The sequence below is a fragment of the Odocoileus virginianus genome, chromosome 30 (genome assembly GCF_023699985.2).
Source record: "Odocoileus virginianus isolate 20LAN1187 ecotype Illinois chromosome 30, Ovbor_1.2, whole genome shotgun sequence".
Taxonomy (NCBI): Eukaryota; Metazoa; Chordata; class Mammalia; order Artiodactyla; family Cervidae; genus Odocoileus; species Odocoileus virginianus.
In genome coordinates, this window is record NC_069703.1 from 36366688 (window position 1) to 36434905 (window position 68218).

The 68218-nt window shown below is 44.4% G+C and overlaps 2 protein-coding genes across 3 annotated transcripts; one reads left to right on the plus strand and one right to left on the minus strand.

Annotated features, from left to right (window-relative positions):
• Positions 1-2878: 2878 nt before the first annotated feature.
• TMEM50A (transmembrane protein 50A) lies at positions 2879-19276 on the plus strand. 2 transcript variants are annotated; one of them, XM_020909263.2, is made up of 7 exons: positions 2879-3031; positions 5079-5183; positions 6833-6945; positions 8028-8095; positions 11327-11419; positions 13920-13980; positions 18749-19276. In XM_020909263.2, exons 2-7 carry the CDS (start codon positions 5091-5093, stop codon positions 18792-18794), a joined length of 474 nt encoding a protein of 157 aa, XP_020764922.1. In that variant the 5' UTR covers positions 2879-3031; positions 5079-5090; the 3' UTR covers positions 18795-19276. The 2 variants fall into 2 exon arrangements, with proteins under 2 accessions (XP_020764922.1, XP_070315052.1); XM_070458951.1 differs by lacking the exon at positions 2879-3031 and adding an exon at positions 3381-3586.
• A 1685-nt stretch (positions 19277-20961) lies between these two features.
• On the minus strand, positions 20962-60209 carry LOC110147671 (RH-like protein IC). Its single transcript, XM_020909321.2, has 10 exons — positions 59921-60209; positions 48624-48810; positions 43650-43800; positions 40251-40398; positions 39143-39309; positions 37392-37529; positions 34399-34529; positions 27353-27432; positions 23415-23488; positions 20962-21072 (listed from the first exon to the last, which is right to left on the minus strand). The coding sequence occupies exons 1-10, from the start codon at positions 60066-60068 to the stop codon at positions 21046-21048; spliced, it is 1251 nt and encodes a 416-aa protein (XP_020764980.2). The 5' UTR covers positions 60069-60209; the 3' UTR covers positions 20962-21045.
• Positions 60210-68218: the final 8009 nt, after the last annotated feature.

A 68218-nucleotide genomic window follows, 5' to 3' on the forward strand; every position in this document is an offset into this window, starting at 1 on the left:
TATTTGAACTTGACATTACTCCGAGGTAGTTCTTCATGTATCACGTGACTTTATTTTTATTTTAATATTTAAAATATTTTTATTTATGTATTAGCTGTGCTGGGTCTTCATTGCTTCATAGGCTTATCTCTAGTTGTGGCGAGTGGGGGCTACTCTGAGGTTGCAGTTTGTGGGCTTCTCATGGCGGTGCGGGCTTCAGTAGTTCTGGTTCCCAGGCTCCAGAGCACAGGCTTCATAGTTGCGGCACATGGGCTTGGCTGCTGTGCAGCATGTGGGATCTTCCTCCCAGACCAGAGATCTAACCCATGTCTTCTGCATTGGCAGGTAGATTCTTTACTGCTGAGCCACCAGGGAAGCCCCCATGACAGTTTTAAAGTAAACAGAATTGGGGGGTGGTGGCAGGAAGGAGCTCCCTGGGGGCCTGGTGGTTAGGATTCGGGGCTTTCACTGCCATGGCCTGGGTTCAATCCCTCATGGGGAACTGAGATCCCACCAGTCATGTGGAACAGCCAAAAAAATAAAAAGAAAGAAAAGAAATAAGTAAATAGAGCTGCTCTGGTATCTATCAATATGGTAGAAATTCTCTATTTAAGTTTACTTTTAATTTTCATTCTTGAGTTAAGGAATCATTGAAAATAGCTTGCTGGGCAACTTCTTGGAGGCTTATCATTGTTGACACTCATCACAAGAATCTGGGAGTTGTGGGCTCTCTTATAGGGCAACTGGATTGTTAAAAGTGGGCCAATCTACCACTATCCCTTTTGATTACAAGTATCTCTACCAATAGGGTCAAAATATGAAGTAGGAATGTACCTCTTGAAGTTGGGTCAGATTGTTACCTTGAATTTATTTGCCTGATAGCCTTTTTCTGTTCTACTGTTCTTTCAAAATGTTCAGCAAAATGTCGAAGCTCTGGGAGAGAAGTGACTTCTGATTCTTATTTATCAGAATAAATAAGAGCTCCATAACAAACCATGGAGCTCTGGGTGAAGCCTATTAACAAAATGGGCACACAAGGGAAAACTAGTCCCCAGATCGTTGAGACCCGAGTATTGTCTGTGTGTGCTAGGTCACTATAGTTGTGTCTGACTCTTTGTAACCCCCTGGACTATAGCTCCCCAGGCTCCTCTGTCCAAGGGATTCTCCAGCCAAGAATACTAGAGTGGGTTGCCGTGCCCTCCTCCAGGGAATCTTCCCAACCCGGAATGAACTGAAATAGACAATCTTGCTTAGATTTCAAAGACAAAGAAGAGCAGGCCTCTGACCTTGTTTGTTAACCTTCCTGGACTGCCTGAGATGGGTACAAGCCTTGTAGCACCATAGATAAGATGGGATGAATTTTGAGATTGTTGAGCCCCTAGAGGCAGTCTAGTAAACCAAGCCCCAGGCTTAACAACATTCCAAGTTTTGACAAAACAAACAGCATTAACAAGAAACCACAGCTGCAATTTGCTTACAAATTGATGATTATATCAGTTTATGTCCTGGGATTATAAGTGAGAACTCCAAACTGCAGTTTTTCAAGTCTCACCCCAAGGAGTGCTGCCTAGTACTTTTCCCAATTGGGACTCCAGATGTGCTGTGTCATGGGACTTCCCAGCACTGTTTAAGTCTGTATGTTGGTCAAAACCTTATTTGGTGATGTATCCTCTATTAGTTCTCTTTTCTTTTAATGTTAGTATACTGAAAGCTAGATAATTCTCTAATTAGTATTATCTATTTGTATAGAAACAGGGGCTTATTTTGTTAACAAATCCTTTGAATTTGAGAGGAAAGTGAAAAGTTTCTGCAAAGCAGGGTCTTTTCAATACATTTCTTAAAGCCAATTTTGAGCATTTCCTGGATTCAGTATCATGTTAACAAACTAGCTCAGCAGGTAAAGAATCCACCTGCAATGCAGGAGACCCTGGTTCAATTCCTTGGTCGGGAAGATCCACTGGAGAAGGGATAGGCTACCCACTTCAGTATTCTTGGGCTTCCTTGGTGGCTCAGCTGGTAAAGAATCCACTTGCAATGCGGGAGATCAGGATTCAATCCCTGGATTGGGGAGATCTCCTGGAGAAGGGAACAGCTACCAAAAACGAAGATCATGGGATCTGGTCCCATCACTTCATGGCAAATAGATGTGGCAACAATGGAAACAGTGAAAGACTTTATTTCCTTGGGTTCAAAAATCACTGCAGAAGGTGACCGCAGCCATGAAATTAAAAAATGCTTGCTCCTTGGAAGACAAACCTAGAGAGCATGTTAAAAAGCAGAGACATTACTTTGCCGGTAAATGTCTGTATAGCCAAAGCTATAGTTTTTCCAGTAGCCATTTTGGATATGAGAGTTGAACCATAAAGAAGGCTGGAATCATCCAAGAATTGATGATTTCCAACTGTGGTGTTGGAGAAGACTCTTGAGAGACCCTTGGACTGCAAGGAGTTCAATCCAGTCAATCCTAAAGGAAGTCAGTCCTGAATATTCATTGGAAGGACTGATGCTGAAGCTCCAATACTTTGGCCACCTGATGCGAAGAACTGACTCACTGGAAAAGACCCTGATGCTGGGAAAGATTGAGGGCAGGAGAAGGGGAGGACAGAGGATGAGATGGTTGGATGGCATCACCGACTCGATGGACATGAGTTTAAGTAAGCTCCGGGAGTTGGTGATGGACAGGGAGGCCTGGCGTGCTGCAATCCATGTGGTGGCAAAGAGTCGTAGACGACTGAGCGACTGAACTGAACTGAACTGACGCGAACAGCTTGCCGGCCCCGGGCGGGCGTGAGCAGACTCGCCGCGCGGTGGGCGTGGCTCTCTCCGGCCCGCCTCCAGCCGGTCCTCCTCTTTTCCCCACGCCCCGCGCTCTCTGTCCGGTCTCCGCATGCGCGACCGAGCCCTGGGGGGCGGGGCTGCTCCATCCGGGTATCCAGCGGCCTGTGGGTGTTTTGTTTTCTTGGCTGGAACTTGGAGCGGTAGGTAGGAGGCCCGGCCCCGGCGCGACACCGGGATCCGGACGTACTGCACCGGCCAGGCTGGACTTAAAACTGTAAGTACCAGGCGGGAGTAGGGGGAAGGGGAGGGGCCGTCCGCTGCCGGCCGATTGAGGCCGGAACCGTCTGCCCGGCTGATGCTGCCTGGGTCGTTGCGTGCATCCTCTTCGGGAAGCTGCAGGCTCAAGCCAGCGCCTTGCTGGACCCTTCTTTCCTGCCCACTTACTGCTGACCTGGGTTCGGCCGGGGGCGGAGAGGGCGACCACCTCCGCGCTCCGGACAGTGCCCTCCCCTGGACGTCGCAGGATCCCTGAAAATCGAAAATCACCATGCTCCTCCCCCCCCCCCCCCCCCCCCGCCCCCGCTGCTTTAGATCTGGGGAAGCTGACACCCGGGAAGGAGTTGAAGCCGGCTGGTCCCCTCGGCGAGGGACAGGGCCGAGCTAGAAGAGCTAGATCTAGTTCCCACGTCTTCCCAGTCGCTGGCCACCCTCTACACCTCACATCCCCGGAGTCTGGAGGGGCGGAGTTTGGGGTTGAGTGTGCGGGTCGTAAACCAAAGAAAAACGGAGGATTCGGGTTGGCGTCATCGGGGTAGATCGGAATCAAAAGGTACTGGATTGCTATTCCGCCCAGGGAAGAATTTTTTTTTTTAAGTTAATTTTCAAAATTAGACGTCCTCAAGGCCTATTAGCACAGCTTTTAATTAAATTTTTTAAAGGGAGTTTCCAACTGGATTCGTTACTTTTGTAACAACCCTGGTTGTCAATTACAGAGTAGCTTCATAGAGGTTAAGATTCACTGTAGGAATTTGGATGTTTGCTTATTAACAATTTACACTTAAGGCAGGCTTTTTCATATTCTGAGACAGATAATGTGGATGTGTCTCACACTGGGTCTGTATAGCCCAGCTCAAAGGAGTGTTTTGTGTAATTGTCTATGGTAATTTATCCGTGGTAATTTAGCAGTGGGTTCCTTTTTCTTTCTTTCGTTTCATCCTTCCTTCCGTGTGTGCGCGCGCGCGCGTGCTTAGTCGCTCAGTCGTGTCTGACTCTGCGACCTTTTGGACTGTAGCCCACCAGGCTCCTCTGGCCATGGGATTCTCCAGGCAAGAATCCCGGAGAGGGATGCCATACCCTCCTCCTCCAGGGGATCTTCCCGACCCAGGGCTCCAAGCTGCGTCTGCTGTGATCTTCCGCATTGCAGGCGGATTATTTACCCTGCATTGGAAGCCCTCCTTCCTGCCCTTTCTTTATTCCCCTTTTCCTTTTTTAATGGTCTGAATTAATACTGACTTCAATTTTGTGCTTTCTTTTGGCTGGAAAACGTGTTAGAATCAGAGGTAGAGATTATTAAAATGAAATGGCTGTTATTTGCGTAGAGGGCTTCTCATATGGTTCAGCTGGTAAAGATTCTGCCTGCAGTGCGGGAGACTTGGGTTTGATCCCTGGGTTGGGAAGATCCCCTGGCGAAGGGAAAGACTACCTACTTCAGTATTCTGGCCTGGAGAATGCCATGGACTGTGTAGTCCATGGGGTTTCGGAGAGTCGGAGACGACTGAGCGATTTTCACTTTCACTTTTACATAGAAATGAAGCCACAAGACAGGCTTGGAAAAAAAATAATTAAGTGAAAGGACTTGATGTGAAGAAATGTTATAGATAAAATGTGTAAATTGTTAAGAGAAGTATTTTTCATCTGAGTCCATACTTTAACTCAACCAAAATTTTATCATTTGTCTCTTCACTGTGCTAGTGCTGCTGGACTCTGAATATCTAAAGAACATAATAACTTAGTCTGGAATTAAAGTTAATAATCATTATAAATTTTTTTCAGTATTTGGACACCCACTTTTGCTAAAAATCATCTTTTAAATTAAAAAAAAAAACCACAACAACTAAATGAGTCCACACTTTGTTTTCCAGAGTTTTGTGGAAATTCATCAAAAGCTGAATCTCAAATGTTCTGAAGTATAGGTAGCAAATAAAGTATTTATAACTTCATTTTTATTAAATTATTCCTAAACTGATTATCTAGAAACAAGTCAGATTTGAAGAAATTCACTAAAAGTACTGTATTAAGTTGGTTTTGTTTGTTTATTTAAGTGACCTGAAAAAATGTCTGGATTTCTGGAAGGCTTGAGGTGCTCAGAGTGCATTGATTGGGGGGAAAAACGCAATACTATTGCTTCCATTGCTGCCGGTGTTCTAGTAAGTGTCCTTGATCATTTGGGCCTTCCTTAATTTGATGTGTTTGTTTTTATGTATTTTGAATTCTGTGTGATTTCTTTAAGTATGTACTATTTATTTTATCTTTGACCACTGAATTTTTAAAAATAAATGTTGATATTTTTGTTTATGAGAGGATTTATGTATTCCATTTAAAGAGTTGACATTATGGCTTAAAATTTGATATTATTTTTCTTTTACTGCAAAAACCTAGTATAGTGAGACAGTATATTTTATATATTTATTCACAACATGGATTATGCCTCCTCTTAGTGAGTACATGAAATTACCAAGAAGTGTTCAAGAAACAATGAGGTCAGAATCATTCAAAAGATATGACTGCATTTCTCCATAACTTAACTTTTCAGTCTCATTAGATAAATAAAGAGCTCATTAAAATATATTGTTTAGAAGTAATTTATAGAATAAAATTCTTATTTATATTACATATCCTCAAGGCATGTGATTTTTTTTGTGCTCTAATGTTGACATATACTCTAAAGAATGAATTTTAAGTAAACAAGCAGAAATCTAAGTTTAAATATGTCTCTTTACCTAGCCTCTTGACAGTTATAATCTCTGAAAAATAACTGTCCTAAATTTTTCCAGGGTAATGTCAAAATATAAGACTACTATAGAAATTCTGCTATTATATTAAAAAAAAAAAAGCTTTGAATTTTAGTCTCTGAAGAAAATACCTTGAGTATGTTGGGCTCAAAGTGTTTAAAAAAAAAAAGGCAAAAGAATACTGTGCTACCCAATAAAAATGTCATTAATAGAGTATAGATCTGTCTGTAACCTGATAAAAATAATTTGATTAACCTAAAATAGTTATTTATAAATAAATAGAGCTAACTAGGTCAAGGTTGGAAGTGGGGATAGAGAAGGGGGTTACTTTCCAAATCAGCTAAACTACATGTCAGAATTTGGTTAATATCATCTTTTGTAAGTGTCTGCTCAAGTGATAAAAAATATTTATGCAGTTTTAATGTCTTTTTTCATTTTATGTTTGTCCTTGATAATGTCCAGAGCCAAATTCAATTAAGATAAATTATAATTTTGTGTTTTAATGAATTTAGCATCACCCCTGAAACCATCTGTAGACTGCACTGTAGTTTATCAAAAGAGAAAGCAGTACTGCACAGCACATTGTTTATTTCACAGCACCAAGAGACTAGCTAAAATTCTATTAACAATAATTATTCCCCATATTATTTTGAGTACTGTTTTTTTCATTTTCAATAATATCTTTCTGGAGGCTTTTATCATCAGCAACAGGCCACTCCTCTTGTCAGTTCAAGTCTAAATGACTTTTTTCCTTTCTCCTGCCATGAAATATAATTTACTTCTAGTTCACAAAAATTAGATCACAGACTTTTTAAATGACAGTATAAAAGAATGATTGTAATCATCTTGGAAAAGAAGTTTGTGTTAATAAATAGCTGTGGGATTTTAGGGTATCTAATCTTTCATCAGATACTAAGCAAAGTACTAATTGTATGCAAGAAACTGCTGGAAGATTTAAGAAAATTGTGGACTTTATTAGAAGGGATCTCTTCACTTAGATTCTTTGCTTTTTAGCCAGTAAGACAAGAAATGACTGTCATTTCTCCTCCTGTGGTTTGTTTTAGTTTTTTACAGGCTGGTGGATTATCATAGATGCAGCTGTCATTTACCCCCGCATGGACGAATTCAACCACTCCTACCACGCGTGTGGTGTCATAGCAACCATAGCCTTCTTAATGTAAGTGTCATCGCTAGTGACACGACTTGCACAGATTGTCCCAAGAGAAATATGTTTTACATACAGTTGAGTAGAGTTAATATTTTTAAATGTTACCAAATTAACATATGGGTTGTGATTTAAAAGTCAAATCATAGAGAAGGACTTAGGAAGAAAAACAGTGATCCTCTTTTCTGTTCTTCTTATTTTAATATTTATTTATTTGGCTAAGCTGGGTCTTTAGTTGCAGCAAGGGAACTCTAGTTGCAGCATGTGGGATCTAGTTCCCTGACCAGGGATTGAACCCAGCCCCCCCAAACACAAACATACACACACACGGAGAGTGTGGGGCTTAGCCACTGAACCAGCAGGGAAGTCCCCAGAGCAAACTTCTAAAGAAAGCGAGGCTGTCTCAATTTAGAGTGGTATTCTGTGAAGCTCAGTGAAAGAGGTTTTATGTTTGGAACGTGTGTCAGGAATGGACAGAGTAAGATTTTACCGCCTGCATCTCTTCGTGCTGAGTATGTCTGATGTGTACAAACAGAAAACTAGATAGGACCAAGCTAAAGATCACTCCAATCTTAGCAAGGTATAACTCTAAGAATTTCACTCTCAAATTTTAACAAGAATCAGAATCATCTAAAGGATTTGTTCAAATTCAGATTGTTGGGCCCTACACCCAGAATTTCTGCTTCAACTTGGGGTAGAACCAGGGAATTCTCATTTTAAAGCATGTCCAGGTGATGCTGATTCTGCTGGTCTGGGGACTATATCCAGTGCTTCACAGGATACTGATTGAGGGGCCTTGCCTATTGTTGTATGAACCCATTACTCAAGACTCCTGAAGACTTAAAAGTTGCAGAACTCTTATGGTTAGATAGCATCACCAACTCAATGGACATGAATTTGAGCAAACTCCAGGAGATAGTGAAGGACAGGGAAGCCTGGCATGCTGCAGTCCATTGGGGTGGCAAAGAGTCGGACCTGACTTCGCGACTGAACAATAACAACAACAGCTTGTTGTGCCTGGCAGTTTGATGTCATGGATAATTTCCTCGTAGAGTCAGAGACCCTGACCTCTTGGTTTTATTTTGTTCACACAGGATTAATGCAGTATCAAATGGACAAGTCCGAGGTGATAGTTACAGTGAAGGTTGCCTGGGTCAAACAGGTAAATAGATGCAAACAGCATCTTACTGTACATTCTTAAAATAAGAGTTATACATGTAAGAGCCACTTGTCTGACTTCTTCAGATCGGGAATAGGATGGAGATGTATCTAAGGAGAGGTTGTAGAAAAGTTGCATTTGGTCAATGGTTGTCAAGTAGTTCAGAATACAAAGTTTTGAGTATATAACCCTGTCCAATAATAGTCCTATATAGATGTAAATGTATACAGTGTATAGTAAAAAACACTATATAATAAAGAATACATTATGCAAAGTGCAAAATAGACTTTCTAGTATTTGAAACTTTACTATATAAATTATTTTCTTCCCTTTTTTCCCAACCTTAATTGATTGAATTAGCATTTTGATACAGCTTAGATTCATAGTTTTGGCATGTTTCAAAATACACAACAGAAAATTTACTATCTTAGCTATTCTTAAGTGTACAGTTCAGTAGTAGGTACATTCATTTTAATTGTGCAGCCAGTCTCCAGAAATTTTTTAATCTTGCAAAACTGAATAGGCAATAGAATTATAGTGCTTAGATTCACCCAGGCCTGCCTCTCTCCACCGAGGAACTCAAGTCCCCTGGACCCATGGCCATGTGCCCAAGGTAGGCAGAGCACAGGATGTGTGTAGCACAACTTCTTTTTTTTTTTTTTCCATTTTTATTAGTTGGAGGCTAATTACCTTACATCATTACAGTAGTTTTTGTCATACATTGAAATGAATTAGCCATGGATTTACATGTATTCCCCATCCCGGTCCCCCCTCCCACCTCCCTCTCCATCCGATCCCTCTGGGTCTTCCCAGTGCACCAGGCCCGAGCACTTGTCTCATGCACCCAACCTGGGCTGGTGATCTGTTTCACCCTAGATAATATACATGTTTCAATGCTGTTCTCTTGAAACATCCCACCCTCACCTTCTCCCAGAGTCCACAAGTCAGTTCTATACATCTGAGTCTCTTTTTCTGTTTTGCATATAGGGTTATCGTTACCATCTTTCTAAATTCCATATATATGTGTTAGTATACTGTAATGGTCTTTATCTTTCTGGCTTACTTCGCTCTGTATAATGGGCTCCAGTTTCATCCATCTCATTAGAACTGATTCAAATGAATTCTTTTTAATGGCTGAGTAATATTCTATGGTGTATATGTACCACAGCTTCCTCATCCATTCGTCTGCTGATGGGCATCTGGGTTGCTTCCATGTCCTGGCTATTATAAACAGTGCTGCGATGAACATTGGGGTGCACGTGTCTCTTTCAGATCTGGTTTCCTTGGTGTGTATGCCCAGGAGTGGGATTGCTGGGTCATATGGCAGTTCTATTTCCAGCTTTTTAAGAAATCTCCACACTGTTCTCCATAGCGGCTGTACTAGTTTGCATTCCCACCAACAGTGTAAGAGGGTTCCCTTTTCTCCACACCCTCTCCAGCATTTATTGCTTGTAGACTTTTGGATAGCAGCCATCCTGACTGGCGTGTAATGGTACCTCATTGTGGTTTTGGTTTGCATTTCTCTGATAATGAGTGATGTTGAGCATCTTTTCATGTGTTTGTTAGCCATCTGTATGTCTTCCTTGGAGAAATGTCTGTTGAGTTCTTTGGCCCATTTTTTGATTGGGTCATTTATTTTTCTGGAGTTGAGCTGGAGGAGTTGCTTGTATATTTTTGAGATTAATCCTTTGTTGCTTCGTTTGCTACAACTTCTTGTAGAGTCCAATTTAGCCAAAGATTTGAGGAGACAGATACTTATTGAACATTTTAAATTATAAACTTATATCCATACAAAAATAAACCTGAATATAGGCAAGATTTAGGTGACTTTTTTCCCCTCTCCCTAATGAAATAAAAAGAACTGCAGTGGTCGATTCAGGTCTGTGTTTTCAGACTCCCTCTGGTTCACTCTCTGTTATCAATAGATGAACTTAAATAGAAGCAATACAGATATACTGATATACTGTGACCTTGTAAAATCTAAATGAAGAGATAAATGTTAGCACAGCTCTGGGGGTCCAGAGCTGGTTGTATTTGTGTATCATATCATATCTATAAGTGAGAGCTTATTATTTCAGAACTATGTTTTATATCTTGGGTATGAAATCAGAAATTTACATATAACATTATTTGCTGTGCTTTATTGAGCAAGGCAGGGTTTTTATTAAAATGCATTTGTGCTAATTAAATAAACTCATCTCAGAATTCACTTTAGGCGAGCTAATGACTGTTTCAGTCACTCAGTCATGTCTGACTCTTTGCGACCGCATGGACTGCAGCACCCCAGGCCTCCCTGTCCATCCCCAACTCCCAGAGCTTACTCAAACTCATGTCCATCGAGTCGGTGATGCAATCCAAGCATCTCATCCTCTGTCATCCCCTTCTCCCGCCTTCAATCTTTCCCAGAATCAGAATCTTTTCCAGTGACTCAGTTCTTCGGATCAGGTGGCCGAAGTATTGGAGTTTCAGCTTCAGTATCAGTCCTTCCAATGAACACCCAGGACTGATCTCCTTTAGGATTGACTGGTTTGAGCTCCTTGCAGTCCAAGGAACTCTCATAAGTCTTCTCCAACATCACAGTTCAAAAGCATCAGTTCTTCGGCTCTCAGCTTTCTTTATAGTCCAACTCTCACATCCATACATGACTACTGGAAAAACCATAGCTTTGACTAGATGGACCTTTGTGGGTAAAGCAACGTCTCTGCTTTTTAATATGCTGTCTAGATTGGTCATAGTTTTTCTTCCAGGGAGCAAGCATCTTTTAATTTCATGGGCTGCAGTCACCATCTGCAGAGATTTTGGAGCTCAGGACATAAGGTCTGTCACTGTTTCCATTTTTTCCCCATCTATTTGCCATGAAGTGATGGGACCGGATGCCATGACTCTGTTAGTAAATCTTCATAAATATTATATAAACATGATTTGTAAGTTGATTGTCTTTCCCTGTTAATGTAATTTTAATGCTGTCTAGGCACTTAGAATGTAAAGACTAAAGTCGACAGGGAAACGGCCAGCGTCCGCACTGACAATCCTTAGCACAGTTCCCACTATTCTTGCTTTAGACTCTGCGTCCGCACTGACAATCCTTAGCACAGTTCCCACTATTCTTGCTTTAGACTCTGATGGCAACTGCACATGTTTTTCTCTCTGGGTTTTTGTCTTTTTTTGAAAGGCTGATTGAACTGAGTGCTGCCATACAAGAAACAGTTCTCGTAAAATATTATTTCTCTTAAGGTGCTCGCATTTGGCTGTTCATTGGTTTCATGTTGGCCTTTGGCTCTCTGATTGCATCGATGTGGATTCTTTTTGGAGGATACGTTGCTAAAGGTAAGAGAAAACAGTTTACCTTTTACTTCAATGGAATTTTGAAATTTTGCATTGAAGTTGTTTTTTTTAGAATAAAGTTTTCTTTGTATAGTTCAGCCAACTACTAGCAATGCATTTGTGCCCAGGAACCCCCCTCCCTAATCTGTATTTGTATTTGTTTTGTTTGCTATGTTTTTAGTATTCCTTTCTCCTGTATTTTTTCTTCTCATCTAGAGCCTGGAAGGGATGGGACACAGCTCCATCCCTTGTTTCTCTTTGGCTTCCAAAAACCTCAGAAGCTCAAAAACCTCATATCTTGTCCAGCTATTTGGCAAGTCTTGACTTGCTGAATAACATGCAGGCAAAGCCTTAACATCCTAGAATTGAAATTTATTGAGCTCAGCCTCCTTGATAATATATCATCATCTTCTTTTAGATAAAAAAACAAATGAACACTTAATGCGTATCTGCTATATAAGGCCAGTGTGAGGCAAGCTAGGAAAAAGACCTACTCTCAGGTCCTTGGTTGAATCTTTGCCTTGAGGGACCCCAGAAAAGTATGAAATTCATTCAGTGTTCTAGGTAAAACTGACTATGCTTATCATAGTAAAAAATAAGATATTAATGATTTGCCAAACCAGACCAGCAGAAATCTAATCTAGCTCATATTTTAACACTTCACTTTGTTAGATAAGATGTAATTCTTGGATTAAAATAATTGTTTCCCTGATTTTTTAATTCAAATTGTTTAAATCTTGCAGATAGGAATGATAGGCAGTTTTAAATATCTGTGGTTCTTCTTTTCTATGTAATTTTTTATAAAACCATGTTGCTAAAAATATAGAAAAGAAAGAGAAGAAAAACAAATAATCTTACTGCTCTTAAATATTTTGGTATATTTTCTTTGGTTTCTTTTGTTTCTTAAATAGTTGTAATCAGAGTATAATTTTGAACCTGGCCTTTTGCCTATCATATGAAATTCTCTTGCTGCTACAAAATTTATCACCATCATAGTTTAAAAACAAAAATGTTACTTTTTTATCATGTGAATTGCTTATTCATTGTAGAAAACTGAGAATATAAAAGAGCTCAAAGAGGAAAGTAAAATTACTGAAAATTCTTCTTTCCTAGATAACAACTATTAATACAGAGCCCCTTTTTGTAGGAATGTGTTCATCTCATAGACTTTGAAGTTATTTTCCTAAAGGCTTCTGAAGCCAAGTTATGCTTTGAGAATTATTAGCAGCAAATCTGTAATTTTATGAAGTGCCTTTATATAGAACCTTTATGAGTCATTCTAGTGGTAGTGGTTATTTAATGTGGCCTTCTAGTACAGAGGGTCTATACAAACCAGCTATTATGGTAGTCAGATTAACTTAAAACTCTTAGGAGGAAAAGTTGCTATTCATCACTCCTCGGTTTGTCAGTGAGTGATCATTGACAGCTCCAGTAGTAAAAACTTCGAGAATTTCAGGTTCAGTCCAGGATAAAATCGAGACAAGATGGTCCTTTGGCAGTCTTTCCTATCTTAGTGGCTACTTTCTCCATCCAGGTGTTTAGGCCCAAAACATGGGTAGTTAAGGCCTGTCAAAGATGACACCTCTTTCTCTTACATCCCACAGCCTAATCCATCCCCAGATTCTGTTGATTCTGCTATTAAAATATATCCTGAATATGACCACTTTTTATCTCCTCTGTTGCTCCCACCCTGGTTCCATCCATGATGGTCTCTGGCCTGATTTCCTAAAATAGCTTGTTTATGTCCCCTCCCCAGCCTCACCCCGCTTTAGTCTGCTGTCTGCACCGCAGCCAGAAGATCCTGTTGAAGTGTGTCAGCTCAAGTCACTTTTCTGCTCAAAACCTTCCAGTGATTTTTTTCCTCTCACCCAGATTGAAAATCAGAGTCAGCACGACTGTGAAGCTGTGAAGGATCTGCGCCGCACCCCACCTGCCACTCGTCCTTCTTTGATCTGTCTCCTGCTTTCCTCTTTTGCCCTTGTGACTGTTCCTCCAATGTACTAGCATGCTGCCACCCCAGGGCTTTTGCACTTGTCGTTCTGCTGCTTCTGCACGGCTGCTTCTGCCCTCACTTTCTTTGTATCCTTATACTTTTCCTTGCGTCACCTTCCCATGAGGTCCTTCTGGCCGTCTGTATAGTATATCATCATTCAGTACACTTCCCATACCTTTCCTGCTTTACTTTTTCTTCTTACTTATTCTCAACAGTGTTTAGCTCCACGAAGGCGAACGTTTCGCCTGTTTTGTTTACTGTGTTATCCTCAGCACATTCAACAATGCTGGTACGCAGTATGTGCTCGGTATTTATTAAATAAATGAAGGAAGCTACCGTTTACTAAACCAGAACTACACTCTGATACGTACTGTGTCATTTAATACCCACACCAATCATAGTTGCCAGAAAAATCAATTATGTTAGGCAGGAAAACTGACATTCACCAGTTTATCAGAAACTGAATGTTTTGAGATCATGCACCTCTAACTGTTACAATTACTTTTATAGAAAAAGCCATAGTATACCCTGGGATTGCTGTATTTTTCCAAAATGCCTTCATCTTTTTTGGGTAAGTTTGTTTTGCATTCTTTATCCTATCTTTTTTTTTCTTGTTTTAAAATGATACTTTATGTCATTGACTGTATTTAGTTGCTTAATTTCCTCCTGTCTAATGCCTCTCCCCCACGTTATTGTCATAAAGTAAGAATGAGACGGAGACAGGTATTTTTAATACGTGGGTTGGTTTACTGCCAACCTTGGAAACATACATTGATTTTTTTTAAATGCCACCACCTCTCCTTTAATGAAGAATTGTGATTCATGTAGATTTAGTTATCTGGCACTGGCACTGTTCATTTAAAATTTATGTCTCTAACAGTTGCTTTTAGTGAAAGCCTGCTTAAAGCCATTTCTTCTTAAAATTTTGTTTCTGGATGCGTTTTATGGTTCTTTCTGTCCTTGGTGTCACTAGAATTTATGTGTGATATTTGAGGTGTAAAGCCTTGACCTTTTTTTTATCCTTCTGATGCAATGACAAAAGGTTACTTAGACCCTAAAAACCTTAATACTTTTATCACTAATCTTTTCTAATGTTCACTCTTTCCTGGACATATAGGGCATGCCCTATCCCGCTTTCCCTAGCCTCCCTCTTCACCCCACCTCCCAAAAAAACAACAGAAACTTCTCTTTATCCTATCTATCAGGAGTTCTTAATTCCCATTGCATGGGTAGGCTTCTAAAGACTGGGAACCACCAGACATGTCTGCATGCAAGACATTGGTTTTTCTGTTTATTTCTGGGAAGTGAGCCTATGGCTTTCATCAAATTTTCAAAGATGTCTAAATTCAGAAAAGGTTTTTTTAAAAAAACAAAACAAAACTGCTGTATATTCTAGGACAGTCTTATTCTAGGACTTTCCCTTCCCTTCCTTGTCCCTTCCCACCCACCTCTTGAAAGGAAATAGATAACTCCTGTCTATTGAACCACTCATGGAATGCTAATAGTTGCCCTTTAACAATAGCCAGCAGTTGGTATTCATACTTTTTCCATTCCACCACAAAGCATTTTTGCAATTTTATAAAATCAGTTTAGAAATAGGAAAAATGTGAATTTACATATGGCAAGATATACAGCCTCTTTGGGTCATACCTTGCATCTTGAAACTAGTGGAGAAAATCCAAGAGTTTTTTTGTTTTTTCTAATGTTAAGCCATTGATTTTGTGCAGAAAATATGCCCAAAGTTTCTTGAGCACTGTTTTTGTGCAAGACACCATTCTTAGTGTGTTACATGTGTGCTCCCAGTTGATTCCTAAAACTCTAAAGGTGGCTCCAGTGTTACCATCATTTTATATGTGAGAAATAGGCACAGAGATCATGTTCCAGATTGTGTGGCTAAAATTCAGGCTATCTGACTCTGAAGTTCAGGCTCCAGGAGGATGGAATTTGGAATGAGTTTAATTAGCATTTTCTCCTTTGTTGAGTCTTCAACCAATTGCTTAATATTAGTTCTGTTTCTTTCCTGCCCAATCCCCCTCCTTTTTTTTTTTTAAAGAATGTAACACTGTACTTGAAAAAATAGGAAGTGATCCAACCTCACTCCCCAAGTTTTGTAAATTTGGTAAATATGGGTAGATTTGTTATTTTGTAGGGTGGTGTATTATAGCATGTGTTTATTAGAGGGACAGTATTGATGTTTAGAATTTCTTTTCCTTTCAAGCTATAGTGCTGAGGCTTGAACATCTTTAAAGAAGGACCAGGCATCTGAGCTCAGTACTCCAGAATCTCCACAGGGTTAGAGGTGCTTGTGGGAATTCAGTGTCCCACAACTTCAGCCAATGGAAGGTAGCATAACAGGATCAGAGGCAAGGGTCAGAAAAGCTTCAGGATGGAGTGGTGGGAGGGGATTTACCGAGAACCAGCCAGGGAAGGCAAAACAGCAGCCTTCTGGGTTCTAATCATTGTTTACTCTGGCAGAGGTGGAGGATAAAGTAAGTTCCACCTTGAGATTTTGTTTCTGGCAGAGAAGTTCCTTTGTCAGAGCAGGGAGGAGGAGCCAGAGGATTGAGAGGTTTGTGGGGAAGTTTTATCTTTTTCAATGAGGGAAGAAACACGTATGTTCATACAGTAGTTACCACATTTCACAGAACCTTAAAAACCCATTGCTGACTTGTCTCAAGTTAGTTATAATACGTTATTTTTCTAAGCAACAAGTTTGGTTAATTTCTCATGTATTGCTATTGTACTTATTAAATCCAAAAACTGATTTGGTTTTGTGAAAATACTGTAGGCAAATAGCAGTTAAATCCAACTAATAGACACTGTTGTCAGGATAGTTGTAGCAGATTGCCTACCGTTTTTGAATTTATAACAGAACAGTTCTCAGCAACAAACTTAGAAATTGTTGTTTCAGACATCAAAAACAGAAATCAGTACCAAAGGTAACCATCTGACAATGCAAGAGGGACTGGCTCTCGCCTAAGAAACTCTTGAGGTTGCAGTTTGCATCTGGTGATTAGGGTGTAAAGTTAAGCCATGCCTCTTTTAAGCTATCTGTGGAGTAGAGGCTCTGGTTTTTCTTTTTTTGTAGCAGTAGTTTTGAAATTACCTGGAAGAGCACAGATCAATTGCTTTTTGGGGGTTTATGAAATCCTTTATAAAGGAAAATTCCATGAGAGGGTATAGACGACTTCCTGGTTGCTTTTTTTTTCCCATTAAAAAACACTTAAGTGCTTACCTTTATAAAGGCCTGTGAAACCTATTTTGTTTTGGCTGTGCTGAGCAGCTCACAGGATATTAGTTCCCCAACCAGGGAGCAAACCCAGGCCCCCTGCACTAGAAGTGCAGTCCTAACCACTGGACCGCTAGGAAATTTCCTATGAAACCTTTTAAAATTGACCATTTTGATTGAGGGTATATCTTTGAGTATACACTGGAAATTAGAAAATAGATGAGAAAACAAATGAAAACCAGCAGATGCCATTGTAGTATCTACTTTTCACTTCTCCCTTGCCTTAGCCCCCCGACATCCAAGCCCTGATGAGTTTGCTTCTCAATTGTCTTAACCCTCTTCTCTTTGTGTTCATTTCCTTCGTTAGGTTCGGTCATTCTCATCCCTTCCTGAGCTCTTCACACTCTTGACTGATGTCTCTCTTGGGTCCAGTTTTCCTGTATCAGTGTTCCTTCTAAAACACTAGAAAATGGCAGCCCACTCCAGTGTTCTTGCCTGGGAAATTCCATGGTCAGAGGAGCCCGGTGGGCTGCAGTCCACCGGGTCACAAAAAGTCTGACACCGCTGGGTGACTAACACTTTCACAGAAGGGATTGCCACTAGGGGCCATCCAGCAAAATTCAGAACAGTATTGTTTTGTTTTATTGAGCTGACATTTTAAAATGAAGGTATTTTACCTAAAAATCAGAATTCTTGAAAATCTAGAGGATCCGCCAACCCTGGGCCCTGGCTCAGCAGCAGTCGTCTGGAGCTGAAGTTGTTTCTTTTACCCGAGATGCGTCTCTGCGTAGTCCCAGCTCCTGCGTTGTCTGGGCCCAAGCTGCCTTTAGTAGATCACAGGCTGGTGCCCGCCCGCTTGTCTCATCTGAGGCTCCCAAAGGCCCCTGTGGGCAATTTGCCACTCTGGTCAGTTGGCTTGCCAAACCCTGACCACTGCCATTTCTCATGCTCCTTGCCTCTTAAACTGTACCCTACCCATATTGAACTCTCCCCTGCTCTCCCACACCACAGGTATTTATATCGAGGTATATATCAATGAGCCAAAAACTTTGTTCAGGTTTTTCCATAAGATCATACAGGAAAACCCGAACGAACGTGTGTGTGTTCTTATGCATCTGCCCTCTTAAATTGAAGCCTTAAAAAAAAAGCTATAGACACTTCCCAAAATAAAACCTAGAGTATAGGCTCTGTGAGGGCATTTCCTGACATGTCCGTCTCTGGGGCTTTGCCTGAGGACCCATGCTCTTTTTTTTTTTTTTGACCTGTGATCTTTTATTCCTCTTTGCCTTTTTATTTTTCCCCTCTTTGCCTTTTGATCTGCCATTTCCTCCCCTGAAACATCTTCACCGTCCCACCAGCTCCCGCTTCTCCCACCCTGCCATTCAAACTCCTCTTATCCTTCCATGTTCTTCTAACATCACCACCTCTGTAAGTCCTTTCCTGACAAATTCAGGCAAAATAAATCCCCATATGGGACTTCCTAGTGGTCCAGTGGCTAAGACTCTGTGCTTGCAATGCAGAGTTCGACCTGGGTTCGATCCCTGGTCTGAGAACCAGATCCCAGATCCCACATCACAGCTAAGACCTGGCACAGCCAAATAAATAAATATTAAAAAAAAAAAAAATCCCCATATGTTCTCTGCTCCCTTAACATGTGGTGTATATGCCTCTCCCCACCCCCGACCCTCTGTACTTACCACGTTGTGTCATCAAGAACATAAGCAACTTGAAGTTCGGGACTATATCTTTGCCTTTATAACCCTAGCTTTTCGCACTGCCATCTTGACTCAGAAAAGGCTTGTTAAGGGAATTAGATAATATCAGACATATAATGGTTACACACTAAACACTGGTTAACTTCTTAAGAGGGACATACGTCTCCAAACTCAGAAGTTCAGGTTGCAGGATAGCTTGTGGTAAACAGCACAGTCGTGTACATTGGCCGAGCTTACAACCCTGGAATGATCAGCTTCTGTTCTGATACATCCCATGGGTTTTTCCCATACAGCTCATCAATTATTCTTTGTCGCTAGTTTCCCACAATTCTAAATCTCTCATCTTTTTTCCCCAAACTCAGCCAGTCATATGATATTTCTTGTTCTTTTCACAGAGGACTCGTTTTTAAGTTTGGCCGCACTGAAGACTTATGGCAGTGAAAGCTTCTGATTCGTTACTGCCCAACAGCCCTGCGTGGGGTTTCTTTTTGTTTGGTTGTTTTTTTTTTTTTTGCTACTCACTCCCAGTCTTTTGTAATGCCATTTTCTAAACTCCTTTCTGAGTATAGTCTCAACTTAAATTTGTATAATACTAAAATCATGAGAACTCTCTCTAATCAACAAGCGCAGCAAAATCTATTGTGATATACATGTGATTACATTTGATTAACTTGTAAAATGTTGAAGAAAAGTATTTCACGTGAGAAATTTTTATTACATTTTATCATGTTTATAAAAATAAATCACAAAAGAAATCATGGAAGCATCTTATATGAGTATTTGTCATATCCAAAATCCAAAGCTGCAATTAAAGTGCTCTGAAGATTTAATGTGTTTATTTAAATGTGGCCTATTCTGTGTCAAATACTAGATGAAACATAAATAATGATGAAATATAAACATGTTCTTGTTTTTAAAAGCTATTCAGTGGTCAGAATTCTTTCTCACTATCCTTTGTGTTTGCTTTATTAATGTATGGTTTTGCCAAAAATTCTGTAAATATTTCAGTGTAAGTAGTTATTGAGGGTCTCCCAAGGGGTGAGTGAATATGTTGAAAGAGAGAAGCCCCATAATCTAGCCACCAGTTTCCTCAGAAGTGTCCCTTCAGTGCCACTGACTCGGCTGTGACCCTGGGCCTGGTGGGACGCTAACGGTTACTCCACAGCCACCGTGGAAGGAAAGAGGAAGCGGAGAGGGGCTTGGTCTTTACTCCGGTGACTGACTCTCTTGTTGTTGGTTTGATAATAAATTGAATTCCATTTTGTTGTATCTCTACTGAACCACTAAGCTCAAAATAGACCAAGTGAGGTCGGTTATAATGACAAGTGTCCAGCTACTGGGAACTCTTAGTCTGCTCCTTTTTGGAATTCTTTTATCCCCCAGGCTCCCCACTTTAACATAATGGGAATTTTTTTTCTTTAATGAGCTAGCTAACTATGTGGGTATATGTTCTTCAGAACTAAAGCTTGAAATATTGTCATATTAATAAAGCTTGCAACAATTAGCTATTCGTTAACCACCAAATACCTCTCAGATGATTTAGATTGTGGTACCCTTTCTATGTCAGCCACAGTTTTCTCCCAGTGTGTATGTTATTTTGTTTGTTTTTAATTTTTAGTTTTTGGTTACACTGTGTGGCATGTGGGATCTTAGTTCCCTGAACAGGGATCGAACCTGCACCCCCCTGCATTGGAAGCACCGAGTCTTAACCACTGGACCGCCGGGGAAGTCCCTACTGAGTATGTTTTGAATGTTGCCTGGTCATCAGCTACTCAAGGAAATGACTATCACTGTCATTTCACCATCAAATCACTGTTTTTTAGATCCACAGGTATGAGAATTGGAGGAGATCTTGGGGATTGAAGTTTACCTTCTCTTTTTACAGATAAGGGAACCCAGACCATGGCGATTTAAATGATATCCTCAGGGTTATAGGACTAGTTTTTAAATCTTGAGGCAGTCTGTCTCCACGTTCACAGATGTTTTCCCTACAGTTAAATTCAGGATGTGCTCAGGGAATAAGAACTCCTTGTAAAACCACTGGAATAAAAGCATAATGTCAGCAAGGATTAAATCTGAGTCTTCAGTTTTCCGCTGTTTCATATCAGCTGCTCTGCTGATACAGGTGAGTTAGCGGTGTAGCTTAATACTTTATTAAGCACAAGAAAGAATCTAGGGATTGTCAATAAAATTGAACCAAAACCTTAATGTCTTTCCTCATAGTTTAATCAGTAAAGAATCTGCCTGCAATGTAGGAGAACTGGGTTCGATTCCTGGGTCAGGAAGATCCTCTGGAGAAAGAAATGGCAACTCACTCCCGTATTGTCGCCTGGAGAATCCCATGGATAGACGAGCCTGGCAGGCTACAGTCCGTGGGATCGCAGGAGTCGGACATGACTTAGAAACTAAACCACCACCACCATGTGTCTGTACCCAAGACAGTATTGAGAGCATCATCTTTCATGAAACTAAACATAATTATTTAAAATCATTATAAGATTATTAAGTTTATAGTCTTTTATTTTTAGTATCAAATCTATGTGACCTGTCTCATTGTACATAAGGAGACTTTGCTATAACAAGTGGTTGTTGCACGTGCGCACACACACACACACACACACACACACAAATGGGCAATGGTGAAAAGTTGTCTTGTTTTCAAACAGGCCTTGTTTCTCTTGGATGCTTTCCCTTAATATCCAACAGCCAAATGTGGAAACTGTAAAAGCAAAGCAAACTTTTTTTATTATAGATGAACCCTTACACACTCAATATTGCACACATACTGATTCTGATTTGATCTTTTGAAACTTGTGTTGCCCAAAATGTTACTTTATCACAAAGGCCTTATCACAAATAAAGAACCTTTATCACAAAGTTCTTTCAAAAAAATCTGAATTGGAAGACCTCTTAGGTAAATCTCATTTCATACAGCTCTTTACATGGATCATTCATGGTCACCTGGCTTTTGGTTGTATAACTCCAGTGAAAGGAGACTCATTACCATGTGAAGTAGTTCTTCCCATAAGATCTTATGGAAAAACCTGAATGAACTTAATTGGCCAACCCAATAGTGTCATCTGTCATCCAGGGATGAGATGGGTAGGTATCCTTGGGGTTGGTGAGTGTCCCACCCTAGGAACTGCTGAGCATGGTCTGGGCAATCAGTGATGGAATGTCCTTTTTAACCTCTGGTAGTCTGCTTCTATGACATACAATAAGGGCATTTCATAATGTTTAAGATGTCCTTTTGGATGGTTTACAAAAAAAAAAAAAAATCATTCCTGGATTTATCAGCTTGGGAAGTTCATATTCTTGCATTTCAAATGCAAGCTGTAAAGCATTACCCTGCTGAAAAAATGGTTCTACTCAGTTGTAAAAAAAAAAAAAAAAAAAAGCGAAAAAAAAAATCAGAAGATTTGGGGAAAAATAGCCATTCTCTGGTAGCTGACCATAACACATACACACATACACATATGTGTCTCTGAAGCCAGACAGACATCGATTCAGCTTCCTCCTGTACCATTTACTAGCTCTGTCATTTTGGACGAGTGACTCATCTTTAGATGGGGAGACTTAATCTTATGCAGGGTTTTTGTGAGGATAAAGTCAGTTTGAGTAAACTCCGGGAGTTGGTTATGGACAGGGAGGCCTGGCATGCTGCAATTCATGGGTTCGCAAAGAGTTGGACACGACTGAGCGACTGAACTGAACTGAAAGTCAGACAATGTTGAAAAGCATCCAGCACGGACTCAGAAACAGTAGGCTTGCAGTAAGCGATAGCTGTGAGACTTAACACATTCCACTGTGGTGTGGCAGGAGGGCTCAGCAGTTGCAGCACTTGGGCTTAGTTGCCCCGGGACATGTGGGATCTTAGCTCCCTGACCAACGACTGAATCAGCATCCGCTGCATTGGAAGGTAGATTCTTAACAACTGAATCACCAGGGAAGTACCGATACATATGTTCTTACCTTGATGTGGTCATGGTTTCAGGGGTGTATAAGTATGTTTAAAGATACCAAATTATATACTTAATAATGTGTGCAGTTCGTTGTCAAGTAAACCTCCAGAAAGCTGTTTCAAGAGGAAGAGGAGCACAGAGATGAAGGAATAGGGGAGGAGGTGGTGGGTTCTCTCCGTTTCGCCCCTACAGACCTGAATACCAAGGTCCGTAACAAGGCTGGTTCTGTGTCCCCCTGGTGGTCAGTGTCTGGGCCTGCTAGGTGGAGAAAGGATTGGCCCGGGACTCAGAAGGCCCGCTTTCATTCACAAAGGCATCAGCTGCGCATTAATCTGCCCTCTGTTGGCCCCTGCTTCCCATTTATAACTTGACCATATGGGTCCCTGCTTGCGTCGCCAACCTCAGCATCAGTTGGAAGATTACCTAACACACACCAGAGTACTTTGTGAACTGCAAGTGCAGGTCAAAGGGAGGAAGGCAGTGGGGTCTCAGGGAATGAGCCCTGACCTTCCTAGCCCAGTCATGACAACAAACCCTACAATGTCACCTAGACTGTCAGTGGCGCTGAATTATTTGAGTTTTCTATCTCTTGACTCACTGACCCCAGGTCCCTATACTGCACGTTTTCTTGGTCCACTGGCTGTAATTTATCCCGCTCTTGCTCTCAAAACTTAGACAGTCATGACTCCGCTCAGAAGTCTAGCAAATGCAGGCCCTGGACTTGCTGGCCCCTGTGGGCCTTCTGGCTTTTGCACTGCAGGATTCTATCACCTTCATGTTGAACTATTAGCCCACTTCGGTGACTCCAGATGGGGAGGAGACGGGGCCAGTGTCAGTTCTCACATCCCTGACCCTCCGTGATTTTGAGGCATCAGGGAAATGGGAACGTCTACTACCCCACCCCTGACCAACACAAACACACACACACACACACACACACACACACACACACACATATCATGGATTTGCTTTTCCTCCAGTGCTCCTTACTTCATTTTTACTTTACTCTCCATAAACACCAAGTTAACATACATAACCCAGGTATCTTTTTAAGTCCATTCACTCCAAACCTATGACATTAATAGGTTAAAAATCTTACCTTCCAGAAAGATTGGTCGTCAAAATAGTGACTCTTGTGAGTTGATTTCCATATGTTGAGGTTTAAGAGCAAGCCTGTTTAAGTTCATAAATAAATGTTACACATTTAGAGGATTGCATTTATCTCAAAGTTAATCAGACTATCATATCTCACCTATGATAACTCAACAGAAATCCTTTTATCTTCCACAACTGGGAGATAGACACACAGAAGCACTGTTCTTCCCGGACCTGTTTAATTAATTCTACAGAGATCTTTTAAAAGGAACTGGTAAGAACAATTATATCCAAAGGATTAGGTTACACCGAGAGGTATATGATAGTCATGGATCTAACACGCTTCCCAAGACAGAGAAGAAGGACCCTGTTGGACAAAGCCCCACTTAGAGGCTGATTCATTTAAACACAAGAGCTACCATGGAGAGCGACTCAAACAGCCACCCTTGCAGGTTCATCCTCCCTGGTTCCAATAAAGTCCCAGTGACCTCAGCTCCAGATTCCACTGGTTAGGAAAGCAGGTAATAACATGTGCTTCTGTGCTTGTTCTTGTCAGCCATCCCACCTCTGCCCAGAGAGCTAGGGCCCTATGCATTGCCCCAGGTGCTCAAAGTGGAATTTCCAGTTAAAAAATCGTGCTTACCTTTCATGTGAAGCAGGGAAATGCCACTGATAGACTTATCTGTGTATTTTTAATGATGATCCATCCCAATGTATTAAATAGTAAGATTAACAAGAGTAGGCGTGTGCTCATTCACACTTGCCTCTCACAGTGTGTGCCTTTAACTGATATTGGCATGATGAGTGTAATCTACACACCTCATTTAGCTAGAATTACTCATAAATGAACCTCTGTTGCCTACATATATTTTTCAGATAGTTGAGGCTTACTCATCACTGATGAAAATCCATCTAAAATATATTTTCTTGCCTTGTGAGACAACACTGAACACATTTAGACTTTAAAAAAAAATTAGAGCTGTTGATAGGAATATCCATTTATCAAAGGCGCTGTATAACGTGGAGAAGGGCCACAGCTGCTGAAAGCTACTGGCCTGTTCTCTGGCAGCCCAAGCTTCTCATGTTCTTGTGTCTGGTTTTAAGAATTTATTTTCTCCTGTTAGGCTCTTTGCTTTCACTGCTGACTTCTACCAATGCGTCTTACCTCTGGAAATCTACCTCTAATCTGCTATTTTTAATCTGCCTGAACTATGAAAACCCTTAACCATGCTTGATAAGATTGTTTCTTTTTATTTTCTCTCTCTCTCTCTCTCTTTTGGCTGTACCACACAGCATGTGAGATCCTACTTCCCTGACCAGGGATGGAACCTGTGCCCCCCTGGAGTGGAGTCACAGAGTCTTAACCATTGAACCACCAGGGAAGTCACCAAGATTGTTTCTTACCTAAGTGCCTATAGGAGGGCTTCACAGAAAGGGGTCTCTTCATGGGTAAAAATGCTTGATTTTAGGGGGTCGATTTGGCGCCATCTTGGCTTCCTGGAGGCCTCTTTCCCCTTACATTGTCCAAGTAAATTTTTTTTAATTTGGGAAGATATTAGGGAATGTCTTTGTGGTGCACAGCACAAGGAAGGCTGTTTCTTTTTCTGTTTTTGGCCAAGTGGCAAGCAGGATCTTAATTCCCCGACCAGGGACTGAACCTGTGATGCTGAAGTGGAAGTGCGGAGTCCTAACCACTGGACCACCAGGGAAATCCCGTCCAAGTACTTTTTAATCACCAGTTTCCTCAAGTAGAAAGCAACATGTAAAGATGAAAGCTCATTGTTCTTAACTCTTAAAGGAATAAAAGGAGTGTCTTTATGCTCTTTCTTGATCTCAGTGAGGCATGGGAAGCCTTCCCAGCTGCTTTACAAGACAGTACAACTCAATGTCACGGTAAATGGCATGAGGGCCCAGGTGTAGGACTGCCAAATACAATGCAGGATGCTCAGTTAATTCTGAATTCTGAGTTGGGTGCCTTGTGTTTTCACTTGTTAAATCTGGCAACTCTCTTTAGGGTTGGACCGCCACCACCAATAGAATGTAAACTTACGGCAGGAGGCCTTGTTCTCATGTGCATTTAATCAGTCATCTCAGACTCTGTTGAAAGCTGAGGCCAGTTGGCACATTAAAGCAATTCTAGCCAATCTCATTCTCTAAAACTCCAGAAAGTACTTTCGAGACTTTCCTGGTAGTCCAATGGTTAAGACTCTGCCTCCAGTGCACGGGAAGTGGCTTCGATCCCTCGTCAGGGAACTGAGATTCCCCACGCCACTGTTGTTCAGTCACTAAGTTGTGTCTGACTCTTTGTGACCCCACGGACTGCAGTATGCCAGGCTTTCCTGTCCTTCACTATTTCCCGAAGTTTGCCCAAACTCATGTCCACTGAGTTAGTGATGCCATCCAACCATGCCGTGCGACCCAAAAAAGTACTATCACACATGTTTTAGAGCTGAAAGGATGCCAAATGATTAGTTACTATAATGCATCCACTTTACAGAAAGCCAGCCAATGCCCAGAAAGAGTCACCCAAGGTCACACCATTCTTCAGTGTCTGCTTTGGCTATTTTGTCTCTGATTTGGCATTCACTCCCTGCTTGGAGATACAATATGTGAGAGTCTAACCAATAAAAGGTATTCACCTGTAGAATAACAGTGAACAATTCTGGGCAGAATGCATGTTTTCCTCTTGTGTAAAAGTAAGACAGGCCAATTGATGTCTCCCCAAGATTCTTTTGGGACTTCCCTGGTGGTCCAGTGGCTAAGACTCTGCACTTCCAGTGTGATCCCTGGTCAGGGAACTAGATCCCACATGCACCCTGTGTTTTGGGGGATTCCCTGGTGGCTCAGATGATAAAGAACCTGCCTGCAGTGTGGGAGACCCGGGTTCAATCCCTAGGTCAGGAAGATCCCCTGGAGAAGGGAATGGCAGCCCACTCCAGTGTTCTTGCCTGGAGAATTCCATGGACAGAGGAGCCTGGTGGGCTACAGTCCACGGGGTTGCAAAGATTTGGACATGACTGAGCGACTTTCCCACTCACACTCACAGGATTCTTTGCTCTCTGTCACATTGCAGAAGTAAAAACACACTTCAGTCCTCTGCCTACAGATCTCTAATGGCCTCCCATCTTCAGAATGATCTGGCTCCTTGCTACCACTCTGTCTCCAACCCCTTCCCCTCTCCCATCTCTCCAGCCACATCAGCTACACTGACATCCTTGCTATTCCCCGAACAGGCAAAGGATGCTCCTGCCTCAGTGCCTCTGGCCTTGGTGTCCCTTTTCATGGAAAGTTCTTCTCCCAAATAAACACACGGCATGTCTCCCTCCTTCTTTGCAGTCAAGTCCTTGCCTAAAGGTCAACTTCTTGGATAGGCCTTCTTTACCACCCTTCCTAAAGAGCACCCCACCCTCACTATGACTCTGCATTTCCCTACCCTGATTTATTTCTCTTCATAGTGCTTATCACCATCTGATGTACCATATATTTTTCTGTTTATGGTGAAAGCTCCCTCCCCACCTAGAATATTAACTCAGTGTGACCAGGGAATTTGGTTTGGTCACTGCTGTGTCCCTAGTACCTGGTTTATTTGCTGAACAAAATAGCAGTGTAGGTGTTATCAGGGAATAAAGGTAAGTTCTGTAAGCATCAGGGTTTCCTTAGTCATCAGTACAAAATTCAGTGAAATCACCAGTCCTGGGCTCAAGAGGCTACAGTGTCCAGGTCACCTCTGAGGGCCTTCCCAATTCTGAAATTTTGTGATTCTGTGTTCATTTGTTCTTTTAAATCAAGATCTGAGCCCTTCACCCCATTTGGCTGGAGCTGAGGGGGGTGGGTTCATGGGGAAGGAGATGGGCACATAATGTCCAACCATGTGGTAGGTGCAGTCTCGGCCCAGACCCTGTGCCCTGCACAATGGTGGAAGAAGGGTGGTCTCACACTGACCTGTCAAGAGACCAGAGATCACAGCCATGATGATGGTGAAGCCCAGCGCCCCAAGGTTGATGAGTCCCTGGTAGTCGAGCCTAGAAATGACAAAGCAGAGGCGGTCACATTTGGGCATCAGGCAGAGGTCACGGGACCAAAAGGACTACGTGCGTCGGTAGTGAGGCTGTCAGGAAGGACAAATGCCCCCTCCCCAGGCGGACCTTCCCATCATTCTCCTGCAACGCTGCTCAGACACGAGAAGGGGAAGAACGGGTTTCAAGATCCTCTTGGGCTCTAGTTTATGGATAATGAAATAGACCAGAAGTCAGAAAACCCAAGTTCAAGTCCCAGCTCTGTCACTAGCTGTGTGACCCTAGGCACTTAAACTTGGAGTCCTGAGTTTCCTCATTAGGCAATTAAAGATAAAGGTTTTATGTCTATCAGGGCAAGAAAAAGAAAGGTTTCATGTCTATAAGGGCGAGATAGGGTATAACTTGGCCAGCAGACCCATCTCCCCTGCCCACCCGCCTTGAACATACTTCCCTGTCTTCTCTCCTCCAAAGCAACCCTGAGGCATCACTTTAAACTGTTAAGTGGTGGGGTGGGGAGGGAGATAGGAGATGGGTTCGGGATGGTGGGATTCGTGTACCCCCATGGCTGATTCATGTCGATGTATGGCAAAAACCACTGCAATACTGTAAAGTAATTAGCCTCCAATTAAAATAAATAAATTAATAATAAATAAATAAGCTATTAAGCGGCCCTTGGAGGGCATCTATGTGACCCTGTAGTAGGCAAAAACTTCTTAAACAGGACACATAAGAACTCAACATAGAGGGAACAATGATACATTGAATAAATACATTGATAATACATTGATAAATACATTGATACATAAAATAAAGAACTTCTGTTCATCAAAAAACATCATTAAGAAAGTGAAAAATAACTCACAAACTTGGAGAAGTACATATATCTCACAGTGCATATATCTGACAAAAGACCTATATCCAGAATATTTAAAGAATTCCTAGAAATCAATAAGAAAAAGTCAGAACATATGACAGAAAAATAGGCAAAAGAAAGTGAACAGACATCTCAAAAGAGGAGGTATTCAAATGTCCAAAAAAGTCTTACGCTTAAGTAGTCATCAAGGAAATAAAAAGTAAACAGTACGTTTGACGTCTAAATTATATATTAGGGGAAAAAAATAAATTATATATTCGGTAAAGGAAGCTCTCCGCTGCCACTGTATAAACCACAGTAGAAAACTGAAAGAATCCACTGAAGCAGATTGTATGAAAACTGTATCATCCAACAGCTCAATTTCTAGGCGCATACTCAACAGAAATGCATTTGTAGGTTCAAAAAAAAGTGCTAGAACATTCATAACAACAATTCTAGCTCCAAACTAGAAACTACCCAAATGCTCATCGATAATGGATAAATTGTGCTGTGTTCATATAATGGAACTCGGCTCTACGTTTTCTTAAATTTTGTATTTGCCACTCATTTATTGCAGGGCCAAACTAAGTGTCCACATTGTTAACCTCCATCTCCCATAGTCAACTTTCATTACAAGCCCCCAGCTGCAAGCTCTAACATTTGTGTTTTCACTTTCGGCCTATAGGGGACATCCCTACGTCCCTCCCCTGCCGCTCTAGTCCTAAAGACATAGTCTCTGCTCCTTCTCTCTCTACTGCCTGGCCCCTGCACGTGTAAGCTTTCATGTGTCCCTGATGGTATGTCATGCCTCTCATTTCCAGGGCGATCGGAACATTGACGTTTCCGTTCAATGACGTTGAAACTCTCCCTGTTGTCGTTCAGTTGCCTTTGTCAATTAAGCCCAAGCACAAATCAATGCTATATTCCAGTGAAAGTGAACAATCTACAGAGGTGCTCGACGACATGGATGAACCTCACAGCTTCAAAGTTGAGTAGCCAAGAAGCCAAGAAGAACACAAAAGCAGACCTCCTGTATGATTTTATGCATTTAAAGGACAAAAACAGGCAAGACTGATTGCTGCTCTTAGAAGTCAGGTTAGCGGTTGCCCTGGGATAGGACACAGAGTTCTGCGTGCTGGTTATCGGGCATGTCAGAAGTCATCGAGTGGTATTCTTATAATATATATATATTTTAATTTTTGTTTATTTAGACTGTGCTAGGCCTTTGTTGCTACGTGGGCTCTTCTCTAGCTGCGGCGAGTGGGGGCTATTCTCTGGTTGCCGTATGAAGCCGTGGGCTCCTCATAGCAGTGGCTTCTCTTTTTGCAGAGCACAGGCTTTAGAGCGCTGGCTTAATAGCTGTGGAGCACAGGCTTAGTCGTTCTGTGCCATGTGGGGTCTTCCCAGACCAGGGATGGAGCCTGTGTCTCCTGCATTGGCAGGTGGATTCTTTAGCACTGGACCACCAGGGAAGCCAACCCTTATGATACTAGACTATTCTGGAAGTAGATTTTGTATTACAAGAAAAAAGTTTCTTAAAAAAGTAGTAAGTGGTAGAATAAAAGCGAAAAGCGAAAGTCACTCAGTCGTGTCGACTCTTTGCGACCCCCTGGAATAGTCCCTGGAATTCTTCAGGCAAGAATACTGGAGTGAGTAGCTATTCCTTTCTCCGGGTGATCTTCCTGACCCAGGAATCGAAGCAGGGTCTCCTGCACTGCACGTAGAATAAAGGCTAAACCCAAATCTGCTACTTTCAACCCAAATTCCCTCTCTGCCCCCTGAGAGTAGAAATGGATGAGGTAGAAACGACTGTGTTAACATTCCCCACACGGGGTGGGCTCCTTGTTCCAGGGCTTCAGCCACTACGGTTTACCTTCTGATTTTAGGTGATCCTCAGAGCAGGCCTATGAGAAAGTCCCTCTTTCACAAACAGGAGGTGCAGATTAGAAAAGTGAACCAAGGGTCCCATTGCCGTGTGGCTTGGAATGGGTGCTTCTAGGGATTCAAACCAGGCAGTTCTGTCTACCCACAAAAGTGGCCAAATTTCAGTATTGGTGGGCTCCCTTCTCAGATTTGGCCAGATCTGCATTCCAGGGATACTATTATTTATTTGTTTATTTATTTACGGCTGCGCTGGGTCTTCATTGCTGAGTGTGGGCTTTATCTAGTTGTGGCCAGCGGGGGCTCCTCTCTAGTTGCAGTATTCAGGCTTCTCATTGCAGTGGCTCCTCTTGTGGCCGAGCACAGGCTCTAGAATGCAAGGCTTCAGCAATTGCAGCTGCTGGGCTCTAGAGCACAGGCTCAGTAGTTTGGCACTCCGGCTTGGTGACCACCCAGCATGTGGATTTTATCTCCTGCCTTGGAAGGCTGATTCTTTACCCCTGGACCACCAGGGAAGTCCCAGGGATACTATTTTGTTTTGAATATTTTTCTTTAAAGTGAAGTCGCTCAGTCGTGTCTGACTCTGCAACCCCATGGACTATAGTCTACCAGGCTCCTCTGTCCATAGGATTTTCCAGGCAAGGGTACTGGAGTGGGTTGCCATTTCCTTCTCCAGGAGATCTTCCCGACCCAGGGATCGAACCTAGGTCTTCCACGTTGCAGGCAGACACTTTACCATCTGAGCCACCAGGGAAGCCCATATATTTTTCTTTAAGTAAACTTAAAAAAAAAATTTAAATAAACCTAATTAAAAGGAACTTTGTGTCACTAGCTTAAATGGAAGAGAAATAGGAGGTAACCAAGAGACAGTGAAAAAAAAATATTGCTTTAATCTGCTTTAGATGCAGCAGGCAGGGCAAATCTCAGACTGAGGTTTCCTCTGCTGTTGTTCAAGTTGGAGGTCAGCGAGGATGGGAAGAGTGTGGAGACACTCAGCCCTCAGGGGAGCCTTTTTCCCTGATGTAATCAACAGATTGCATAAGAACTGCAAAACGGCGCCTGCACTGTGTGATCCAGTGCTCTTTACGTGTGTCTTCACGCCACTTAAAATCCCACAGTTTGTGAAAAATGCTCCATCCAGGCTCCAAGCACAGCATCTGACTCATTTACATTCACTCACCCGAATAGGGAAATGGGCAAATACTGTTCGTGGAGTGAATGAAAAGTCATTCTTTGGAATGACATGTCTGATGACACAGAGCTACTAAAGCAGTTGATCCACACTTCCTGGGAAGTGCTCTGACGACCAGTTCAATCCTCTCGCCATCTTTCCAATAAGTCCAGATGCCCTTCTTATGGAGGCAGCAGCATCAGTAACTATCCTAAAGAAAGTGGCCCTGTGTTGAGTGTTTACTACCTGCCAAGCACTGTCCTGAGCCCTTTCTTGTAAGAAACTGAAAGTGTCAGTTGCTCAGTCGTGTCCAACTCTTTGTGACCCCATGGACTGTAGCCCACCAGGCTCCTCTGTCTGCGGGACTCTCCAGGCAAGAATACTGGAGTGAGTTGCCGTTTCCTCCTGGGATTGAACCCAAGTCTTCTACATTGTAGGCAGACTTTTTACTGTCTGGGCCACGAGGGAAGCCTTGAGCCCCTTTTTGTATGTTGCTGAATCTTCACAGCAGCCCTGGGACGTGCATCCTATCATCCTATTTTACAGATAGAAAGCTGAGGCTTTAGAGAGAGTTTGAATACCATGCCCAAAGTCACACAACTGTTCAGTGTGACCTTGCTCTATTTGTCCCTGAAGCCTGTGCCCTTTACTTCCAGCAGACCAGAGGCCACCCCGACAGAGGTCATTGCTCTTACTGTGCCCTTCTTTTGCCAAGTTCTTACAGAGGAGGGAAGACTAATACTTGGTCCTCAGCTGTCTCATCCTGATGAGACTTGACTCGCAGACGGCGCTGGAGTCAGGCTCACGCGGACGCACAGGACGACAGCTCTCATTTCCTCTCAACTCCATGTTTGGGACCGTCACTTTGATGGCTTGAAATCGGCCACGGTGAGAGCACTGGCACCAGAGAAATCAGTAAATGCTCTAAGTCAGGGCTTTGTTTCACCAGAGAGACAGTGGTTGATCCTTTAGCAGCGGATTGGGGGCTGGTTTTGCTTTGTTTCTATGTTTTGCTACAGGCCAATAGTTCTCAAACCTCAACTTGCAGGAGAAGCACCTACAGGACTTGAGAAAACAGACTGCTGGGTTCCGCCGCCAGGTTTCTAATTGTGTGGCTCTAGGGTAGGGGAGGATTTGCATTTTTAACAAGATCCAGGAGATACTGTTGCTGTTGAGAACCACTGTTCTGGGAGAGCCAGAGAATCACAGAATTCGGGGAAGGGGAGGGCAAGTAATCCAGAAGTTCCAGGTTAGCAGCCCACGAGCAGAATTTGGCCTACACATTGTTTCTAATGGGGGCATTTCCCTGTAGCTCAGATGGTAAAGGATCTGCTTGCAGTGCAGGAGACCCAGGTTGGATTCCTGGGTCAGGAAGATCCCCTGGAGAAGGAAATGGCAACCCACTCCAGTATCCTTGCCTGGAGAATTTCATGGACAGAGGAGGCTGGCAGGCTACAATTCATGCGATTGCAAAGAGTTGGACACAACTGAAGCGACTTAGCATGCACATGTTTCTAATGATTTTTAATCTTTTGCCAATACTTGGGGGAATAGGTGCATAACTCTAGATGTCTGCCTTCTCTTAAGAAGTCATTAGATCCAGCAATACTGATCCCGAGTCCCTGGATGGCCTAAGTTGCCTGGCACTGAAGAACAAATGCCCATGGTTTCCTCCCCCCGCTGGTCTCATTTTTAACCTTACCTGTCTGGCCCCAGTAGGCATCTGAGTGTAGGGCCCTGCTAGATCAACCTGTCATTTTACAGAGGGGGACTCGGGGCCGCAGAGAGAGGAAAGAGATTGCCGACAGTCACACAGTTATTAAAACAGTGGCAGGGGCATCTTTGGAGTCCGGTACTGAGACGCCTTGCTTCACATATACCATCCTCTCCTCACCCCCAAATGGGATCCTCCTCACCCTTAAGCAGCTCAGGGATGTATGTCTCATTTGCTCATAGATGATTCCTGTAATTTGGGGCTATGGTGTCTCTGTTGTTGGAATTACAAGGGACCTAGCTCTCCGTGATTTCTGAGATGCTTCCAAACACAAGTTCTCATCACCCACCACTGTGCTCCCACCTCCACAGCCAGCTTCCAGCCATGTGACCAGACAGCTAACTGCCCCAAAGTTTCATTTCTTAGGGAAAGCTAGTAACACCTCACCAGGTAGTTGCGAGGATTAAATAAGATGATGCACCTAATGATTTTAGCTTAATGCCCAGTACTTAGAAAGCAGTCAATAAATAGTACTGATTGTCATCAGTAATTTTATTGTCATTATCACTATATGGGTTCATCTGGAAAAATCTATTCCTGTATCATGCCCAAGTCACTCTTTCATTATATGCGAGCCACATTCAGAAGATAAACAACTTCAAAACAAAAACAGAAAGCAAGAACAAGAAGATAAACAACTTTCAGAAAGCTTTGGTCAGAGTTCTGATCATTGCTGTCTATTGCCTGGGGGGCATGGGACCAGACTCTGGTCCAGGGATCCACATTCCCACCTCACAATTGAGACATTAAGCACACCCTCTCCCTCTCTGGGTCTCAGGGATGAGCAGTATTCAGAATTTTCCTACATGAACATATCACATATCAAATCCTCTTAACCACACAGTGCCTAGCTTCCACCACCCCTATGTGGAGAAGTACTATCATTATCTTCATTTGTTGTGGGGTGACAGAGGCTCAGAGAGGTTAGATAGCATGGCCCAGGTCAAGAGCTCATGGTTATTTCACCACCACTTAAACCACCAGGGGCCAAAAAATGGACTCAGTTGGTTTGGGCCTGACTGCCTCCTCTGTCTATATTTGGGGAGGCCCCAGGACTATTAGCTTTTCCTTTCACTTAAGCTAACTGCTTTAGAAAGAAGTGACCTGGGCAAGTGATAAGTCCATACAAGGTGGAGGCTTGGCGGAATTTTGAAATAAATTGGCCAACGATATTCACTGAGGCCTTCTGACTCCCTAGCCCTGAATGTATGCCCCTCACCCCCAGCCAAGGACTCTGGGCACACTCCTTCCTGAGATGGATGGGGTGATAGGGGGCTGAGCCAAGTGACCCACGTGGACTTAGTGGTTCCCTCGTGAAGCTCCATCAGCACAATGTTGACGATCCCTCCGAGCAGACCCGGCAAGCCGAAGGTGTAGTGCACGCCATAGGTGTCGTGGAGTTGCACCGTTCGCTGAAGACACGCCTGGGGATAAACACCATCATCAGCAGAGCTACATGTGGGACTGCTACACCTTCCCCACCCTTTCCCAGACCCTTGGCATCCAGGGCATCCAGGGGGGTGGGCACTAGGGCTCAACTAAATAAGTGCTTCTCAGATTTGCGTGTGTACTCACAGTATCTGGTCAGCTCATCCAAATGCACAGTTGGATTTAGTAGATCTGGGGCCTGTGATTCTACATTTCTAACAAAGTCCCGGGTGATACCAGTGCTGCTGGCCATGGTCCACACTGCTCACATTTGGGGCTGTGTTGGGGGAGCTCAGTTGGTAAAGAATCTGCCTACAATGCAGGAGACCCCGGCTCGATTCCTGGGTCAGGAAGATCCCCTGGAGAAGGAGTAGGCTACCCACTCCAGTATTCTGGGGCTTCCCTTGTGGCTCAGCTGGTAAAGAATCGCCTCCAACGCTGGAGACCTAGGTTCGATCCCTGGGTTGGAAAGATCCCCTGGAGAAGGGAATGGCTACCCACTCCAGTGCTCTGGCCTGGAGAATTCCATGGACTGTATAGTCCATGGGGTTGCAAAGAGTCGGTCACAACTGAGCAACTTTCACTTTCACTTTCTTTCACTGGGGGGCCCTCCTGTGCATTATAGGAGATTTAGCAGCATCCCTGGCCTATACCCTCTAGATGCCAGAAGCAGCCCTCTCCCAGGTATATCCACCAAAACTGTCTCCAGACATTGTCCATGTCCCCAGGGGTTGATTGAAACCCACTGGTCCAGCCCAAACTTAACTCCATCCAAGAGACTACATGGCTGATTGAAAGGTAAGAAGCTGACCACTCCACTAGAGTCTCAGTCAGCATTCCTTCCATTTCATCACTTGGACTCCCAGATGGCCGTGAGCCAACAGATGTGGATGCCAATGCAAATTAAAATATATATGTGTTTATTTGGCTGCGTTGGGTTTTAGTTCCAGCACACAGGATTTTCCACTGTGGCACATGGACATCAGTGGTGTGCAGGCTTAGTAGTGACACACACAGGCTTAGTTGCCATGCAGCATATGGGATCTTAGTTCTTGAACTCATGACCCGTGCATTGTAAGGTGGAATCTTAACCACTGGACCACCAGGAAAGTCCTCCAATGTAAATTTTATCAGGCTAGTTCCCTCCTCAGAATCCTCATTGTGTTCAGATGAACAATTCAGACTCTTCAGCTCCCCCAGGAGGTGTTCCTGAGCATCAGCCATCTCTCAGGGCTCCGGTGAGAGACACACTCCCTGATTAACTTCATGCTTCAGCCAAAAGAACATCTTTCTATTACTTGGTTGGGTCACATGCTCTTCTCACCACTGAGCCTTTGAACACACTGTTTCTTCTGCCTGGAGGACATTTCCCACTTCTTTCCCTGGTGAATATTAGTTCTCTGTCAATGCTTAGCTGGGATATCCTCTGCCCTAGGAAGCATTTCCTGACCCATCTCAGACCAGCTTAGATGTGCTCTAGTAGCAGTTCTTACACTGTGCTCTGTTTATTTACCCATTTTCTTCATGACACTATAGCTTGGGACACAGAATGACTGTTAAATGTGTTGAGCAAACGAATGAAAAAAAATCAGTGAATCACCTTTGAATCCTTCCCTGGTGATAGAATCAAGCAACCTGAGGCACAGAGAAAATGACAGACACTGAGCCTGATGATAACTGGTGATACACGATTTTTGGCCACACCTTATAGCTTGTGGGATCTTAGTTCCCCAACCAGGGATTGAACCGGGCCCTCGGCAGTGAAAGTTCAGAGTCTGAACCACTGGACTTCTAGGAAATTCCTGTGATACATGTTTGGCTGTGCCCGTCTTACTTTCATCAGAGGGCCTCAAAGTCAGGAGATAAAAGGTGTGTGTTTCCACTTCAAAGATGAAAAGCAGACTGCCCCATCTGTGGTCAGATTGAGTTGTTGGTAAATTCTTCCCTATTTGGGATTGAAACTGCCTCCCTGAATGTCCATGGTTCATTCAAATTCAGCTTCTTGTGTCAACCAAGACTCTATTCCTTCTTCTTCCATCAAGTCTTCAAACCTATGAAGATTTGTTGCTCTTCAGTATTTCTCTTAGAAGTGTGTTGTAACAAGTGGGCTATGGTGGAGCATTGTGATCTTATCTGTTGAATAGTGAAGGAGGATAAATCCATCTGCTTAGATGAAGAACTGAACAATCAGAAGTGAAGATGACCTGGATAATCAACCCAGCATCCCTCTCTTGGGTGCTGCCTTTCCCGCCCCCCCTTCACATGGTTCATGGACAAAAGCCATAAATGTATCATGTGCCCTATCTCCCACCCCTGCCAAAGATGGGCGCATTATCCAAGTTAGACCAATGAATCCCTTCTCCAAAAAACTTGCAATTTGTACCAAGAAATTTCACCTGGCTGCCTTCTTGAAGAGAAAGATGACATTCCACCATGTGTAGTAGAAGAGGAAGGAAGAGTGAAAAGAAAACAGGTGTTCAGGAAAAGCAAAAAAGGAAGAGCAGGAACTTCTTGGGCTCCCCACAACACTACCACCCCTGGTGCCAGTCATTCCTGGGCTCCCAGCAGCATTCCTGGACTTGGGTTCAGTGATGTCCCAGTAGCCTTATAACAAATCCCCCTTATTCCTGAGCAAGCTTGAATAGGTTCTGTTACTTGCTCCTCAGATCTTAGCTAAAGCACCATCCAACTTGGACGGGTCCCTCACCCAAGCTCTGAAGCTAAATTGAGAAGCTGCCAACCAGTGCCTAATGCAGCCCATGGCAATACGTGATGACCCACCATGGTTTAGGGGCCTGGACCTTGGCATAAGGCCAAAGTTGCCCAACTCCTTAGGTATTAGTTGCCCAGCTCCTTACCTGCACGTATTTGACTCCCCCGATGGAGATCACCCCAGCCACAAATCCCAGCACCATGGCAAGCCAAGGAGAATGGATCAGGTGAGAAGGGGCGCCCACAACCACACCTCCTGCCAGCACTGCATTGTGGATGTGAGTCTGCAAAGGAATAGCTTGTGGGTGAATGAAGTAAGCTAGAGGACAGCATCTCTCTAGTTACTCGGTAAGGTGATAGCAAGACAACACTATAACATCCTCCCTGCATCCCTGATCCTGAAACCAGCCCCTCCCCTCTGCTGAGAGTTCATCAATGGTCTTATCTCACCCCACATCTCAGGCTCAGGGAGCAGTCACCCTGATCGGGAGTCATTTAGCTTGAAAGCGCAGTTACTCAATATCCTAACCATGCTCACACTTAGTTGTGATGTATCCTTGGGTGCTTAGACATTCAGGGCTTTAACTTTGTTACCAGAAAAAGGGGGCTTTGATTGTAACTGTTGTTGTTTAGTTGCTGAGTCATGTCTGACTTTTTTGTGACCCTGTCGACTGTAGCCCACCAGGCTCCTCTGTCCATGTGATTTTCCAGGCAAGAAATACTGGAGTGGGTTGCCATTTCCTTCTCCAGGGGATCTTCCTGACCCAGTGATTGAATCCACATCTCCCACATTGACAGTCAGATTCTTTACCACTGAGCCACCAGGGAAGCCGTTTGATCGTACCTACTGCTCCTGCTTATTTAACTAATATGCAGAGTACATCATGAGAAACGCTGGGCTGGAAGAAGCACAAGCTGGAATCAAGGTTGCCGGGAGAAATATCAATAACCTCAGATATGCGGATGACACCACCCTTGTGGAAGAAAGTGAAGAGGAACTAAAAAGCTTCTTGATGAAAGTGAAAGAGGAGAGTGAAAAGGTTGGCTTAAAGCTTAACATTCAGAAAACTAAGATCATGGCATCTGGTCTCATCACCTCAAGGGAAATAGATGGGGAGATAGTGGAAACAGTGTCAGACTTTATTTTTTTGGGCTCCAAAATCACTGCAGATGGTGACTGCAGCCATGAAATTAAAAGATGCTTACTCCTTGGAAGGAAAGTTATGACCAACCTAGATAGCATATTAAAAAGCAGAGACATTACTTTGCCAACAAATGTCCGTCTGGTCAAGGCTATGGTTTTTCCAGTGGTCATGTATGGATGTGAGAGTTGGACTGTGAAGAAAGTTGAGTGCCAAAAAACTGATGTTTTTGAACTGTGGTGTTGGAGAAGACTCTTGAGAGTCCCTTAGACTGCAAAGAGATCCAACCAGTCCATCCTAAAGGAAATCAGTCCTGGGTGTTCATTGGAAGGACTGATGCTGAAGCTGAAACTCCAGTACTTCGGCCATCTCACGTGAAGAGTTGACTTACTGGGGAAGACCCTGATGCTTGGAGGAATTGGGGGCAGGAGGAGAAGGGGACGACAGAGGATCAGATGGCTGGATGGCAGCACCGACTTGATGGGCATGAGTTTGAGTAAACTCCGGGAGCTGGTGATGGACAGGGAGGCCTGGCGTGCTGTGATTCATGGGGTCGCAAAGAGCCAGACACAACTGAGCGACTGAACTGAACTGAACTGTTCCGGGTATTGTAAGAACTAAGTGAATTACCATATGTAAAACTCTGAGCCCAATGAACATGAGTAAATGCCCCCCAAAACAGACGCCAATGAATGACTATGTGTGTCAGGCCTAGAAGACCCAAGTGTTGCCCAAGGGACAGCCCCTCTCCTCACCATATTGATCTTCCCTTGAGGGTGAGCCAAGGATGACATTAAGATGGCGGTCACCATGCTAACTGCCAGGGCGTAGTAGGTGTTTAACACGGCCTTCTTTTTCTCGTCTGCCTCTTCCAGCAGAGCAGAATTGAAACTCGGCCAGAGCATCCACAAGAAGAGGGTGCCTGTGGACCAGAAAGGGTCAGTGGCCAGAACCAGTATTCCTGCTCCAAAGCCTCAGTCTCCGGAGACTTCAGACAGGAGGCTCCCAGACCTGGCCAGTCTCATCTCTGTCACTTTCTTGCTCACCGACTTTGGGCAAATCAGGTCTCCTCTCTGAATTCTTAAGCCGGGAGGGCCCAGCTAACATACTTTATGGGCAAGAAAAAGTAAGGCCCAGAGAGTTGAAATCACCAAAACCCAAGCTTTCTGTCCCTAGCCTATGATGGCCACATGCTTATTATTTTTTTTTTAATTAATGGAACTCTTCCACTTGGCCCCATGACCTGGTATTCAATTGCCTGCTGGCAGTCTCACTGCCTGATTTCTTCCCTGTAAGCCTCTCTCAACCTTTAAGTTCATCACTTTTACTGAAACTCTTCCAATTAGACATTATTACTTCTCTCTTCCCACTCCCATTCTTTCCTCCACTCCCAAGCCTGGCTTTCTTCATCCATCCAATTCCCTTCTTTAAGTTAAGGACAAAAGGATTGGATAATCTAATCTTATTTATTTATTTTTAAATTTATTTTTGGCTGCATCAGGTCTTAGTTGGGGCATGTGGGATCTTAGTTCCCCAACCAGCAATTGAACCCTCACCCCCTTGCATTGTGAGGCGGATTCTTAACCACTGGACCATCAAGGAAGTTCCCGGATAACCTCATTTATACTGAGATGTAACAAGTCTCTCCTCTCCTTTGGGTACCAATGAAGAGAGGTTCCCTGGAGGGGAACGCTTCCTTCAAAGATGTGAATTCATCAAACACTGCTCGAGGAAATGGGTCATCACAAAGGGGCTTCAGACACTCGGGGAAAGTTGGAAAAGCAGAGAGATTTTTCTGCAGAGCCCTTTTGGAGCCTCCTGCTCACCCCAGATCTGAGCCCAACCACATCACCTTGTCCTCACCCAGCATGGTGAACAAACTGGGGCTCATTGCTGTCTGATCTTTGTCCTCTGATGCACTGGGCAGAGGCTTCTGGAGGCAGCAGACCACAGTCAGCCCAAAATAGGCCGCAAACATGTGGATGTACATCATGCTTACATGTTCCTCCATCTGCAACAAAACCCAGTGGGAGCAGTGAGCGTCAGCAGCCTCTGCTCCCAGGGAAATACCTGTGTTCCATTTAGGAAGTTCTGCCTTCATGCAAGAGGCATGACTTGAAGTCAGGAGACTGACCCCACCCAGCAGTCCCTCTTTCAGAGGAGCCCCATGAGTTGCTGTGTATTTATTTATTCCTGGCAGTTTTCTGGTTGGCTTTATTTATTTAACTGGCTGTACCTCTCGGCTTGTGGGATCTTAGTTTCCTGACCAGGGACTGAACCCAGGCCACAGTAGTGAAAGCGCTGAGTCATAACCACTGGACCGCCAGGGAACTCCCCTCTGGTTGGCTTTGAATACTTTGGGCCGAAGTCACTTACCTGGGGAAAAAGCCACATGGACATGTACCCCACTTCTTCTTGCATTTTGGCAGAATTTCAACTCTTTGCATGGAGTATGAGTGCCATAAACTTTGCAACATGAAGCTGCCAGAGATTTTATAATACCAAGCTAAAGTCTTCAGAAAATTCAAGCTATGTGCTAATTTTGCTTTACAAATGTTAGGTAGATAGAATAGGAAAAAGGAGTCCAGAATGGTCGTGGCTAAAAGACAAAGAAGGGAAAAGCCCCGAAAATAGAACAAAGGAGTGAAGATCTCAGGTAAAACAAACAGCCCTCCCGGCTAGCCCAGTTTACGTAGGGCTAGAGGGAGGAGAAAAAAATATAAAAAGAGGAGGGGCGGGGCTTCTCTTCTCCTGTCTTTTGGGTCGACCCGCCCTCAAGGATGTATTTTCCTTTGTTTTCTAAATAAAACTGCACTGTAACATGGAGCTGTAACACTGGTCTGTCCGTCACTTCCAGTTTTTGCTGTGGCAAGACCAAACCGAGGAAATTACACACACACCCCAACACAAATATCAAATTTAGTAATCCTTCACAACTCAGTGGGCTACGGTTAAGTCCTGTCCACTGTGCCTTCAAAAAGATATCCAGATTTGGCAGAATTTTTACCACCATGCCCCAACGACCCCCACTTGGTTTAAACCAACTTCAATACTTGCTCAATACTTGTTGTGATAACCTTCTAACTGGTCTCCCTATTTCCACCCTTGTCCCCCAGCTGACTCTTCTCCATGTAGCAGCCAGAGCAATACTGTTAAAATCTAAGTCAGCTCATGGCACATTTCTGCTCTGAATCCCCCAGTGGCACCTGTCTCCCCCAGTGTCAAAGTCGGCATTCTTACTATGACCAACAGGACCCTGCGTGACCTGCTCTCCCACAAACCCTCTGACTTCACCTCCTGCTCATTCCCTTGCTCTTCCTTAAACCCACAGCCATGCTCTCATGTCAGTACCACTTTGAACCGCCTGTTCTACTGCCTGGAGTACAGGATAGAGGGAGCGGTCCATTCTGGGTACAGGCAATAATGGGATGCATTGTCTGTTGAGAATTTAAAACAATAATAAAACCAACCAAAAGTCCATCTCCCTTTTATTACCACAGAAAGTGAAAGTGTTAGTTGCTCAGTCATGTCCGACTCTTTATGACCCCGTGGACAGTAGCCCACCAGGCTCCTCTGTCCCTGGAATTCTCCAGGCAAGAATACTGGAGTGAGTTGACATTCCCTTCTCCAGGGGAACTTCCTGACCCAGAGATGGAACCTGGGTATCCTGCATTGCAGGCTTATTATCATTAGTTAGTTAGTTCAGTCGCTCAGTCATGTCTGACTCTTTGTGACCCCATGAATTGCAGCACACCAGGCCTCCCTGTCCATCACCAACTCCTAGAGTTTACTCAAACTCATGTCCATCGAGTCAGTGTGATACCATCAATTCTAAACAGTGTATCAGTGCACTTCTCTGGTGGTTCAGTGGTTAAGACTCCACACTTTCACTGTAGGGAACACAGGTTATATTCCTAGTCCCCCTTGCTAGGGAAGTTCCACATGCCATGATGCAGCCAGAAAAGAACAGTAATAAAATAAAAAATTAAAATGAATAATGTCACTAATAAGATCCTACTCTTGAAAGATGAAGACCACTCCAAAAGCTCTGTCCTTGATCTGCCCCTGTCTTCAGATATCCACATGACTTGCACACCTGCTGCCTTCAGCTCTTTACTCAAAAATTATTTGCCTGGTGAAACCTTCCCTGGCCACTCTTCCTAACACCTTATCCCCTCACCCAACTATTCATATCTTCTACCTTCATTGTATTTTTTCCTCCATAGTACTTATCACTATCTAACATGCTATAGAGCCCTGCTATAGAGCAGATGGCAAAGAATCTGCCTGCAATACAGGAGACATAAGAGATGTGGGTTCAATCCCTGGGTTGGGAAGTTCCCCTGACCCAGGGAACTTGCAACCCACTCCATTATTCTTGCCTGGAGAATTCCATGGACAGAGAGCCTGGCGGGCTACAGTCTATGGGGTCAAAAGAACTGGACATGACAGCGACTAACACTTTCACTTTCAGCATGGTATCTCTTTTGCCTATTTTATTGATTACTGGTAGCCTTTCCCTCTGCCAATAAACAAGGAAGTTCCATGACAGATACATTTTCCCATTGCCTAGAAGAGTGCCTGGTACAGAACAGGCTCAGAATAAATATTTGTGAAATGAATGAATGAAAAGTAAGGAACCCTTAGTCATATATAAAAATGCAACTCTGTGGAATTCTCTTGTAAGAATGGAAGAGATCTTCCATTTTTAATCTCTTTGAGGTCCCCCAGGAATCTAAAAACCACATTTGGCAATTGTCAACTTGGAATCCTCATTTCTTGAGTCATGTCTACTGAAACAGCTCTGGTTTCTGGCTCTGGTTTCCCCTGAGCCCTTCCATGAAAGAAGCCCAGGCTGAAATGAAGTTTTTAAGGAGAAGACGTGAACTCTAAAAATCAATGCTAAACCCTTCCCTGGACCACCTAAACTAACACATTGCAGAGAAGAGAGGAGATGGCTTTTAGTTAATGCAACTTTCTAAAACAACCACTACGAGAACCACAACAAAGCAGGAGAAGGCTTGTAATGTGCTGCCTATGGTGAGGAACTGACCTCTTTCCTTGACAGCAGTGTTTTTATTGTGGGAACACCCTTCCATAGCATTTGAATGTTGAGCAGACACCACACTTTTGCGACCCCATTTTGGCCTGTCTCTAATTTTTTTTTCATCACAGAAGCTTTATCAAATAGAGATGGAGCCCTCCCCTTCCACCTGCTCATCCCTTATCCCAGACGTCCCTCCTCACATCACCAGGACTCACACTGAGGTAATTCATGCCGACCAGCCTCGTGGCACTGAAGGCTGTCACCTCTATCAGCGTCATAAACACCAGCTGCAGCAGGTTGACCTTCCCCAGGACGACACCCGCGGAGATCAGCACAGATGTAGCGCTCATGGTGGCTTTCTGAATACTGGGGAGAGTGGGCAGGACAGGGAGGAGGGAGGATAGAGAAGTAACAATGCCTCTCATTCATTCATTCAACAAACACTTGTTGAGGACCTACTCTCTGCCTGATACTTTTCAAAAAACCGGGGACAGAACAGGAGAGCAAATACACATTTCTGCTCTCATGGGGATGTATGCTGCCCAGTCTGGAATCTCCTTCATTCCCTTCCCCCATCAGGGTGGCAGCCACACGCTGAGAGGTTGATCTGGACACTCATCCCAACTAAGGATGCGTTGAGGTTCTGAGAACATCTGACTGCTCGGATCCTGCCCTGGGCTTCTCTTCCGCCGTCATCACACACAGATGCTCAATAGAGGGCGCTCTTCACCTGCCATCTCTCCAGTGATGCAGACACCCGCTCCGGACACGGAAGCCTGGCCGTGCTGCAGTCCATGGAGTCCCAGAGAGTTGGACACGACTGAGTGACTGAACTGAATCCTCATCTCTCCCTCTCCTTGTAGTGGAAAAAAGACTGGGTTTGGAAGTAGGACAAGTCTGGCTTCCAGTTCCAGCTTTTCCACTTGAGCAGCTATTTAATCTCACTGAGTGTGCTTCTTCATCTGTAAAATAAGAATGATGGTAATACTTATCTCATGAAAGCGGGGTGAGGGATTAGAAGGAATGGTCGTGCCCGTGCGTGGATCACACCAGGACTGGCACAAAGAACTCAGTGCTATTACCGACTCTTTCCTTCCCTTGACAAGTGAGCAAGCTTAGTGTGGGGATTTGGAAGGAGAGAATAGCTTTTGTTTTCAAGGCACTTACGACTGGCCTGGGGAGACAAAGCAGACATCCTGACCCTGTCAATTAAGACGATCTGTGACATCATGCAGCTTCCCAAGTGGCTCAGTGGGAAAAGAATATGCCTGCAATGCAGGAGCTGCAGCAGACTCTCAGGTTCGATCCCAGGGTTGGGAAGATCCCCTGTAGAAGGGCATGGCAACCCACTTCCAGTATTCTTGCCTGGAGAATCCCATGGACAGAGGAGCTTGGCAAGCTACAGTCCATGGGGTCGCAACGAGTCAGACATGGCACGTGATACCACGAGGCAAGACGGGTTCATTGGAGGAAGGGAGCACTGTGAACTGGACTCATCAGGGAGGGCTTCCTGGGGGAGGTGGCACCGAACTGGACAATCCTTGGTGGTTAAGCCAACCCACCCTCTTCTGGGCACCTTGCTGAGACCACCCTTCCCCCTAGGAGTTGATGATGATGCTACCACCACTGCTGCCATCATCATTATCATCATCTGTTGGATAACAAGACTGTTGGATAACAGTCTTGCAAGTCCATCATGTCATTTAAATCCTCCAGGTAATCCTCTGTAAAGCGATGGTGCTAGGTACCATCCAGTGCATCCATTTTACAGGACAGGACATTGAGACTAGATGAGGTAACTTTTTGGTAATGGCCACACAGCTAGTTAATGACAAACACAAGGTTCAAACCGACCCAGCTGGCCTGGATCCAAAGCCTGGACTCTGAAGTTTGGACACAGCCTTCCCACTGTTTGCTGCCAAAGTAGTATCCTGCTGAAGGCTCAAGGATTTTGGAAGAAAGACCAGAGGAGGGCCAAGGGTATGGGGAAAAAGTCTCAGAGGGACCAGGAATTATTGGAAATAATGGGTCTGTCACTGAGTGTTTCACTGTGACTGGCCATGTTATCTTTGGGGTGAGCACTCCTTTCATTCAGTTCAGTTCAGGCACTCAGTCGTGTCCGACTCTTTGCGATCCCAGGGACTACAGCATGTTAGGCTTCGTGGTCTATCAGCAACTCCCAGAGCTCGCTCAAACTCATGTCCATCGAGTCGATGCTTTCCTTGGCAAAGGGCTAATTCAAGAGATTCTGTGCCAGTGGCAGGATTTCAAACCCCAGGGATGGGGGAGGTGTTGAGACAGTGAAGTGCAGTGCTTAGGACAATCTCCTTCCAGGCTGCCAAGGTTGGAGTCCTGACTCAGCCACTTCCTGGCTGTGTGGCCTTGGGCAAATGACTTAACCACACTATGTTTCCATTTCCTCATCTGTAAATGTAGAGGCAAGGCCTTTGGAGCTGTTGGGAGGGCAAAGTGAGTCAAACACAGGAGGGTAGTTATTGCTATGATAGGCCCTCAATGTACAGCATTAAAAATATCACATATTTTCGGGTTCTTTTTTATTTTCATCTTTGTTCCAGTAACCAATTACTAAGTCCTTACTATGTGAGGGAAATAAAGGAGGGGAAGACTGAGGAAGACAGGCCCCTGCCCTGAAGGGACTGGTCATCGATGACTCAAGGCAGAACCGATTTAGAGCCAAGTCAGTCTGCACCGGTGGGCGAGGCCTCAGGACCGGGAGAGGGAGAGGGCTGGGCTGGGAGGCAGGCCTGGGCACCACCCACCACCCCAGTCAGAGCAGGAAGGTCAGAAAGGAGCCCATTGTTCAACTCTGGGAAGCCGGTCCCGTTGGGGGTCACAGCCAGGAGGACCCGAGTGGTCAGGGTGGGGCAGGGGCGTTCACTCCGGCGGTAAACGGCCTCTTCTTGTCTTTCCAGATTGAATCAAGGGCAAACAGATTCCTGCAGGCAGGACGTCAGAAGAAGGGGGCAGCCTGGAGACTCAGGTGCAGGAGGCCAAAGGCTCGTGTGACTTAAGCCAAGGCTGCAGAAACCCCAGACCAGGACCACCCTGTCAGGGCTCCCCCAGAATGCCCTGTGTCACTTCCCAGGTGGTTACTGGGGTGGGGGTCGGGTTAAAGAACCCCCCTGGATCAGCTCTAAAATGGTTTAAAAGAAAAAATGTGGAGGGGACTTCCCTGGCAGTCCAGGGGTTAAGACTCCACACTTCCAATGAAGGCAGTGAGGGCTCCATCCCTGGCTGGGGAACTAGGATCCTGCAGGCTGCACATCGTGGCCAAAAAATGAAAAATGAAAAAAAAAATTTTTTTTTAATAAAAGAAGCCCAAATCAAAAAAGAAAAAAGGTGGAGAGTTCTTTTCAGGGCCAATGGGGAGCTGGCTAGATTGTGTTTCTTATCATGGCCACTTTGCAGTGTGTGAGAAAGGCTACAGAATGAAAATTGAAGCCACTTCTACCACTTAACTCTGTGACCCTAGGCAAGTGTCTCGTGAGCTCTGAGCATCTCATTCCTTGGCAGTATACCCCATCAGACCCTTCCATGAGGGAGTTAAACACATAATGTTTGTAAAGTGCCCAGCACAGAGCCTGGCTCATAGAGAGGTGTTTAAGAGTAGTGCCCAGAGTGTTAGCAGGGTATCAGAGGGGAGGGTAGAATGGCCTTGAAAGGTGATGGGGTCCCCAGATACTTGAGATGGGATTTACCATCATATGGGCAAGAAAAAGTTTCAGAACTGGTTAAAACCAAAAAACAATTAAAAACATTTTTTTACCTTGTTCCTCCTATTGAGTGTGAATGACTTATTTCTGCAGGCATGTACAACTATATGGATGTGTATATGTGTATATAAGGGCTTCCCAGGTGGCTCAGTGGTAAAGAATCCACCTGCCAATGCAGGAGACACACAAGATGCGGGTCCAGTTCCTGGGTCAGGGAAGATCCCCTGGAGGAGGAAACAGCACACCATTCCAGTATCCTTGCCTGGAAAATTCCATGGACAGAGGAGCCTGGCTGGCTATAGCCTATGGGGTCACAAAGAGTCATGACTGAGCATGTACCACCATATGTATATACACATGTATACTCTTGTGTAACCATCACCCAGAATACATAGAGAATGTTTTTGTTATTTAGTCGCTAGGTCATGTCTGACTCCTTTGTGACCCCATAGACTATAGCCAGCCAGGCTCCTCTGTCCATGGGATTTTCCAGGCAAGAACGCTGGAGTGTGTTGCCATTTCCTTCTCCAGGGGATCTTTCTGACCCAGGGATTGAAACTGCCTCTCCTGCATTGGCAGGTGACTCTTTACCACTGAGCCACCAGGGAAGCCCAAGAGGATGTTTTTTGCATCCCATAAGCTTCTTTGGAGCCTTTTCCTAATCAATAAACACCTCTGCTGCTAAGTCACTTCAGTTGTGTCCGACTCTGTGCGACCCCACAGACAGCAGCCCACCAGGCTCCTCCATCCCTGGGATTCTCCAGGCAAGAACACTGGGGTGGGTTGCCATTTCCTTCTCCAATGCATGAAAGTGAAAAGTGAAAGTGAAGTCGCTCAGTTGTGTCCAACTCTTAGCGACCCCATGGACTGCAGCCTACCAGGCTCCTCTGTCCATGGGATTTTCCAGACAAGAGTACTGGAGTGGGGTGCCATTGCCTTCTCCAAAGAAACACCTCAGGTAACCATTATTCTGACATCTAGAAACACAGGTTAATTTTGCTAGCTCTTCTAAAGGCATCTAAATAGACCAAAGTTAATTTAAAGAAACTAAAGGCATGGCTATTTCTTGTCCACTAGCATTTGAAGACTGAAGGTACTTCCTTCTTTTCAAGAGACTATCTTTCTGAGTGCAAGATTTCTTTTTGTCTAATCTCCATTATTTTTTTCTTTGAACTAATATTCACTGTATAAGTTTTTTAAATCAATTTAAAAAAAAAGAAAAGACACAAGGAGGGCTGTAGATCTGGGTCTCTTGTGATGTCACAAAGGAGGGTTGTCAGATCAAATAGAGGATGCCAGTTAAACATGAGTTTTAGACAATGTATAACTTAATTTAAATAAGTCTTGAATATTGCATAGCATTGGTGCTAGAGACATCCCAGCACTTCTAGAATCCACTCTCTTGGACCCCAGACCCCCAAGAACCCAAAAGTGATCCAGCAGCCATCTAGTTACCTGAGCATATCAATGGTCATCTTTCTAAGGGAGAGTTGGATCAGTAAGCCATCCAGCAGGACTGCCAGCTGCACCCCGAGGGCCAGCAGGAAGAGATTGAAGGCTATGCTGCTCCAGCAGTGTCTCCGCAAAGAAGTATTGAGGAAGCCGAAGCCAAGGGTGGCCATGAGGAACACATCCTGGAAGGCTGCTCGGGGAGAGACCAAGGAGGAAGAGAAGCAGACGAAGTGGAAGGTTGTGTTAGTTTTACCAAACGGCAACTGGAAGGGCATTAGGGGTCATTGAAGAGAGCTTGGTCAGGTTACCTCCCCTCTTTAAGCCTCAGTTTTCTTATCTGGATAATGAGGATAACACATACAGGGTTGAGGGAAGGAATGACTGAGCTAACACAGAGCCTGGCCCACGGTGAGTGTTCAACAAAGGTAGCAATTATTGTTATTGTTAAACACAATAATATGAACGTGCGTAAGGAGTCAGGACCCGTCCTTGGCACGTAGCTGACACTCAGAAAAGGTACTGATATCTTGCTTTTTGAAAATCAAGTTTAACCTCCTGATCATATGTGAGAGAAAATAAGGCTACATAGTTTGGTGACTTAGCTCAGGTCATTCAGAAAAGAGGGAGCAGTAACGGGTCTAGAGGTTCACAGGCAAGAACTAAATTATCTTTGCAGAAAACAGCTGTCTCCTTCGGCTCCTGCTGAGGGGGACTTGGGGGGCCATTGGAAAGCATCAGGGCCACCTGGGTGACCCTCCCTTTCCCAGCCTCAGACTTAAGTGTGGTGGATGCCATGGCAGATGGGGGAGAGGGACTTAGCTGATGTTCTGGAGGGGACCAGGAAGAGGAAAGGGCAGATGCTTTGAATCAGCTCCAACTTTGCAAAACGGGTAACGGTTTGGGCTCTGGAACTAGATAAGCTTGGGGTTCTATCAGGGCTCTGGCACTGTCCAGCTGTGTGTCGCTCTTTAACGTCTCTGAGCTTTAATAACCGCCTACATTTATTGACTGTTTGCCAAATGCCAACGCTGTTTAAACCACTTTACATAAACTATCTCGTTTAGTTCTCACAAGCGTCCTTCACTGTGGGTGCTGTTATTATCACCATTTTGCAGATGAGAAAACTGAGGCATAGAGGAGTTATCATTTGCTCCAGCCAATAGAGTTGGGATTTCAGCCTACAGGGTCTGCTGTAGAGCCTGTGCCTTGAGTTACCACACTATCTGCCCTCTTGGTTTTCTCTTCTATTAAGTGGGAAAAATAATTATACCTCCCTCATCAGGTTGCCAGAATCAAACGGTAAAATACACATAATTTACCTGAATAGTAAAGACTATTTTATCAACAAACATCAACTAGGTTCACATGTGTGGAAATGCCTGGAGAGACGTCTTAAAGGAATTCCGCCCCCTCCCTCCCCGCCCCCACGGAGATTATCTCAGGGTTTAGGAGAGTTCTATTTTTTAAAAAAATTTTAGTGTTAAAATTTTCTACAACTGTTATGAAGAGAGTAAGTAATTTTTTTCTTTAAGAAAAAAAGCCTGTGCTTTGAGGCTCTATCATTCTCTATTAGGTTAAATCATATTAAATTGCCAATATCTGACCATTTGACCTATAAGAATGGCGATTTGTATGTTTCAGCTTCTTAGCTGCATGACCTTTGGGTTGCTTTCTCTCCTCATCAGCTAAATAAGGGCTATTATCCCTGCTCAGAGGGTACTGGGAAATTGTTCAAGAGCTTGGCTCTGTCCCGGGAATATGGACAAAGCTCAGTAAATAGAGGCTATTCGCCACCAGCACCATCATCACCTTCACAGCAGTAAGAAGTCACCTGGTCTCCAGCCTTGGGTCTGATAGCAACAAGGAAATTCTTCTTTCCAGAGCTCTCCAAATCCTCTTCAACTTACATTGAAATTTACTTTCATTGAAAAATACAGGTAGCTAGGGTCTTGCACACAGGATTTGGGTGGTTAATAATCCCAGGTCAACCGGATTACAGGGGACCCGCCTGGGTCCATGGGATCTGGGGACTTGTGGAGTGGGCGAAAAATGGAAAATCAGGAGGATTCAACTTCTTGCACCTTCTTCTCTGACATAAAGGAGGGGAGGGGAGGCAATGTTTCAGTCTCCTTCTTGGAATGGGGGTGGAATGGGCACATTTTGTATAGGGGCTCCTCTTGGGACTGCTCGAATCCCTCCAGGGGCTGAGAAGGGAACTATGTAATGAAGGTTACAGCGTATACTGGGGAGTGGTGAGGCCTGTGGCCAATTAGAGACTTCACACCCCACTTTAGAGATGCAAATTCTTTTTCTTTAATTTATTTATTTATTTTAGTTGGAGGCTATTACTTTAAAATATCACGGTGGTTTTTGCCATACACTGGCATGAATCAGCCACGGGGGTACATGTGTCCCCCATCCTGGACTCCCTCCCACCTCCCTCCCCATCCCATCCCATCCCTCTGGGTTGTCCCAGTGCACTAGCTTTGAGTGCCTTGTTTTTAGATATGCAAATTCAATCTTTCCTTTAAAACTGCTGTTAAAAAATAAAAACAAAACAGTTCCCCATTTTGCAGCAATGCTATATGTAAAGGGTCCAGACTTACTGAAGTTTCCATGAATAGGGGAACCCTTCCATTTTCCTCTCATTCTACAGAAGGGATCTAGAGACAGACTGTGACTTCCTCAAGAGCACAGAGCATGTCTGCAGCGAGCCAAGCTCTGGACTCCTGGGGCAGTGCCCTCCCCTCAGTGCTAGGCTGTCTCTTGCTCTTGTTTGTCCACACCTCACTAAGGGACCTAAGGCAAGTCCCTTGCATTCTTTGAGACTCAGTTTCCCTATCTGTAGCTCATGGGAGTTGGACTTGATACTCTCCAAGGACCTCACTGCTCTGGTGTATTCAGAGGAGGGGGCAGCGTGTGGGAAGGGCAGGGAACCAGGATTAGGTCAGAGGTGGGGCTCTGAAGAGGGCTTCCCTGGTGGTTCAGATGGTAAAGCACCTGTGTGCAATGCAGGAGACCCGGGTTCGATCCCTGGGTTGGGAAGATCCCCTGGAGAAGGAAACGGCAGCCCACTCCAGTATTCTTGCCTGGAAAATCCCATGGATGGAGGATTCTGGTAGGCTATAGTCCATGGGGTTCTGAAGATAAAAAGTCAGAGACTCTTGGTTGGGGCTTTATCAGGCACAGCTGCCACGCCTGCTGCAGGTACAGAGCTCAGAACCCTCCTCCTACAACCCCACACTGTCCCTGGGGGTTGGGGTGGGATTGGGCTTGTGCTCCAGCCAGGGGGATAAAATTAGGGTGGCAGTTTCTTGGAGCTGTTGACAAAGCTCACTCACCCCAAACTGATCAGTAAATTACGTCTGAGTTCAGGGCCCCTGTACTCTCACCCCCTGTATCCTCCCACTTCCTCTCCCAGCCTCATGGGGCTCTGGCCCACCCCCGCTCCTCCCATGTCTCACAGCTGGATCCCAGCTTCAACGCTGGGTCCCAGCTCAGGGCATCATCCCCACTGGTATCAGCCTCCGCCTCTCAGAGCCTGTGCTATGCCCTGCATCAGCTGCTGGTCTGATAAGATAATGGACCTAAGGTGTCCAGGGCTGATAAGGAGAGGGTTGCTCCAGGGGCCCCATACCCAGGCCTCAGAGGGGAGTTTTACACATGATCTAAGGTGGGCCTTCCGGAGAAGTTTATGCAAGTCCCATGACTTGGAGCAAGTCTAACCTGGGAGTCCTGTAGGGCAATAATCAACATCATTGTAACAGCAGGCACATATATGGTGCCCTCCACAAACTAGGGACTCATCCAAGTGCCTACCATCCTTAGACTATGACAAGCCCACGCAGGAGGTATCTTTGATTATCCCCATTTTACAGATGGGGAAAGGGAGGCACAGAGAGGTGCTGGAATTAGCTCAGGTCACACAGCTAGCAAATGGTGGTGGCAGACCTGAATCCTGGCTCTGGGTTTAATCGCTATACCATCCTGCCTCCCCCTCCATCCTTCACTCTCCATAGTGTCAAATATGAGTGTGGGCCTCTGAGTCTGGCTATCAGAGTTCAGAGCCTGGTTCAACCTCCATGTCCCCGCTTCCTAGTCTATAAAGGGGTCTGAAATAATGGCACCTGCTCAGAGGTTTGCTGCTAGTAGTGAGTTCCTTGGCTCCTGTGAATCGCTTAGCCTAGCACTGGGGCATGGTAAATGTTAGGACTATAAATTATCTCAGGCCTGCCACTTGTTAGCTGTGCCTTTGGACAAGACTGTCCCCCACTCCTTCAGCCTGACTGCCCCTGGGAGTCTCCACTGTTCCTCACACACCCTTCCACCTCCCTCCGACCTGCAGACACTTCATCAGCTCCAAAGCCAGGCCCGGCTTCTGTCCCTCGGGCCCTGGGCTGGACCTCCACACTCTTCTCCCCACCACTGACTTTGCACGGTACCTCTGCAAGCCTTGGTCTGGAACCATCCATGAAGCCTCATGCTGCCTTCCCCTCCCCCAAAACCTCCAAGCTCACCCTCACCCCTATAACAGTCTGGGGGAAAAAAAGAGGTTTCCCAATCAACAGGGTGGGGAAAGATAAGATGTGGGCTTCCCAGGTGGTGCAGTGGTAAAGAATCTGCCTGCCAGTGCAGGAGACACAAGAGATGCACGTTCCATCCCTGGGTCAGGAAGATCCCCTGGAAGAGGAAATGGCAACCCATTCCAGTATTCTTGCCTGAAGAATCCCACGGACAGAGGAACTTGGCAGGCTACAGTTCATGGGGTCGCAAAGAGTCAGACACGACTGAAGCGTGAACAGTGTACGAGTGCCAATGACGTCAGTACACGTCATTGGCAAAGCCCTTCTTGTCTTTTAATAGCTCTCCTTCCTGCTTCTAAGGAGTATGGGGGTAACTGGGTGGTAGCCACAGTGCAGGACCCAGGATGGTCCCCCAATCTGGCATCGTTCAAGCAGGCTCTGTGTGACAAATGGCCACAGTAATGGCCCCCAAGGAACCATGCCTTCCAGTATAGAACCGTCCCGCCTGAGCTGAGCACTGTGGTTGGCTTTGGCTAACGGGACATCAGCAAACACAATGCAAGCAGAGGCTTGAAAAGCACCTCTGGGTCTTGCCCTCTTACTGCTGCAACCCCTCTGCTGCCATGTGAAAATCTGGGCCAGTCTTCTGGAGTCACATAGGCTAAGCGTCCAGCCAGCATCAACTGACGCACACTCGAATGAGGCTATCAGAGACTGTTCAGCCCCAGTCAAAGCTCCAGGCTGGAGATGTATGGGACGTGCATGTATGCTTAGTTGCTCAGTCGTGTCTTACTCTGTGTGACTCCATGGGCCTCCCAGGCTCCTCTGTCCATGGAATTCTCCAGGCAAGAATACTGGAGTGGGTTGCCATTCCCATCTCTAGGGGGTCTTCCCGACCCAGGGATCGAACCCCAGCCTCCCCCAGTGCAGGTGGAGTCTTTCACTGGCTGAGCTACCAGGGAAGCCCCAGAGATGCACAGTGACCCTAGGTGAAATTGACAGAAGATCTGCGTGGCCACAGTACAGCTGAAACTGCTGAACCACAGGATCATGGTCCGGAGCAAATTAGATGATTGCTATTTGAGCCACTAAGGTCGGGGGTGGTTTGTTGCAGCAATAGATAATGGATACAATTGCTTTCCCCAATCATCTCACTGGCACCTCAATCCCAAACCAAGAATGAACATATCATTGTTCATTTATCCCCCAATCTTCCCTTCCCCTTGTGCCTCTCATCTCAGAAATGGGCACCTCCGTCTGCCAAATCACACATCTGAAGCCATCCTTGACTCCTTCCTTGTTTTCTCCAAGAACAGCCAAGTTTATCTCCTAAATAACTCTTGAATCTGACTCTCTGCTTCTCCTTTACTGCCCCTGCCCATTTGACCTCATCACAGGTCATCCAGGCCAGTGGTCATCAGAGTAGGGTTCACACCCCTCAGAAGATACTCCAGACAATCCATAGGGGCTGCCAGAAGAAGAGATATTAGCACTGCTATTTCTACTCATTTTTCTAAAACATCTAAGAAATTAAAGTCTATTCATAATAAAAAGCTAATTTTTTTTTTTTGCAATGCTTTATTGTGGCATGTGGGATCTTAGTTTTCTGACCAGCTATCCAACCCAAGCCCCCTGCATTGGAAACATGGAGTCTTAACCACTGGACTGCAAAGGAAAAAAAGAAAGAAAGTGAAGTCGCTCAGTCGTGTCAGACTCTTTGCGACCCCATGGACTGTAGCCTACCAGACTCCTCTGTCCATGGGATTTTCCAGGCAAGAGTACTGGAGTGGGTTGCCATTTCCTTCTCCAGGACTGCAAGGGAAGTTCAAAGCTAATACCCTATCAGTCTTCGTATGTGTTCATTCTTTCAAGCGTTTCGACAACTTAGCAAGTGCAATCATCATGTGACAGAGGTTAAAACAGAGGCAGAGAGAGGTTGAGTGATTTGCCCAGGTCTCACAGCTTAGAAGAGGCAGAGGAAAGATGTGAACCAGTCTCTCTCCAGCAGTCCTCAAACTTCAATGTATTCGAGTCACTTAGAGGGCTTGGTAAAACACAGATTGCTGGGCCCCACTCTTGAGTTTTGGATCAGTAGGTATGGATGGGGGCCCAGGTATTTCTAACAAGTTCCTAGGGGATGCTGAGATGGCTGGTCTGGGGACCACATTTGAGGACCATGATCTAGGTTCTTCTACCCCTAAAGGCACTTGGTCAAGTTTGTGACTCAGCAAGCATTTAATGTTCAGATGAATCCAGGAGTCTCCTCTGACTTGCTTAGGATGTCAGCTTAGTTCCCCAGCTTTGGAAGGTAAAATGAGGGAATATTAGGCCCCTGAAGAGGGGGTGACATGTATTTCTTCACATTCATCTTGTTGTAACTAATGACAGGATTTTGTTTTGCTTAATTGACAGCTTTATTATGGAAAATTTTAAGCATACACAAAAACAGAGTGAGTAGCATGGTGAACATCATGTACCCATTCCCAGCTTTGATGACTGCCACATGGGGTCAATCTTGTTTTTAATTATCCTTCTCCCCTCGTTTTCTTTCTTTCCTCTTCTTTTGTTGTGTTAGTTTGAGGTGTGCAGCAGAGTGATTCAGTTGCACATACACATATATCCCTTCTTTTTTCAGATGCTTTTCCCATAGAGATTAACACAGGCTATTGAGTAGAGTTACCTAAACCAGCAGGTTCTGTGGATTATCTATTTTCTATGTAGCTGTGTGTTTATGTTAATCCCATTCAATCTTGTTTTTATTATCCTTCTCCACCTGTTTCCTTCCTTAGCTTTTCTTTTTTCTTCCCCTCCTCTTTCTCCTTTTCCATCTCCTCCTTCCCCCTCCCCCCTCTGCCTTCCCCCTCCCCCTTCCCTACCTCTTTCTCCTTTTTCTGCTTCTTTTTGGCATGAAACGGATCCCAGACACTGTTCTATCCCAGTATGCGTCTCTAACAAATAGGGCTCACCATTTGTTAAATTGTTAAACCTACTTCTAAATAGGTTTAATGGAGAAGGAAATGGCAACCCACTCCAGTACTCTTGCCTGGAATATCCCATGGACAGAGGAGCCTGGTGGGCTACAGTCCCTGGGGTCGTGAAGAGTTGTACATGACTGAAGCGACTTAGTAGCAGCAGCAGCCGCAAGTAGGTTTAAAACCACCCACTATGCTATTATCACACCTAATGAAACTCATAATAATGCCTGTGTGTTACATAATACTCACATTTTATTCAGATTTCCCGGTATTCTCAAAAATGTCTTTTTTTTTAGAATTGGCTGGTTTAAATGACTTATTATAGTTTACGTGGACTGGATTCGATTAAGCAGATTGACAGATTGCTACTTAGTTTTAACTCAACTAACCTTTACAAAATGGACTAGTGGCTCAAACAACTGCCAAAAACCACAGATTGAAGGCAAAAGAATAATGTCAGGCAAGCGCAGAAACAAAGGGTAGAAGGATACTTCTTGTGCACGCTCTCCGTCAGTCACCTTCAGAGTTAAAGAAAAAACCCAATCTAATCACATCTGACAAGGAGTCAAGCAAGATAATTTGAAACTATCCAGAAGACCCTGAGGAATGAATTACCATCCACTGTCATTCACGGTAACAATGGACCATGCCTGGAGTGACTGACACCATCACAATCAGTCATTTGAAAATATTTTATATTTCCTTTTGATGTCTTTCCAATTTTCTAATTTACATACATCTATGATAATTGTGCAAAACATATTACTGCAGCAAGATTTAAGTAGAACATAGAAATATGGGGCCTGCTTGAAAAATTTGAAGCCCCCCAGTCCATACAACACTACAGTCTCCACACTGGTTTCCACCTCAAGTCAGGCCCCTTCCCCACCCCCATGCCAGTCCTGGAATGGCTTTCTCCATAACCAAACCCAAACTGATCACACTCCTGCTTTCTAATAGATCAAGAAAATGAAGTCCAGCCTGCTTACTCAAGGGAATGGGTCCACCCACTGCTTCCCTCTTTATGCTTCTACAGCACTGTAGGGTTAAACTCCAGCCTGGTTCAGTCTGATGAAGACAACGATTCCTGCTGTGCTCACGACCCTCTATTTTCACATGGTTATACTCTACCTGAGCCTTCGAGGCCCGGCTGGGCAGTCACTTCCCTCCAGAGGCCTTTCCTGACATCCCCATCTCCCTGCCTGGGTTGTAAGCCCTCCTCTGTGCTTCCATAGAGCGTGAGCATCCTCAGATGCTCTGAGGACAATTATGTCTATGTTAGCAGCACAGCCTAGGGGTAAAGAAAACTGGATCCAAACTACAAAATTGAAATATGGGCTCCTGTGCCTACTGATTATATGACAAGAGACTCAACCTCACTGTTAAATGGGGCTGTGAAGCATCATGGTTAAGGGCATGGAAATTCAAACTAGGCTGCTTAAGTTTCTTTTTTCCCCTTAATTTAGTTTTATTTAATCTATTTTATTTTTTAATTTTAATTTTATACTGGAGAATACAACTGTTAACTATTAACACAACATATTAACAATGTTGTGTTCGTTTCAGATGTACAGTAAAGCAATTCAATTATACATATACGTGGGTCCATTCTTTTTAAAATACTTTTCCCTATTAGGTTACTGGAGAAAACTGAGCAGAATTCCCTGTGTAGTCTTTGTTGGTTTTTTGTTTTAAATATAAGGCTGTGCTGTGCTTAGTCGCTCAGTCTTGGCCGACTCTTTGCGATTCCACAGACTGTAAGCCCACCAGGCTCCTCTGTCCATGGGAATTCTCCAGGCAAGAATACTGGAGTGGGTTGCTATGCCTCTTATAGGGGATCCTCCCAACCCAGGGATCGAACCCAGGTCTCCCACTTTGCAGTCAGAATCTTTTCCATCTGAGCACCACAGAAGCCCAAGTATAAGGCTACTTAACTTTAAACCAAGGACTTCCCTGATGGCTCAGTGGTAAAGAATTTGCTTGCCAATGCAGGAGACTCAAGTTCAATCCCTGGGTCGGGAAGATCCCCTGGAGAAGGAAATGGCAACCTAGTCAGTATTCTTGCCTGGGAAATCTCATGGACAGAGGAGCTTGGCAGGTTACAGTCCAAGGGGTTGCAAAAGAGTGAGACACGACTTAGCAACTAAAGAACAGCAGCAAAATTTAAAACTGCTGCGCTACTGCTAGCCGAACAGTATTGGGCAAATCACTCCAAGTGCCTAGTTTCTTTCTATGAAAAGTAGAGATCATAATAGTACCTGTCTCTAAAGAATCTGCCTGCCAATGCAGGAGACATGGTTCGATTCCTGATCTGAGACGATCCCACATGTCTTGGAACTCCTGCACCACAACTACTGAGCCTGCGCTCTAGAGCCTGGGAACCACAACTGCTGAAGCCGGAGCACCCTAGAGTCCGCGCTCCACTAGAGAAGCCACTGTAATCAGAAACCCGAGCACCGAAACTAGAAAGTAGCCCCCACTTGCCGCACCTATAGAAAAGTCTTTGCAGCAGCAAAGACCCAGCACAGCCAAAAATAAATAAATAAAATTGTTATTTTTAAAAAATAGTACCTATCTCATAGGGTGACAGTGCGGATTCAGTGTAAAGCATTTAAAATAGTGTCTGGTGTGTGCATGGATGCTTAGTTGCTCAATCCTGTCTGATTCTTTGCGACCCCATGGACTGTAACCCAGCAGGCTCCTCTGTCCATGGGATTCTCTAGGTGAGAATACTGGAGTGCCTGGTACATAGTAAGTAATCAATAAATATCAGCTCTGATGAGCACGTATCTGGATCCCACATGGTTTGTAATAGATCGAGCAAATGAATGAATGAATGGATTGAATCACATTGTACCCGATTGAAAAGAATTACAGTAAGTTGAAATGAATGAAAATTGTGCCCAGGCCTTGCTTGTTAGGCACTGAGCACCCTCTCTGGGCTAGCCCATAAAGCAGTGTAAGGACTTCCCTCCCCAAGTCATCTCCTTGTTCTTCTTTCTACCTCTGAGGGCCCAGGGATGCCTTCCCTTTGCTTCTAGTTAACTAGCTAACATCACTAGAAACATGCAAGCACTCAGCCAGGCTTACATTTCTGTTTCATCTCACGGACCTCACTCAAGGAGGTCCTTCCATTATCACAAACAACATCTTGACTCTCCGAGGTACTTGAAAACTCTTCTCAACTTTTTTAAAAAAGCAGAAGCCACACCACTGTGGATGTCTATCTTGTTGAGAGTCATTCTCATCATGGTCTATGAGTATTTTTAGCTGCATATATATAAAATAACAACCATCCTACATTCTCTTCAGCCAGAGCTTGTGCCTCAGGATTTGCAGGAAGAAAGCAGACTTCCAAGCCCCTAAGTGAGAAGGAAGCTTCCAAAACAAAGGTGGTACAGAAACGAGAAAAAGAGACCAAAAAAAAAAAAAAAAGGAAACAAAATCCCTCAAACCCAACACCACCATGAAATTCCTTGCTGTTAAGGAAACAGAAGAGGGGGTAGTGAAGGCAGAGAATTGTGAAGACCCTTTGGCAAAGGGAAATCTAGGAACAGAGAAAAGGAGGCCCCTCCCTCTGCCCTGACAAATCAAGGAAGGCGTCATGGAAGAGGTGATGGCCACACTGGTCCTAAAGAAGAGACGGCATGTTTGGTTGGGTCTTTGTGCAACAGATCGAAGAGGATGAGGGGATCCCTTTCCTCAGAGACTTTGTGGAAAGGAGGCCCTATGCCCCCAGAGGACCTCCTCTTCCCTGCGCCTGCTGTTTGCCTCTGTGACCACCTCCCCTCTGGACACTTACCTCGGTAGGTCCTCAAGAGCGTCTTCTTTTCACCTACTGCAGCTGGATAGGAGGTGAAAAAGAAGAAGACGACAATGAAAATCACCTCCAGCGTTAAGGCCAATGGGGGAAACCAGACCCGCACAGACTTTTGGTACTTAGAGCCCATCCTGCGTCCGCCTCTGAGCTGCGTTTCCACCAGCGCCAGGCATTACCCTTCGGCCCCACACCCTCTAAGGGGAGGGACAGGAGAGACACCCGCGGAAGGCCTTATCTCAGGCTGCAAGGCTGGTCCTGCTGACCTATCTATGGAGTTAACACAGGAGCAGAGGGACAGTGACAGGGAGGAGGAAAATGCATTTATTCCAGCATTAATTGATTCATTCAGTCATTTATTGATTCAAAAAGTAGTTGCTACATTCCTACCACAGGGCAGGTACTGTGTCCAGTTGAAAAGAGGGCATTCATTCACTCGACCCTCAAACACAAGAATCCTCCTTCATCCCTTTTTTCGCTTACCTTCACATCTTGAAAGAAAGGCAGAGAATAGATCAACATCCTTATTTCACAAATGGGGAAATGGATGCTTAGATGGAGCTATGGATTGGCAAATTTCTCTTTAAAACCTTACCACAGGTCAGAGAGGGCACCAAGTGGGCTCTTAAAAACGATATAGTGAATGAATGAATGAATGAAAGCAAAGAACAATATTAAGTCCTGGGGAGGACCTAGGACCCACAGAGAACTAACTCCTCAAAGCCACACCATTGAAATTAGTTTTATCTGAATCTGTATTTAAATACAGACTCTGACCTGTTTCTCAATCTTTCAAGGGCAGGTGTGACAAATGAAAGGAGGAGGCAATCCAGCTCTAGGAAAGCCCTGGTGGAAGTCCCACTCTAGACCAAGGCTAAAGTTGTCCCCCACTCTTGTCACCTGCTCATAGAGCAGTCCAGGACTTGCCTGGCATGAGCACTGCAGTGCATTTGATGATGGTCACCAGCCTCTGTACCCCACCCCACAATGGAGGACTGTCCCCTGGAACAGGATGTAAGGCACCTGCGATATCGTTCTGCCCCTGCAGCTAACTTTTCCTATGGCCACATCCATTTGCTTAGCAGAAGATCTGAGATATAGAGAAAGGGAAGGAAGGAGGAATCAACATTTTTTACCTTCTACACTGGCCCAAGTCACTGGCCACTGTGTGCAGACTGAATTTATAAGGGCCCAGAGACTAAAACCTGGCTAGGAGTAGCAGGGAGGCAGATTGTAGCCCAACATGAGTGGATATTTTATTGACCATTCATGGGATAGTGAGCATCCTGTCGCTAGGGGAATGCAAGCAGAAGCTGATGGTTAGTTGTCAGAGATGTCTTGTGAGTGATTCATATGTGGATTATGGGAGATGTTAATCACCTGGTAGAATCTTCTCTTTTTTGTTTTTAGATGAAACTAAACCCAGAAGGTCACACCCAAGGTCACACAGTCATTGACATTAGTCATTTCTTGCTCAGTGCAGCTTTATTTACAAAATAGAAAAAGTTGAGAATAACCTAAATGTACAGTAGTAGGGGACTGGTTAAGTAAACTACAAGACACATAATCTGCCACCAATATAATCATTCTGAAGATGCAGAAAAATCCAGAAGAAACTGCTTTTAAGGTTTATAAATGGCACAGGGGATATATTATTTGGTGAAGGAAGTTACAGAACAGTGTGTATGTTCTCACTTTTGTGAAATAATAACAACACTGTATGTTAACACATGCATCTGGGGAAAAAATTGGCTACAAACCACTCCTGGTTACTTTTGGTTTAGGTATCTTGGGGAGCTAAAATTTACTAAGTACTTTAGTACGCTAGGCACTGTTCTAGACACTTTACATGTATGAACTCAGTTAATGAGCCTGTGAGATGGGACTGTTAGCCTTTCTGCAAGCTGAGGCACAGCAATATCAGGGGACTTGCCCAAGGTTGTGGGGTTAGTAAGTATTAGAGCTAGGATTTCAACCTGGGCAGTCTATCTTGGGCACCTGGGTGTTTAACCACCTAACTTTAGCCCAGATAACTGCTAAGTTTTCTTCTACTTCTGAAAGACTAACAATGTAGGATTCCAAGCCTTCTGCTATCTCATCAGTAAATAAGGCAAAAGTACTGGTTTCTAGAGCTCAGCCCTCATGGTCAGCCTTGGTTTTGATTTCTGGCCTTTTTCAGGCCATTAGTCCTTTTTTTTTTAACTTTAAATTTTGTTTTGGGGTATAGTTGATTAATGATGTGGTAGTTTCAGGTGAATAGCAAGGGACTCAGTCATATATATATCCATCCTCCCCAAAACTTCCCTCCTATCTGGGCTGCCACATAACATTGAGCAGAGTTCCATGTGCTATACAGTAGGTCCTTGTTGGTTATCTATTTTAAACATAGCAGGGTGTACATGTCATCCCAGACTCCCTAACTATCCCTTCCCCTGATCCTGCCCCCCTACCCCAGCAACCATAAGATTGTTTCTAAGTCTGTGAGTCTCCTTCTGTTTTGTAAGTAAGTTCATTTGTATAATTGCTTTCTAGATTCCACATATAAGGGATGTCATATGATATTTCTCCCTCTTTGTCTGACTTACTTCACTCAGGATGACAATGTCTAGGTCCACCCATGTTGCTGCAAATGTCATCATTTCATTTTTAATGGCTGAGTAATATTCCATTGTGTATATGCACCATGTCTTCTTCATCCATCCCTCTGTCGATGGACATTCAGGTTGCTTCCGCGTCTTTGGTCGTGGAAGTTTCCTTAACAGGAGGCTCCACTGTGAGGGGGGAAGTGAATGTGATCCTCGTTGGCCTGGGTCCTGTACCAGCAGGTTGTGAAGCAGGCAGCTGTACCTACCTACCCAGGGGCACCAAATGTCAGGCAGATGAACACTAGAGATTTCCAGTCGCTGCCAGCCCCTGGGCTTGGAGCCCTTGACGGTTGTGTTTACATGCTGGCACACAGTGATGATGGCAGCTGGTTCCCACAGGGGATTCCTAAAGCCCTGTGTGTCCTGATCCTGTCCAGGGAGAGGCAGACCACTTGACAAGAGGGCCAAGCTCCTGCATGAACAGAAAGGCTTTCTTTAATAAAAGGGATCTGACCCCACAGGTGGCCTCTCTCAGATGACTGATCAAAAGGGGAGTTTTCTCTCTTCCTCTCTGTCTCTTGCAAAAGACCCCTGTTTTCCGATGACAATTCCAGATAGTTTGACTCCAAATCTTCAAGGCAGGGTCCCTGGGAAAGCACATGGGATCTAGAGCAGAAATGTCATAAATCAAATGTTAATTGTCAACTCTGGGGGGAGGTGAATGGCTTTTCACTGTACCTTTCTCTCAACTTTTTAGGTTTATGTTTGAAGTTTTTCATAACAAAATGTTTGGGGGATATGTTCTGTGTACACCTGCTGTTTCCCATGCCAAAAGCACCCCTCCCCTCAGGTATCTACATGCTCCTGCCCTCACTGACTCAGATCCAAATGACATGAGACCAGGAACTTCTGACTGTTGTATCCTCAGCACCTGGTGCTTATTCCATAGCAGGTGCTCAAGAAACACCTGTTGACTGAATAACAGCTGCTGATTCTGGAATGCCAAGCACTGGACCCAGCATTTTGCAGACATTATTTCATTTACCCTTTCCCTCAAACCTGTGAGTGTAGGCATCACCACTCCCATTTGACAGATGAGAAAACTGCTGCTCAGAGAAGTGATGTAAGCACCCAAAGTCACATAGCTAGTAAACAGCAGAGTCAGAACCCAACCCACATCCATCTGATGCCACGGCTTTTGCTCTTAACTGCTTTGCACTTCTGTCTTCCATTAACTAAACCACCTACAGTCTCAATTTCCTTATGAGTCAAATAAGATGAGCTGCTTTGCTTTCCTCACAGAGTTATTATAAATGTGAGACTACATAAGCATGCTTGGCAACCTGTGTTTTGGAAATGAAGGTGTGCAAGTTGTGCCATGACTGTGGCCTCCTGGTCTGAGTGACTAGACTTCCTACAGGTATGATGAATCAAATCAGAGAGACTATGCTTGCTCCTTGGAAGGAAAACTATGACCAACCAAGACAGCATATTAAAAAGCAAAGACATTACTTTACCGAAAAAGGTCCATCTAGTCAAAGCTATGGTTTTTCCAGTAGTCATGTATGGATGTAAGAGTTGGACTATAAAAAAAGCTGAGCGCTGAAGAATTCATGCTTTTGAACTGTGGTGTTGGAGAAGACTCTTGAGAGTCCCTTGGACTACAAGGAGATCCAACCAGTCCATCCTAAAGGAAATCAGTCCTGAGTGTTCACTGGAAGAACTGATGCTGAAGCTGAAACTCCAATCCTTTGGCCACCTGATGCGAAGAATTGACTCATTTGAAAAGACCCTGATATTGGGAAAGATTGAAGACAGGAGGAGAAGGGGATGACAGAGGATGAGACAGTTGGATGGCATCACCGACGCGATGGACATGAGTTTGAGGAGGCTCCAGGAGTTGGTGATGGACAGGGATGCCTGGCATGCTGTAGTCCATGAGGTCACAAAGTGTCGGACACAACTGAGCGACTGAAATGAACTGTAGCTTTCACGTGTAATCATCCATTTTCTGTAGAAATAGGACTCTATGCGAACACTGCCATGCCCTCCTTATCTGAGTTAAATATTGGAAAACTCAGTCATGGGCAGTGACCAAGGAGGTAGGTAGGACCCCCACATCTTCTCTCTGGAATCCTGTCCACACCAAAGGTGTGATTTTGATCTGGGCATGCTTAGTTAGAGTGTGGCTAAGTCAATCATTTATCTATTTAACAAACATGAGCTTTGGAGTCAGGCGACCTGGGTTCAAATCCTAGCTCTGCAAATTATTAGCTGTGTGACCTTGGGTAAGATGATCAATATCTCTGAGTCTGTTTCCTTATCTGTAAAATGGAGAAAAATCAGTATCCATCTCATAGGTTTGTTGTAAAGATTAAATGAGGTAGTATACATAAACTGTCACATATGTAGAGAACTTACCATAAATGTTAGAAATGATTATTATTGCATAATGTCAAGTTTGACATGTTTACCTTAGAAAACCTCAAAAATGCAGAGGTGTGTAAAACTTACATAGAGCACCCATGATTTCATCATCTCTCCAAACGAGCTCTACTTCTTTTTGTATATAATCTTTTAGATTTTTTTCTATTCATGTGAATTTATGCCTTGTTTTTTTCCCCTACAAAAAATGAGATTATATAGCACATGTTTAGTAACTTGCTTTTTTTCATGAACAGTATATCATAAGCAGTTTCCAAACCAGGAAAAATCTTTCTACAACACTATTATGGTGGGTAAAGGTCCAGGCTCAGACACTAGACTACCTGCATTTGAATCCTAGCTCTATCACTTACTGTGTGACCTTAGGCAAATGACTTAGCTTCTCCGTGCCACAGTTTTCTCATCTGTAATATAGCACCAGTAGTAATCTCTTGGGCTCCCCAGGTTGTGCTAGTGGTAAAGAACTCGTTGGCCAATGCAGGAGACATGGGTTCAATTCCTGGGCTGAGAAGATCCCTGAAGGCGAGCATGGCAGCCCACTCCAGTATTCTTGCTTGGAAAATCCCATGGAATGAGGAGCCTGGCAGGCTACAATCCATAGGGTCGCAGAGAGTCAGACACAACTGAAGCGACTTAGCACGCATGCACAGTCATCTCTTCCTTATAGGGTTGCTGTGAGAATTAGATCAAAACTCGTAGGATACTTAGAGGAGTATCCACGTAAAATAAGTGTTATGTGTCATTATTCTCCAGGGCACACTGACTTCCATGGTAAGGTAATGTGATCATTTGTTTGACCAGCCCCCTCTGTGGGATATTTGGGTTATTTATAAAACTGTTTCTGTTCTAAACACTACTATAAATATCTTTCATTAACAGAGTTCTCTGGGGACATGTAAAAGAGGTGGCCATCCAAAGTCTGGATTTTCCTGTGACTCACATGAGACAGGAACAAAGCTGAAGGCAGGTGAGCCAGCCTTGCCTGGTGGGCTTGAGGGGATAAAAGCTGCTGAAAAGGTGGACATGCAATTTCCTTGGATGTGAAACAGCACGTGATGATCTCCTCCAGGCTATTCTGAGCTCAGTTGAAACCTATGTGCCAATCCCAACCCCTTGGCTATCTGAAAGTCCCAAGAGAAGAGGAGGAATGGCCCTGAATTCCTGTCTGGCACTTGGTCTTTGGAATGAGAGCAAATGATTTCTCTTTCCTGTCTTACTCATCTGTTAAATGGCCACTGCTGATCTCCCCTGCTTCCTGATTGGTGGAGGAAGAGTGGGGAGCTGGGGAGCTCTGTATTAGGCAGGAGGCCTGCCTCATCTCAGGCCAGTTTTGTGTGCTGAGGATCCTAAAAGGTCTTTTCAGTTTGAAAGGCTGGAGCTTAGGTAAAGCCAAAGGGGTTTGGAGTAAGGAGGGTCAGGAAAATACAGAGTCCAGCTGGGGCAGTAGGAGTGAGAGGAAGGGAATGAAGAAGGGAAGACTTACAGTGGTATGTCCTTGGACTCTTGGCAAGAAGGCCTTTCCCATCATTCCACTCCAGGTAATCATTAGATCAACCACCCTTAACATCAAGAGTTATTTACAGGCACCAGAGGAGGTGCCTAGAGCATCAAGGCTCCATGCAGCTTAGCTTGTGACTCAAGCCAAATTCCTTTGCCATAGCAACTGCATGACCTTATTTTCTCTGAGCCTCAGTTTTCTCACCTGCAAAATGGAGCTAATATATTCTGCTTCTAAACACAGGACTTGAAGTGATTCCAAGAGGTAATCTTGGCGCAAAGTGGACAGGTCACTCAACTCAGGACACCAGCAAGTTGACATCTCAAGTGGGACTGGAACCCAGACCTCCAGATTGCTTCTTCTTGGGCCATCACCCTGGGATTCTCTCTGCCCTTCCTCTGCTCCCATGAAGCCCAACAACTAACAGTAACTCCCAGTCACTTTATACTTCTCCAGAGCCCTTGCCAGGAACCTGTTTGATGGGAGGCTAGCCAGAGAGCTTCAGAAAGCTGGTAAGTGTCCCCAGTGCCTCTCCCATCCTTTTTCTGGACTATTAACCCGTCTATTCCACAGTCTGCCATGGCACTGTCCTAGACAACAGGGACAGTGGAGTGGGAAAGACCAAAGATATGGCCTCTAACCTTGCAGAGTTGACTTAGTTGCTGGCCCAGGTAATCTGGAAACTTGCAGTCATGAAGAAGAGGGCTATTTCAGTTGGCAGACCCCGTGGAGTCTGAAGCCATGATCTCACCATGTACCTATGCCTTCAAGCCTTCAGTTATATTGATTTAGGTATCCTTCTCCATGAACCAACCTGTATCCTTTTCCATGAATCAACCTGCCTTGGCAACCAACCGTGGCAACTTGGCAACAGAAGTCTTTTTCTGTTGCTTCAAGCAGAGTATTAGGTTCAGATGCTTTCACAATGATAGGTAGGCTTGGTGAAACTTTGAGCTCACAGAGTTTGTTATCCTTGGCTGCCCAGTGACACTTTATCAAAAGGCTGGAGTAGAGGTGAAGGATGAAAAACAGATATACTGTTAACAGAAATGACTTGCAGTAACCTACTGCATGTCTGTCCCTGAGAGTTCATCATCTGGTAATAGCCTTCAAACAAACCTGAGTGAAAACAGAGGCTCTGAGACATTCAGTAACTTGCCCAAGCTAGCAAGTGGCCAAGCTGGAATTTCAATCCAGGTCTGAAAAAGCAGATACTCCTGCAATTTTTCTAAATGCATCTCTACAGGGTATGAATCCAGTCCCCAAGAAGCTTTTCATCCAGGTGAATGGACAAGCCTCATCCAAGAAACCACAAATTAGGAACAGTATTGCTGGAGATGCTCTCTGTAGAAGCAAAGGCACGTAAGAGGAAAGGTATAGTTGTCTTAGTGGATTAGAGGACAGTGAATAGATTAAGGCTTGCTGGCCTGGGGAGGCCTGGGAAAGAGGGGTAGGTCCCCCTGTGACCAGCTTTGGATGCCATAATAAACAGAATGGGTCTTCTTTTCCAGGCACTGGGTAATCTTTGTGAAGATTTGTGACAGTATAAAGTAACAGCAGTAGCTGAGGATGATGCATTTGGGATAAATTACAAGTTCCTTCTTGGGGTGGATTTTTATTTAAGGGAATGATCACAGGGCTGGGAGACGTCCACGCATCTCAGGACAAAACAAGATGGCATCTGCTTTCCTGTAAGTTTTTAAAATGTGTTGTAAGACCATCTAACAGTCCCTCCGTTGGTGAATGGTTAAGTTG

What these genes read in the sequence shown, in the direction of transcription:
- TMEM50A (XM_020909263.2), top strand. Translation starts at nt 5,091, where the DNA reads ATGTCTGGATTTCTGGAAGGCTTGAGGTGCTCAGAGTGCATTGATTGG. An exon ending in CCATTGCTGCCGGTGTTCTA is followed by an intron (nt 5,184 to 6,832) that starts GTAAGTGTCCTT and finishes GGTTTGTTTTAG; the next exon opens with TTTTTTACAGGCTGGTGGAT. An exon ending in AGGTTGCCTGGGTCAAACAG is followed by an intron (nt 8,096 to 11,326) that starts GTAAATAGATGC and finishes ATTTCTCTTAAG; the next exon opens with GTGCTCGCATTTGGCTGTTC.
- LOC110147671 (XM_020909321.2), bottom strand. Translation starts at nt 60,068, where the DNA reads ATGGGCTCTAAGTACCAAAAGTCTGTGCGGGTCTGGTTTCCCCCATTG. An exon ending in TCGGCATGAATTACCTCAGT is followed by an intron (nt 40,399 to 43,649) that starts GTGAGTCCTGGT and finishes GTTTTGTTGCAG; the next exon opens with ATGGAGGAACATGTAAGCAT. An exon ending in CTCAAGGGAAGATCAATATG is followed by an intron (nt 37,530 to 39,142) that starts GTGAGGAGAGGG and finishes ATTCCTTTGCAG; the next exon opens with ACTCACATCCACAATGCAGT.